Here is a 72,089-nt window from a genome sequence, read left to right as displayed (position 1 = left end):
TGCTTTTAATTTGTTACTGGATTCAGTTGGATAGTATTTTATTGAGGACTTTTGTTTCTGCATCATAATAGATAGTGGTTTGCAGTTTTCTGTTCTTGTGGTGTCTTTGTTGGGTCTGGGAAATACTAGCCTTCAGGACTGAACTGAGAAGGGCTCCCTTCCCTTCTATTTCTCCCTTCCCTTGCTTATTTCTCTTTGGATGAGCTTGTGAATGAGTATTACTTCTTCTTTAAGTGTTTGGTAGAATTTACCCTTGAAAGCCTCTGGTCTGGGGTTTTTCTTTCTGGCACATCTTAAAAGTACTAACTCAGTCTCTTGGAATAGGTCTATTCAGACATTTTATTTCTACTGAGGTCAGTTTAGATAGCTCGTGCCTTTCTAAGAACCTGCCCATTTCATATAAATTTCTCAGTAGTTGGCAAACAGTTGTTAAAAATATTCCTTCACTAACTTTTTTTTGGTAATTATCACTAACTTTATTAATGTGAGCCTTTCTTTTTTTCATTGTCTAGCTAAAGGTTTATCAGTTCTGTTGATCTTGTCAAAGAACTTCGGTTTTCTCTATTTTATTTTGTATGCCATTGATCCACTCTCATCTCTATTACCCCCTTCCTTTTGTTTGCTTTGGGTTTAGTTTTTGCTTCTTTCTGTTACTTAAGGTGGAAGGTTAGGTATTCATTTGAGAACTCTCTTGTTTTTCATGCAGTAATTTAAAGCTATACATACTTTTTTTTTTTCAGCGTTTATTTATTTTTGGGACAGAGAGAGACAGAGCATGAACGGGGGAGGGTCAGAGAGAGAGGGAGACACAGAATCGGAAATAGGCTCCAGGCTCTGAGCCATCAGCCCAGAGCCTGAGGCGGGGCTCGAACTCACGGACCGCGAGATCGTGACCTGGCTGAAGTCGGACGCTTAACCGACTGCGCCACCCAGGCGCCCCCGAAGCTATACATACTTTTAAGACCTGCTTGAGCTAGATCTCTTATGTTTTTTTAATGTTTATTTTTGAGAGAGAGAGAGAGACAGAGCACAACCAGGGGAGGGGAGAGAGAAAGGGAGACACAGATTCTGAAGCAGGCTCCAATCTCTGAGCTGTCAGCACAAAGCCCAATGAGGGGCTCGAAATCACAGACTATGTGATCATGACCTGAGCTGATGTCGGACGCCTAACCAACTGAGCCCCCAGTTGCCCCATACATGTCTTATGTTTTTATATGTGATGGGGGGGATCTCTCTCCCCTCTCTCGCCTCTCTCACTCACTCTTGTGCTTTCATTTTAATCTATTTCCAAGTATTTTCTAACTTATCCTGTGATACTGTCTTTGACCCACTGGTTACTGAGGAGTATGTTGTTTCATTTACTCATATTTGTGAATTTCCCAGATTTTATTCTATTATTCTTTTCAGATTTCATTCCATTTTGGTGAGAGGACATAATTTGTATGTCCCTTAAATTTCAGTCCCTTAAATTTATTTGAGGTTTATTTTTTGATCTAGCAAATGGTCTATTCTGGAGACTATTCCATGAGTTCTGGAGAATGTGTGTGCTGTTGCCTGGTTAGGTGTTCTACGGTTCTTGAGGTCTGGTGTTGTTCCAGGCTTGCTCATCATTGGTGATCTTCAGCTTAGCTTTTTATCCACTACTGAAAGTGAGTTGTTAACATATTCAGCTTGTTATTGTTTAATGTCTGTTTCTCCATTCAATCCTGTCAGTTCTGGCAGCATGAATTTGGGGACTCTGTTGTTAGATGTTTCTGTCTTTATAATTATTGCATCTTCATGATACACGACACAATTCATGATGAATTGATCCTTTTACACTTTTTAAATGTCTTTTTTTTTTACCTCTAGTAATGTATTTTGTTTTAAAGTCCTTGTGATGCCCTGAGCATACAATCTAGCCATATCATTCTAGAATTCTGACCTACAGATCTGTGAGATGATAAATATGTGTTTTTAGGTAAAATGATAGGTTTCTGATCATTTGTTATGCACCAATAGGGAACGAATATGGATTTTGGTATTAAGTGTGAGCTGTTGCCTTACCATATACTTAAGTGTGCAGTGGCTTTGGAATCAGGCAGAGAGGGTGGTGGCTGGAAGGACTCTAGGGACATGATAGGAAAAGCCTAGACAGGGTTGATGGGGGTGACAGTGGGAATATGGATGCTGGGGATGCTATAAGTGCAGTGCTATTGGGATCTGGGGGAGGAGTCTCCTTGTGTAGTGGAATAAGGCTTGGCAAAGTTTGTTTCAAGGGGACGCTGGGTTTCTTCTTGCCCTTATGGGGAACATGAAAGAGGAAACATAAGCAGAGGAAAGACCTGTTGAACAAAAAGACACTAGGGAGTGATGATTTTGGAAATTCCCCTCCATGCTGCTGTTTCCTCAGCAGTAGCCACTGTACAACCGTACAATAGCATTTAGTTACCTCAGTGTGCACATCTTCCTATGTGATTTCTTTTTTTTTTAATTTTTTTCAACGTTTTTATTTATTTTTGGGACAGAGAGAGACAGAGCATGAACGGGGGAGGGGCAGAGAGAGAGGGAGACACAGAATCGGAAACAGGCTCCAGGCTCTGAGCCCTCAGCCCAGAGCCTGACGCGGGGCTCGAACTCCCGGACCGCGAGATCATGACCTGGCTGAAGTTGGACGCTTAACCGACTGCGCCACCCAGGCACCCCTACCTATGTGATTTCTTTACCCACCCATGGTTTCTGTGCTATTATCATCAGAAATATTATGTTTATTTGTATACACATACCCAAATACGTGTGTGTGTGTGTGTATGATTGTATACATTTGTATACTTGTAATATATATATATATATATATATACACATAGCCTTATGCAACAGCTTTTTAAACAAGTTAAGGGGATGAAAGAGAGGGTATATACATTATGCAGTCTCTTACAATGATCTGCATAAGTACCAGTCCCAGAGAATTTCATTTGTTCATGTGCATCCTAATTACCATCCATTGTCCTTGCTTTCAACCCAAAGAATTTTCCTAAAATAAAACTTAGGAAGTAGATTTGCTAGCACCAGATTCTCTCAGCTCTTATTTATATGGTAATGTTTTTATTATGCCTTCATTTTTTTAAAGATAATTTTGCTGGATATAAAATTCTTGGTTGGTATTTCCTTCCCCCACCCCCACCGCTTTGAGTATGTTATTCACTGCTTTCTGGCTATCATTGTTGGCTATTGTGAATACTGTTTAAAATATATTGTTTTTGACTGAAGCAGTCTTTAATTCTTTTTTTTTAAGATTTTATTTCATTTTGTAAAATATTTATTTATTTTGACAGAGAGAGAGAGAGAGAGAGAGAGAGAGAGAGAGAGAGAGAGATCACAGTGGGGGGGTGGGGCAGAGAGAGAAGGAGAGAGAGAGAATCCCAAGCAGGCCTCACCAGTCAGTGCACAGAGCCCGACTTGGGGCTGAAACTTATGAAACAGATAATGACCTGAACTGAAGTTGCACGCTTAACCAACTGAACCACCCAGGCACCCCACTTAAAACATTTAAAAAACCTCATTGCAGTCTCTTCTTGAACTCATGCTTTATGAGGAGAAGTCTGATGACATTGCTCCTCTATAGGCAAGGATTTTTCCTCTGATGTCTTTCAAGATTTCCTCTAATTTTTTGCTGCACTGAACATGATATGTCTCTCCATATATCTTATTTGATGATGTTCTCTAAGGTTCCTGGATCTGTGGTTTGGTGTCTACCATTAGTCATTAGTCATTACTCCTTATGGCTTCAAATATTTCTTCTATTCCTTTCTCTTTTTCCTCTCCTTCTGATATTCCCACTATGTGTATGTGACACCTCTTGTGATTGTCCCACCATTCTGGGGCATTGTGTTATTTTTTCACTTTTTTTCTCTTTGTCTGTCAGGGTTTGGACATATCTTCAGGATTCATGACTGTCCCCTTGGCCATGTCCACTTTGCTGATGAGTCCAGCAAAGGGGGGTCTTCATTTCTGTGACAGTGTTTTGATATCTAACATCTCCCTTTAACCCCACCCCCCTTAGCACTTCTATCTCTCTGCTCACATGGCCCATCTGCTCCTCATGCTGTCTACTGTATCCATCAGAGCCCTTAGCATATGAGTCATAGTTTATGTTACCTGTCCAGTAATTCCAACATCTTTGCCACACCTGGGTCTGGTTCTGGTGCTGCTCTGTGTCTTCAAACTGTGTTTGGTCCTTAAGTATGCCTTGTAACTGTTGTCAAAGCTGACATGATGTATGACTAAGGGCCTTTAGTGTGAGGCTTTGTTTACCTGTATGCGTTCACTGCTGTAGTGGTGGGTCCAAGGACAGACTTTGTGGGCTGATCCTAATTATTTTACTGTGGTAAAATACACATATACCATCCTAACCATTTTAAAGTGTACAGTTCAACGGCATTCCTTATATTCCCATTATTGTGTAACCATTACCACCAAGAACCCTTGTCATCTTGCAAAATTAAGACTATATTCATTAAATAATACCTACTTTGCCCTTGGCAACCACTACTGTACTTTCTGTGCCTATTTTGACTACTCTAGGGACCTCATGTAAGTGGAATCCTACAGTGTTTGTCTTTTTGTGACTGGCTTATTTCACATAGCACAATGTCCTCAAGATTCATCCAGGTTGTGCCTTGTGTCAGAATTTCCTTCCTTTTTTTTTTTTTTTGAAATTTAAAGAAAAAATTTATTGAAGATCTGAAAAACAATTCCTAAAAGATTGGCTTTTCCAGAAAACTGTAGCTACACAACGCATTGCATCTATCATGTTAACATGTGCATTAGACACAACTACAAAACCATGAAACAAGCCACCATTCTTCAACAATCAGAGCAAAGGGACAATGCCTAAGGAACAGCATGGACGGCCTGTAGGATGGCCTCTTTACTTTGAGCACCATAAAAATAGGAGCACAGACGGATGAGCGTGTTCAGGTATATACACTGAATCGAACCTTTGGCACTAGGAATCAGAGCAGTTTGTCATACAGCATTAACACATATTATAAAAGTGCGGAGTGTCAAAGGGATAGAACCACCAGCATTCAAAAGGAGCTTGGTCGACTAGGCAATAAAACACTCTACAGTATGTCTCTCGTCGTCCATCACTGAATACACTGGTAGCGACTTTGAAATGAAAAAAAAGAAAAGAAAAAAGGAGCTATAACCCCTTTTATTTTCTCTGTTTAAGATCAAACAGAAAACAAACATCAATTCTGTTATACACTAACATTTGCAAAGTACATCATTTGTACAAGAGGAGGACTAAACAAAAATGTGTTTACAGAAATCCAAACAGCGTCAGTGCCTGGCCTCACACAGCTTTCTGATGGTACTCAGGCGGGGCGACTTCATAATCGCTGGCACTAAACAAGGTTGCAGAATTCTTTGCCAGGTATTTTAGGAAGTCATGAAGATAATTCAGCAACAATGCAAGACTCTTCTCATCCAGAGGAGTATAGGCCAACATGGCTCCAATTCGTACAATCTCAGTAGATGCGGCGCCCCGTACACCTGGGACATGGGCGCGTCCGGGTGGTCTGCGAGAATCTCCACGTACTGTGGCTTCTCAAATTTGTAGAGCAGCTGAGTCCCCAGCATCACATTGAAGTACTCCTTTATGCCGGCCACCACCTCATTCACAGCGTACTCATTATCTGTGTTTCCTCGAGATTTCTTGTAATTTGCATAATCCTCTAGAATGGAATCCACGTTCTTCTTGGCAGGAAGATAAAACAGCTGTTTTTGCCGGGTAATTAAGTCCCAATCATCAACAAGCCACGGTTTTAATTCTTCAGGAATCTTTACTTTCACTTCAACTCTGTTCATGAATGTTTCCTCATTCTCAACGGTAGGATCCACTCGGGCCCTTTTCTTGCGAGGAGGCTGAGGTGTCTCGCTGGTACTGCCACCATCTCCATTTCCAGGTGTTTTCTGTTTGTTCTTTTTGGTTTTCACTTCAACACTTTTCTGCTGCAGGCCAGCGGACTTCTTCCCTGGGGCAGCGCCTCTCATCTTCCCCTCTGCATACTGCTCCTGATTGTCTTTTTGAAGTTCTCACTGTTTCTGCAGATTGGTGTCCACGTACTTGAGTACTCTGCTTTCTGGAACCCATTCGTCCCAATTTTTATTCCAACCACTGAAATATATAAAGTATTTCACTTGTTTGTCCTTTATGGCAACCTTTACACACTTTGCTTCATAGAGAAGAGGCCCATGAAAGCACAGCACTCGCTCACCCTCCTGGAATTTGGGCTTCGGGTCCTGTTTCGGCGCCATTTATATCTTTCCTTCCTTTTTAAAGCAAACTAATATTCCATTCTATTTTAAGGAAGAACAATATTCCATTGTATGTATAGAACATGCTTTGGTAGTCCATGCATCCACTGATGGACACATGGCTTGTTTCCATGTTTTATCTACTGTGAATAATGCTGCTATGAATATGGGTGCACAAATATCTCTTCAAAATCCTGCTTTCAATTCTTTGGGGTATGTGCCAGTGGAATTGCTGGGCCATGTGGTAATCCTATGTGTAATTTTTTTTTTTGAGAATGGCTGTACTGTCTTCCACAATGGGTGCACCATTTTACACCCCAACTGACAGTGCATGAGGGTTCCAATCTCCACATCCTTGCCAATTATTGTTAGTTTCTGGGTTTTTTTTTAATGTTTATTTATTTTTGAGAGGGAGGGAGAGAGTGTAAGCCAGGGAGAGGCAGATAGAGAGGGAGACACAGAATCTGAAGCAGGCTCCAGGCTCTGAGCTGTCAGCACAGAGCCTGATGTGGGGCTCAAACCCATAAACCATGAGATCATGACCTGAGCTGAAATCAGAAGCTCAACTTACTGAGCCACCCAGGCACCCATGTTTTGTTTTTTTAATTCTCCTCATTGTAGTTGTGTTTTCTCACTTCTTTGCATGCCCAGTGAACTATGAGTGGATGCCAGACATTGAGTTTTACCCTGTTGGTGCAGGATGTTTTTGTATTTCTACACATCTTGCTGAGCTCTGACCCGGGATGCATTGAAGTTACTTGAATAGACAGGCCTTTTAGGTCTTGCTTTTGGGATTGTTAGGTGGGTCTGTGCAGGGCTCAGTCTGGGGCTAATTATTCCACACTTCTGCAGTGAGAACTTGATGAGCACTCTATCCAGTGCTCCATGAATTATGACTTCTTCATGGCTGGCTGGTGGGACCACTATTCCCAGTCCTGTATAAGCACTGGGTACTGTTCCCTCTCATTCTTCTGGGAGATCCTTTGCTCAGCTTCGGACAGCTTTTACATGTGTTTGTGCTGATCTGTGCTCAGCAGAACACCAAGAGGGGGGCTTCTTCAATCCCCCAGGGTTCACCTCTGTGCAGCCCTCACACCTCTGGTTCTCTGTGTGGACAGGCTGAGCCACCTTGGTGTCCCATGACTCAGGCAAGTGCTTTTCCAGGCCCCATCCAGGATCCTTCCTCCTGTGCTGTGTCCCAGAAGCTGAGACAATGCTAAAGCTACTTCCATTTATTTCCTGCCTCTCAGGGATTACAATTATGTACTAGTTGATATCCAAGTACTGAAAACAGGTTTCCTATATCTATCCTTTTAGTACTTCATGGTGGTTTCAGATGAAAGGTAAATTTGGTCTCTGTTACTCTATATTGGCCAAAAGCAGAAATGTTTCTCATTATTTTATTCAAACCCAAATGAAAACAAAACAGCACTTTTTCTTTTAAAAAATATACACATCAATAGCATGAAAGCATATTCATGCTTCTTTTTTGAATTTCCCTTTTACCTTCCCATTCTGGGTAATTTCTTCTGACTCATTCTGGTCCACAGAGTCTCTCTTCACCTGAGTCAAGGTAATTATAAATGTCATTCAATGAGTTCTGAACTTGATTTTTGTATTTTTCATTTCTGGAAGTCCTGTTTGGTTCCTTTTCAAATCTCCTGTGTCAAATTTATAGTTTCCAGTTGTTTCAGAAGTTTACAGGCCTGGTTTTATCTCCTTGAACATAGTAAGCACATTTGTTTTATAGTTTCTGGCTTATAACTCAAGTATCTGGGTTTCTTCATGTCTGTTTTTCCACCAGTTCTGTCATGGCAAATTATCTCATGTTTCTGGTCATCTTTGTTTGTGTGCTGAACAGATATTTAAATGTCATTTTTCAGAATAATCCCAGGCCCAGGGTGATGTGACCACTATCCTAAGAGGATTTCTGCTTGCTTCTCCAGGGGCAATCTGGAGCTCCCTTACACCAAGCTTGGGTTTGAGATTTTCTGAGCTTCCGTGAGATTCAAGGCTGGACTGCAGTCCATGGGAGAGCTGGCTCACTGTCCACTCCCTCCTAGGGGGCATCCCATCTTGTCTGCAGTCCAGGGCAGGTGTGGTTTACCATGGTCCACACCCCTGGCGAACCATGGCCTCCTACTGTTGTTTCCCTAACCCCAAAGACTGCCAAAAGTAATACAGCCACAAAGCTGCCATTTCTGAAAAAGCAGGAGCAGCCTTGACTGCTTGACTCACCTCTCCACCTCCTTGCTCCCCGGGGTTTGGTGATTCATTACCACGATTTAGATGATTTAGATGTTTCCTGCCTCTGTGAAGATGACGCCTATGTGTTGTCTTCATGGGAAAGCCCCTATTAAACTGTTTGCCATTATTGGAAACTTGTCCATATATTAAACTAAACATTTTAAAGTGTTCTCTTTGTTTATTTTTGTATAGTGTGAGGTCACGTTCTTAGTTAATTTCTCCCATGTAGTAGCTACTTTACCAAGAACATTTGCCAAATATCTCCTTCTCTCCCATTGGCCTCCAACACCACCTGAGTTATGTGTCAAACTTCCACACATGGAAGGATCTAATCTTGCACTTGATTCCACTATCGGTTGTCCAATTCCAACCAGCTTCTGTGCCTGCATAGGCACCAGTGTGTTTTAACTACTAGGGTGTCATAATAAGATTTGGTATTTAAAAGGAAAATTTATCTATCACCCGTCCACATGAATTATAACTTTTAAAACCAGTCTTTTCTGTACATTTAAAAACTATCTCAGATGTGTGTGTTTGGGGGGGGGCTTAAAACAACACATATTCTTTCATAGTTCTGAAGGTCAAGGGTCTGAACTGAGTCTGATGGGGCTACAATCAACAATTGCATCTGCAGGGCTGGTTCCTTGTGGACAAGAACCAATTCCTTGCTGACTCCAACTTCTAGATGCTGCCAGATACCCCGGCTTGTGACAACATCACTCAATCTCTACTTCTGTGGTTACTTTGCTTTCTCTTAACATGAACCCTCCTGCCTATCTTGTATAAGGACCCATGGGTTTTCACACTGGGACAATCTGGATAATATAGGAAAATCTTCCCATCTCAAATGCTTACCTTAATCACACCTGCAAAGTCCCTTTTACCAGGAGGGGTACATTTTCACAGGACATGGGGATTAGGATGTGGACAGCTTTGGGGAACCATTACTCTGTCTGCCATACCACTCAAGTAATTGCTATATCATATTTTTACCGGATTCTCATTGGCCTATAGATTGATTTAGAGACAGGTACATTTACGACATTAAGCCTTTATATCCATGAACATTGGATACTTCACCATTCATTTGTCTCTAACATCTCAATAAACTTTTATAATTTTTCTGATCCTTAGGTAATCCTAAATACTTAAACATTTTGTTGTATAGTAAATGTCATGTATCTTTAAGTGTGTATCTCAGATTTTGTTGCTTATGTATACACATATGATTGTTTATATTTTATCTTCATTCTAAGAAACTTGCTGAATTCTACTACTAGAATAATTTGTAAATTCTTCTAAATTATTCACATAGACAGACAGGTCATTTTTATTACATACTCATTTCCACTCTTCCACTCTTTTGTATTTGATTTTCTCAGTTTCATAATTGTAGGGATGTAATAAGGCAATATTAATGAATATATAGTTTATATATAATTTACATTAATATAATAAAAATACAAGCTCATTTCAATAGAGCATGAAGGAATTTAATAATGACCATTAAAAATACATGATTAAGGGGCACCTAGGTGGCTCAGTCCAACCTTGGCTTAGGTCACAATCTTGTAGTTCATGGATTTGAGCCCTACATCGGGCTCTGTGCTGACAGCTCAGAGCATGGAGCCTGCTTCAGATTCTGTGTTTCCCTCTCTGCCCCTCCCCCACTCATGTTCTGTCTGTGTCTCTCTCTCAAAAATAAAGAAACATTTAAAAAATAACAAAAAATACAGGGCTAAAAACCTTACCAAGGTTAAAAGAAGACAAAAAATCCCTGACTTGAAGAATATATGCTAAAAAAAAAAAAAAACCTGACAACAAAGCTACAGAAAACATCACCATAAATGAAGACAACCTAGGGACCTTCACTATACAATCAGGACTAGGATAGGTGCTATCACCATTCTCAATGACACTGGGAAGAGCCTAGGAGCATCACTGTACAATCAGAACTAGAAAAGGTGGCTTCATCGTTCTTATTAACACTGTTCTATTAATATGTGTTTCTAGCTCTCTGGGTGAGCACTGTTTCCTGTCTATCTCAACCTTGACCAGTTCCATGCATGCTGGTCCCTCATATGCAGAAGTGAGAAGTTCAGCTTCTTGGGTGTCTCCATGAATAGGGTGTACATGATGAAGCCCTGGTCTAGACTACATGCTCCCAAAGCATGCTTTACATCTTGTCCATAATGCATTTTCCTGGCTCATTGTTCAAACCCCATAGTTTCCTTGGGTCTTGATGAAAGAAGAGAGCTATTCTTGTAGCCAATAGCCCTAAGCCCTTCTTCCACCAGGCTTAAAGTCAGAGTTTCTATAGGAGACTGAAGTGCATGTGTCGTGGTGCTCACTAAAGCACATTTTATAGTCCTCCCCTGGAAGAGTGAAAGATGACATGCATGTGCCAAGATGGCAGAACAAAGCCTTCTTGTGAACCAGTGCCACCCTGAGTGTGGGTGTTGTGGCAGAAATGAGAGGTGGAAGTTAATGGCTCTGAAATCCTTGAGTTTCTAAGGGGCTGCTTTCTCCAACAGGAAATTGCAGGTATGGAACATTCCGCACTCTGCCCTGGATGATGAGGACACACCTGCAGAGACTCACCTGGAGCAGAGAAGGGCAGGCAGAAAAGGCAGCCCCACCCCCAAGCTACTGAGACCATCCCATGGCCACAAGTTTGTTAGAGAAGAAAGGTGTAAAGAAGAGGGAATGTGGCCATGGGCACCCCGGGCCTGCTAGGCTGTGGGCAAGTGGGATCCTATGTGTCCTCTCTTATCAGTTGTCTTTTGTCATTTGGAGCTCCCTGCCTCTGCAGGGCAGTGTTGGTGACCTCTGCAGCAGAGGGGCCTCTGGACTGTGAGCATTCTGTGTACCCTGGGGCAGAGGGCCTGAGAACGGCAAGCAAAGCTTCTTGCCACACCTGCAGGGTTGGCCATACCCAGACCGTGGTTGGTCTAGCGTAGCCACCCCACACACACGTGGGGGGCGAGTTGTGTCTGCAGGAGACAGGCAAGCCCAACTCTTTCCCAGCTCAGAGCAAACTCCTTATTTCTTTCCAGAGTGCTGTACTTACAGAAAATTGCTAGAAGTTGGAATGATGATCTGGCCTGATTTGCTCCAGGATAAATGAAAACGTGCTGTGTCAAAATGTTTCACTGGTGTTGCCAGCCACACAGAATGGGTCAGTATGCCTCTCGGGAGCCATTGCCCACCCACTTCTTGCAGCCAACCCAACAGGAATTCAGGCCTCGGCTCTGTGGGCACATCCCACAGCTGGCGACCATGCTCTTCCTTTCACCATGAGGTGAAAGGCTCATCCCCTTCCTCAAGACCTCCCTCCCAGGCCACTTCCGCATCCTTCCCTGAAAGGCTCTTACCTTTTCAAGTTGGGTGGCTTTCTCTTCCAAATTCTCTTTTCCTTCTGCCAACTGCATGGAAAGTGCAGGGTGAGGGGCTCCAGCCTGGGGGTCTGGGAAGGAATGGAGGCAGAGTACAGGGTGTCATACCCTCTGCAGGATGGGTGCTGATCTGGAGAGCCTTGAAGGGCAGCAGTCCTGAAATACAATGCAAGGGATGCAATATTTCCAGGGATCAGATGCCAGAGAACAGTCTTTACTGAATGGTGATTACCTCCGAGATATTGACAGGTTCCTTAAAAGCTTATGAAAATGAAAAACCCCAGACGAGGATTTCTGAATGTGGCCTTGTGCCACCAGGACTCTGTCGTTCCTTTGCACAAGTGAATGGAGTCCATACTAATAGCCCCGGGAGACATGTGAGACTGGAGACATGCAGCTTAAAACGAGAACAGGAAACCGAGAACAAACCTTTTAACATGAGGCCACAGATGTCTCAGAATGGCAGCACTGATGTCCTTCCTAGCTTAAAAGGGGACAACAAAAGGGGTGCCTGGGTGGCTCAGTTGGTTGAGTGACAAACTCTTGGTTTCAGCTCAGGTCATGATCGTGGTTTCAAGCCCTGCATACAGCTCTGCACTGAGCATGAAACCTGCTTGGGATTCTTTCTCTCTCCCTCTCTCTGCCCCTCCCCTACTCATGTGTGCACGCTCTCTCTCTCTCTCTCTCTCTCTCAGATAAATAAACATTAAAAATAAGAGTTTATGGCTGAATAACATTCATGATGAATAGCTATGCACAAGCGCCCCTTACAAATCATCATACTTCTTCCCAGATGCATCCCCCATGAAGCAATTAAGCCACTGTCCAGCCCAGTGGTGAAACCATTAGACAGTAGAGTATAACCTGAGGAAGTGAGAAGGCAAAGTTCAAGACCGCCTCTTGTTGATAATTTAAACATATAGGGGCGCCTGGGTGGCTCAGTTGGTTGAGCGTCAGACTTCAGCTCGGGTCATGATCTCTCACAGTCTGTGAGTTCGAGTCCCGCGTTGGGCCCTGTGCTGACAGCTCAGAGCCTGGAGCCTGTTTCAGATTCTGTGTCTTCCTCTCTCTTTCTGACCCTCCCCTGTTCATGCTCTGTCCCTCTCTGTCTCAAAAATAAATAAAAGTTAAAAAAAAACATATAATGGCCAAGGCACCTGGGTGACTCAGTTAAACGTCCAACTTCGGCTCAGGTCATAATCTCATGGTTCATGGTTCAAGCCTCACATCAGGCTCTATGCTGATAGCTCATGCTCTGTCTCTCTCTCTCTCAAAAATAAATAAACATTAAAAATAAAAAAAAAAAAACATATATGTCAACCCTAAAGAACCAGTGTGGTTTAGCTACACTGACCAAGACAAGCAAACTTAAGAAAGTGGAGCCGTCACTAGCAACCTTAACAAGATAAAAAGGAGTAGGAGAGAAACCAAGAACAAATGCACCAAAAGGAAACTGAGCTGCATGTCCACATTGGAGGGAAGGAGTTCATCTGGAATACAGGACGTTTCTCGGGGTGTGTCTAGCATTACCGTGCCCAGTGATTAAATCAGTGGAAAATGACACAGTTCAGGCAGAACCAATGGCACAGGTGCTTCAGGAAGGCAGACTTGGGTCATTGCACCAGGTCACGGGCCACAACCACCTGAGGTGCTTGCCAAGGGCAAAAGGGGATACAGAATAAGGAGTGGAGGAGAGTACTTACAGAGACCAGCAAGGACCACGCGCTCATTTGCAGAAACTCGGACTGTAATTGCAATGAGTATTTTTTCCTCATTTTGTTAAGAATGTGTGTGTGTGTGTGCGTGCATGTGTGTGTGTGTGTGTGAGGATGCCTGGGTGGCTCAGTGGGTTGAGAATCTGACTCTGGATTTTAGCTCAGATCATGATCTCACAGTTTGTGGGATCAAACCCCATGTCGGGCTCTGCACTGAGCACGGAGCCTGCTTAGGACTCTCTCTTCCCCTCTCTCTCTGCCATTTCCCCACTCACATGTGCTCACTCTCTTGAAATAAATAAATAAATAAATAAATAAATATTTTACAAAAGAATAGAAGATTCTATAAGAGAAGAGTGAGCATCACCTGTGCACTTTGCATACTCTCCTGGGAAAGGGTTAGTGCATTTTCACTTATATTCGAGATGGTTCTATCATGATAGATGGAAATAAGACTTCATATTGTCATTATTTGGAGATTAACTATGGATTAAGGAGATATGTACGGGCACTGAATTGACAAGGAATGAACTGTCATGGGCAATTTTATGGGTCAACTGGGCTAGGCTATGGTGTCCAATTGTTTGCTCAGATGTTCTCCAGATATTGCTGTAAAGGTGTTTTGTACATGTGATTAATATTTATAATCATAGACTTTAAGTAAAGGAGATTACCTTTGTTATGTGAGTGGCATCATCCAATCAGTTGATGGCCTTCACAGCAAAGCCCTGAGGTATCCTGGATCTCTGCCTTAAGGCTGCCACATTTCCAGCCTGCTCCATTTCCAGCCTGCCCACCTGCCCTGCAGATTTCAGACACAAGATGTAACATTGAAATCCTGGTGCATTTCCAGCCTGCTCACCTGCCCTGCAGATTTCAGACTCAAGACCTTAACTTCAACACTTGCTCAAGACTCCAGGCTACTACGTGCCTTATAGATTTCAAACTTGCCAGACCCCACTCCTGGTTCCAAAATCTGTATTTGTTTCCTGGGGCTGTCATAACAAAATAGCACACACTTGACTTAAAACAACGTAAATTCATTCTCTCTCAGTTATGGAGGCCAGAATTCCAAAATTGAGGTGTCAGCAAGGCTGTTTGTGTAAGGGTTCTGAGAGAGTACATCTCCACATCCAGGTTTCTCATGCTGCTGGCAACTTTGGCATTCCTCCACTTGTTGATGCATCCCTCCCTCCATCTCTGCCTCCACCTTCACACTGCATTCTCCATCACAAGGCCATCTTCTCCCTGTATGCTCCTCTCTCTTCTTCTCATAAAGCAACAGTTATTTTGGATCAAGGATACCCTGGTTTGACCTCATTTTAACTTTAATTACATTTGCAACGACCCTATTTCCAAATAAAGTCACATTCTGAGGTACCGACAATAGGACCTCAACATATCTGTTACGGGGCGGGCGGGGTGGGGGGAGGATAATTCAAACTGTAACAGATGGTACTACTCTCCAGATTTACTAAAGTAAAACTTCCAGCAGGGTTTCCTTAGAAATTTATAAGTTGACCTTAAAATTCATGTGAAGGACTCAGAATAGACAAAAAAATTTTGGAGAAGAAAAGAGCTGGAGGACTTAATTTTGTGATCGCAAATTTACGACAAAGCTACAATAATTCAAAGAGTGTGGAATTTGTGTAAGAACAGAAATACACCTCAATAGAACAGAATGAAGAGTCCAGAAATAAACCCTTCATTTATGGTCAGTTGTTTTATGACAAGGGTTCCAAGACAATCGATGGGAAAAATATTAGTCTTTTCAATAAATGATCCTAACACAACTGTGCATCCACATGCAAAAGAGTGAATCTGGACCCCTGCCTCACACCATATTCAAATTTAACTCCAAATGGATTGAAAGCCTAAATATAAGAGCTGGAATTATAAAACACTTAGAAGAAAATACAGGATTAACTCTTCATGACCTTGGTGGTTAAGCAATGATTTCTTAGATATGACTCTAAAAGTACCAATGTCAAAAGAAAATAGATAAATTGGACTTCTTTAAAGTTAAAAACTTTTGTGAGCCATAGAGTGAATTCAAGAAAATCAAAAGGTAACCTAATTTCTTTCTACTGTGAGAAAGTATTTGGTAATCATACATCTGATGATACTTGTATCACGAATATATAAAGAGCTCTTTCAATTTAATACCTAAAAAGGAATCGATGTGAAACTATCACGAATGGAAGAAAATTCAGTCAAGTAGCATACAAAGAAACAACAGCCTTCATAAATAAAACAAAACCTAGTTAGAAGCCACCAGTATCAGGAATGAAAGAGGGTCATTACTACAGGCATTGAAATAATAACAAGGGAATTTTTCTAACAACTTTATGGCTCTAAGTTCTACCACTCAAGTGAAATGGACAATTTCTTTGAAAGATACAACATATCAAAACTCCCTCAAGAATAAACCAATAACCTAAACAATCCTATAAGTATTGCAGAGCTTAAATTCATAGTTAAAATCCCCCAGAAAAGAAATGTTGAGGCCAATCAGTTTTACTGGCAAAACGTGGATGGATCTCAAATACATTATACCAAGTAAGGAAAGCCAGACTTTAAAGAATGCATCTACGACATTCTGGAAAAGGCAAACTGTGTGGATGGAAGTCTAGATTAGCTGTTTCAAGGGACTATGGGCAGAAGGACTCTAAAGGGGAAGGCAATGGGACTCTTCTATAGCTTGATTGTGATGGTAACATGACTGCAAGCATTTTTCAAAACTTGCATGATTTGATTCATTTTACTGTGTGTAAATTATACTTTAATAAGAATGGTTTTTGACCAAGTGGATGACAGATATATATAAGTAGTGACTGATGTAACAGGAGGCCACGGAGAAAGCAGAAAACATCCTGATCTACAATACAGAATCCTCAGGAAGAAGCGGTGTGTCTAGCTCTGACTGTGGGAGGGGTTGATACACCCAGGAGTGTCCAGGGAAAACTGAGAAGAAGTTACAACCCTAAATCTTCCCCCCACTCCACACCTTCAGGCTATGTGCCTCACTGACTATCGCAGACAATCTAGAGTTCTATTTTCTGCGGAGTAACAAGCAAAATCCACAGTTTAGGGCCCTGGGTGCCAGCGTTAGGTTACGAGCATTAGGACATAGTATACACAATGCAGATTATTAAAACACAACTACATTCTACCTGAGTTCCCAGAGTCTGCAGTAAGACCCCTGCCTCAGGAAGGAGCCTGAGATCATGTGTACAAGCTGACAAGCTTAGAGGGATGTCCTGAAGTTACTGACATCACAGGCTACCCATGACTCACCCAGCACCATCCACACCCGAGTTTCCAATCACTTTTCATTCCAGTAGTCTTAATTTCAAATGGAAAACAAAGGAAGAGCAGACATCGAAGGAAAGCCTCCAACATGGAAAATAAACATCAATTCAAGCAAGTGAAAATAGCAGTTTGGTGGAAATTAACTCAGCTGGGAGAAGTTCCTTCAGGTTTAGACAAAAATGATGAGCACATTCCATGTTGTTCCTCCCACTACTCACAACCACACAAGTCACACACAGGAGATTTTGAAAGGATAAATAGACTAGCTACGGCCACAGGACTTGAAGAGCAGCTCAGTGGGGAGTTCCCTGCAGTGTTTCTTTCCTCCCATGTGTCCAACTTGTATGTAGAGGAGCCTGCGACCTGGAAATGCCCACACACATGCATGCATACACACTCTTTCTCACACACATACGCTTACACACATTCACACACACTGACTCACACACACACTCTGAAACACACACACTCTGACACACACACACACTGACTCACACACATACACACTCAAACATACACTCACATACACTCACACATACCTACACTCACTCTGACACACACTCTCCCACACATGCACACACGCCCTCACACACATATACACTCATACACACTCTCACATACATACATATATGCCAACACACATGCTCACAGTCACACACATACACTCACACATACCCACACTCTCACAGACTCACACACATACACTCTCACATGCTTACACATTCATGTTCATACACTCACACATGCTCACAGTCACACAATACACTCTCACATGCTCACACACACCCATACTCTCACACGCTTACACTCTCACACACTCACACACATGCTCACAGGCACACACATACACTTTCACATGCTCACAGCCACACCTTCACATGCTTACACACTCTCACACACTCACACATGTTCACAGTCACACAATACACTCTCACACGCTCTCACAGTCACACATGCTCACAGTCACACACATATGCTCACACGCTCACACATACCCACACCCTGACATGCTTACACACTCTCACATGCTCACACACTCTCACATGCTCACAGAATCTCACATATGTTCACACACATACTCTCACACATTAGTCCTAACTAAACCCACAGACCAGGGTGGCCCAACATGATGGAACGCTCTAACCATCCTTCCTATTCTCAAGGCAGACATTGGGAAAGCTCCACACTCTGCCCCCCAAAAGGCGCCTCAGAAGCAGAATTCATCAGCAGAAGGCCAACTTCCACCCCCTTCCCCCACAGTAAGGTGGTCCCTGCAGAACCTGCAGGCTGAGATATCTCAGCCTCAGCATTATTGACCTTGGGTCTGGACAGTTCTTGGTTCTGGGATGGTGGCAGCAGGTGCACTGTAGGCTACTTAGCAGCGTCCCTGAACAACCCACTAGATGCCCCCCAATTCTGATCATCGACAATGGCTCCTGACACTACCTAATGTCCCCTGGGAACATCACTCCTGGTTGAGAACCAATGCCATGTGTCCACAACCCCTGCAGGACGGGCCCTCTTCTCTCCCCCCACCCAGAGTAGGAGGCACCACTCTTTCCCATCCCAAGCCTGCAGTGAAGGGACGCAGGTGGAGTCCTGTCCCTTGGGAAACATGAAGGTGGACAGACAGGCCAGAACACACGAGCCGGAATGTACAATCGGAGTGACCCCAAGAGTGGGCTGTCTGGGAGCGAGGCCACCAGAGACTGGCTCCCTGATGGGGAATGAGGAGCCTGCAGCCTGCGGGTACTCCAGGAGGAGGGGGCCTGCCCAGGTGGCTGAGACACCACGTGTCTGCCCAAAACAGGTAGTCAGGGTTCCCACCAATCAATGTTCCTGGTGTCTTGTGCCCTGCTCCATGGAGCTGCACGCCCTCATGTGTTCTGTGTTGTCACGTGCCCCCTGCCATGGCACTGTGGTGCCCTCATGTGTTCCCGGTGTTACATGCCCCACGCTGAGGCGCTGCGGTGCCCTCACGTGTTCTGTGCTGTCACGTGCTCTGCGCCGAGGAGCTGCGGTGCCCTCACGTGTTCTGTGCTGTCACGTGCTCTGCGCCGAGGTGCTGCGGTGCCCTCACATCTTCCTGGCGTCGCATGCCCCAGCAGGGTTGCAAGTCGGACGAGGTCCTGCCCTTGAACCCCTGGGACCCTCCCACCTCATGGCTTCCCGGCCATCTGTCCCTCATGCTGTGCTTGGAGCCTCGGTGCCTGCAGCCCCCGGCCTCATCCTGCTCCTGCTCCTCCTGCCCCCCACCCAAGTTGCAGCCATAGCCCACGGACACCCCAGGATCGAGGGTGTCTCCTTGAACCGAGACGTGGGTAGGACCCTTCCCAGCCCAAGTTGAAGGGGTCCTAGGGGCGATTTCGGGGCTTCTTTTTCCGTGCGGTGGAGGACCACCCCTCTCTGCCCCTCTCCGCCCCTCCCAGTCCCTCCCTGCTCCTATCCTCCTTTCACGCCCTTCCCGCACCTCTCCGCCCCTCCTCAGCACCTTCCCTTACCTGCCTTCCCTTTCCTACCCTCACTCTCATCCCCTCCCTTGCCCTGGCCTCCCTTCCTTGGCCCTCCCCCCAACTTCCCCTCCCATTCCCTCTCATGCCTCACCCCTCCCTGTCTTTCCCTTTCCCTGCCCTCTTCCTGACCTCCCCAAACTTTCCTTTCCCTTCTCACCCAGAGGCAGGACCTCTCTGCCACTCTGTGTTTCTCCCCAACCCAATCCACCTGCCACCGCTGATAACTTGCAGACTCTGTCCCTTTCTCCTCAGCCTGTGGCCATCGTTACATACAGGGGAAGATTGTGGGGGGCGTGGATGTCCCAGAGAGGAAGTGGCCATGGCAGGTCAGCGTGCACTATGCAGGCTTCCACGTCTGCGGAGGGTCCATCATCGATGAGTACTGGATCCTGTCAGCAGCCCACTGCTTCCAGAAGTGAGTGGGCAGCACCAGATGCCATTCCCTAGGAGGTCCAGGGCCTCTGGGGTTGACCACGTGGGCTACCTACAGCTGGGACTTCCCAGAAGTGGGGGAGAGAGTGGCGCCCAGCACACAGTTCCAGCCAGGGCAGCCTCTCCTCTCAGGGCTTAGGGCTCCTTGGGGGCCATTGGCTCTTTGGGACAGGTGTGGAGCCTCGTCATAGGATGAGAGGTGAGAGGAAACATCACAGGAGAGGTGAGGAAAGACGTACCTTCATGGGCGACTCACTGCACACCTAAGTTCACCCTCCTGGGCTGACAGTGAGCAGCATGTCATGATGAGTCCCTGAATCCTCCATGGGCCCAGCTTAGGACTTCTTTGGGGGCAGTTTTCCTAGACAACCAGGATTCCAGTGTGCTGCAGGAGTTTGCTTTTCCATATCCTGGCTGAGAGCCTGGAGACCCAGGCCACCATGCTCCAGGCTTCCCTGGGCCTGTGAACTCCTAGGAGACTTCCCTTCCCACATACAAGTTGCACAAGCCACTGTGCCTCTGTCCTCTGTCCCCACAGGGAGAAGAACACTGAAGCATTTGATATGTACGTGGGCCTTGTGGACCTCAGGGTTGCAGGCAATCACACCCAGTGGTTCGAGGTGAACAAGGTGATCATTCACCCTACGTATGAAGTGTACCACCCTATTGGAGGGGACATTGCCCTGGTGCAGCTGAAATCTCGCATTGTGTTTTCTGACTCTGTGCTCCCAGTCTGCGTTGCACCCCCAGATGTGAACCTTCAGAATGTCATTTGCTGGGCTACAGGATGGGGAGTCATCTCCCAACAAGGTAAGAGAACTAAGGGGTCAGTCTCTTAATTGGAGCTTGTGTAGGATGACAGCTCTGTGTCACTACAGAGAAGAATGAATTCTGTCAGTTATGGGAGTGCAGGTGTCTGGAGACTGGAAATCCCACCCATCAATCACTATTTCTTTGTTAGTGTGCGGTTTTGTTATCCCTGGCTGTCTTTGTTGTCTACAGAGAAGGAGTTACATCGATTCTGAGTACAGAATGTATATTTAGTATGTTGAAAATACAAATACAGATTTCAAAAGAGAGTTTTCCTTAAGATTCTAAATTCAACTTATAAACAATCTTTTTAAACTTATTTTAAAAATGGGGGCACCCGGGTGGCTTAGTCAGTTAAGCATCCAACTTTGGCCAGGTCATCTCACAGTTTGTGAGTTCAAGCCCCGCATCAAGCTCTCTGCTGTCAGGAGAAAGCCTGGAGCTTTCTTCAGATCCTCTGTACCTCTCTTTCTGCCCCTCCCTCACTCATACCATCTTTGTCTCAAAAATAAAAATAAACATAAAAAAATTAAAAATCTATTAGTTATTTTAGTTTTCTCCATAATGGCCTCATATTTTCTTTCTAGGTTTATACCTGAGTACTTTAGAATTTTTATGGTTACTGAATATTTTATTTTCTTTTTTTAACATTTATTTATAATTTTTGAAAGAGAGAGAGAAAGAGAGACAAAGAATGAGTGGGCAAGGGGTAGAGAGAGGGGGAGACACAGAATCCGAAGCAGGCTCCAGGCTCCGAGCTGTCAGCACAGAGCCCAACATGGGGCTTGAACTCACAAACTGCAATATCATGACCTGAGCTGAACTTGAACACTTAACTGACTGAGCCACCCAGGCGCCCCTGAAAACTTTTTTTTTATTGTATTTGCTGATTAGTGACAGCTATTGATTTTTGCACATTAATTTTTCCAGCCACCTTATAGAACTCACTTTTAATACCTTGTCAATTTAGTATTTGGAAAAGAAACATCCTGTTTTTTTTTTCCAAATAATGACTGTTTCATCATTTCTTTTCCCATATTTTCATCTTTTATTTTTTTTATTTTTTGGTCTTATTGCAATGATGCTAGGTCTCCTTCTCTTATTTTCTATTTTAATGAAAATCCTTCTAATAACTTGCTATAAATTTGTGGTCTGGTCTGGAGACTTTAGATTAATCTTATACCAGGTTAAGAAAGATTAATGTCTGCTTTACTTAATTAAAAAAATTTACTGAATTTAGGCTGCTAGAAATTCAAATTAGAAAGTTATAACTTTATCACGTTCAATGTAATTCCCATGGTAACAAAGAAAATATCTGTAGAATATACACAAAAGGAAATGAAGAAGGAATTTAAACATTTCACTACAGAAAAAAAAGTGTTTAAGCACAAAAGAAGACTGTAATTCAAGAAATGATGGACAAAAAGATACAGGGCATAGAGAAAACAAATAGCACCATGACAGAAGTAAGTCTCTCCTTATCAGTAATTACTTTAAATGTAAATGGATTAAATTCTCCAATCAAAAGACAGAGATTAGAATAATGGATAAAAATATATGATCCAATTCTGTGCTGTTTGTGAAACTCACCTGAGATCCAAGGGCACAAACAAGTTGAAAATGAAAGGACAGAAAAATATATTCATGCAAGCAGTGACCAAAAGAGAACAGGGTGGCTACACTATTACCAGATAAAATAGACTCTTAAAAAAAAGTTACAAGAGACAAAGAAGGACATTATAGATGAATAAAAGGTTTACACATCAGGAAGATATAAAAATTATAAGCATTTACACACCTAAAGACAAACCATCAAAATATATGAAGCAAAAACTGACAGAACTGAAAGGAGCACTAGACAGCTCTACTGTAATAGTTGGATATTTCAATATGCCTCTCTCAACAATAGACTGAACAACCAGACAGAAGATAAGGAAGGAAAGAGAGGACTCGAACATCACAATGAACCAACTAGATGTAGCAGACACACATAGACACCCACCCCACAACAGCCACACACAAATGCACTTGTGAAATTTTTCAGGATAGACCATACATTAGGCCACAAACAAAGTCCCAGTATATCTTAAAGGTAAATATCCTACAAAATATCTTCTCTGACCCAGACAGGGTGAAGTAGAAATCAGTAATATAAAGAAAATGGAAAAATTCACAAAACCATGAAAAGTAAACAACACATTGTTAAATAACAAATGGATCAAAGAAAAAAATCACAAGGAAAATTACAAAATACTTAGAGACAAATAAAAAAAAGAGCTAAAATGCAACATACCAAAACGTATGGGGTGCAGCAAAAGCAGTACTATGGGGAAAAATTATAGCTATGCCATTTATTCTTTTATAAAAGAAGTACTTAACATTTATAAAGAAGAAAGACCTCTGATAAATAACTTCACTTTACAACTTAAGAAACAAAAGAAGAAGAAACTAAACCAAAGCTAGCAGAAAGCAGACAATAACTAGAAAGCAGAGAAAATTAAATAGAGATGAGAAAAAAAAATAGTCAATAAGACCAATGTTAGTTATGTGAAAAGACCAACAAAATGAACAAAGCTTTAGCTAGCCTGACTACAGAAATGAAACTGAGAACACCACTACTGACATCACATAAATAAAAGGATTTTAAGAGAATACTAGACATAACTCCACGCCAACAAGTCTGATAACATACATGAAAGGGAAAAAATTCCTAGAAATGCCAAAATTACCAAAACTGACTCCAGAGAAACTTAAAACTCCAAGTGAGTTGTAACAAGTAATCAAGTTGGTATTCACAAACCTCTCAACAATAAAAGTCTAGGACGAGGTGGCCTCCCTGATGAACACTACCAAAGATTTAAAGAAAAGTTAATGGCAATTCTTCTCAAATGATATTTGAAAAACATAGGAGAGAAGGGAACACTCACATCATTCTATGGAGCCAACATTACACTGATGCCAAAGCAAGACACAAAAGTATGAGACACTATTCTTCATGAATGTAGATGTAAAAATCCTCAACAAGACACCAACAAACTTAATTCAACAGCACATTAAATCCCAAATACAAAATCTAACAGCACACCTAAAGGAAATAGCAGCAGAATGGCAAAGACACCCCAAACCCAGCAGAAGAAGAGAAATAATAAAGATCAGAGCAGAAATAAACAATACAGAATCTAAAAACACAGTAGAGCAGATCAATGAAACCAAGATTTGGTTTTTTTAAAACATAAACAAAATTGATAAACCTCTAGTCAGGCTTCTCAAAAAGAAAAGGGAGATGACCCAAATAGATAAAATCACAAATGAAAATAGCATTATTACAACCAATACCTCAGAAATACAAGCAATTATCAGGGAATACTATGAAAAATTATATGCCATTTATTCTTTTATAAAAGAAGTACTTAACATTTATATGCCAACTGGACAACCTGGAAGAAATAGACAAATTCCTAAACACCCACACACTTCCAAAACTCAATCAGGAGGAAATAGAAAATTTGAACAGACCCATAACTAGTGAAGAAATTGAATCAGTTATCAAAAATCTACCAACAAATAAGAGTCCAGGACCAGATGGCTTCTGTGGGGAATTGCACCAGACATTTAAAGCAGAGATAATACCTATCCTTCTCAAGCTGTACCAAAAAATAGAAAGGAAAGGAAAACTTCCAGACTCATTCTATGAAGCCAGCATTACTTTGATTCCCAAACCAGAGATCCAGCAAAAAAAGAGAACTACAGGCCAATATCCCTGATGAATATGGATGCAAAAATTCTCAATAAGATACTAGCAAATCAAATTCAACAGCATATAAAAAGAATTATTCACCATGATCAAGTGGGATTCTTTCCTGGGCTGCAGAGCTGGTTCAACATTTGCAAATCAATCAATGTGATACATCACATTAATAAAAGAAAAGAAAAGAAAAGAAACATAAGATCCTGTCAATCGATGCAGAAAAAGCAGTTGACAAAATACAGCATCCTTTCTTAATAAAAACCCTCGAGAAAGTCAGGAGAAAAGGAACATACTTAAACATCATAAAAGCCATTTATGAAAAACCTACAGCTAATATCATCCTCAATGGGGAAAAACGGAGAGCTTTTCCCCTGAGATCAGGAACACGACAGGGATGTCTACTCTCACCGCTGTTGTTTAACGTAGTGTTGGAAGTCCTAGCATCAGCAATCAGACAACAAAAGGAAATCAAAGGCATCAAAATTGGCAAAGATGAAGTCAAGCTTTCACTTTTTGCAGATGACATGATATTATACAGGAAAACCCGATAGACTCCACCAAAAGTCTGCTAGAACTGATACATGAATTCAGCAAAGTCCAGGATACGAAATTAATGTACAGAGATCAGTTACATTTTTATACACCAATAATGAAGCAACAGAAAGAGAAATAAAGAAACTGATGCCATTCACAATTACACCAAGAATCATAAAATACCTAGGAATAAACCTAATCAAAGATGTAAAAGATCTGTATGCTGAAAACTATAGAAAGCTTATGAAGGAAATTGAAGAAGATACAAAGAAATGGAAAAACCTTGTATGATCATGGATTGGAAGAATAAATATTGTTAAAATGTCAACACTACCAAAGCAATCTATATATTCAATGCAATCCCAATCAAAATTGCACCAGCATTCTTCTCGAAGCTAGAACAGGCAATCCTAAAATTTGTATGGAACCCAAATAGCCAAAGTAATACTGAAGAAGAAGACCAAAGTGGGAGGCATCACAATCCCAGACATTAGCCTCTACTACAAAGCTGTCATCATCAAGACAGCATGATATTGGCACAAAAACAGACACATAGGCCAATGGAATAAAATAGAGACCCCAGAATTGGATCCACAAATGTATGGCCAACTAATCTTTGACAAAGCAGGAAAGAATATCCAATGGAAAAAAAAACAGCGTCTTTAAGAAATGGCACTGGGAGAACTGGACAGCAACATGCAGAAGAATGAAACTAAACCACTTTCTTACGCCATTCACAAAAATAAACTCAAAATGGATACAGGACCTGAATGTGAGGCAGGAAACCATCAAAGCCCTAGAGGAGAAAGCAGGAAAAAAACCTCTCTGACCTAGGCAGCAGCAATTTCTTACTTGACACATCGCCAAAAGCAAGGGAATTAAACGCAAAAATGAACTATTGGGACCACATCCAGATAAATAGCTTCTGCACTCCAAAGGAAACAATCAACAAAACTAAAAGGCAACCGACGGAATGGGAAAAGATTTGCAAATGACATATCAGACAAAGGGCTAGTATCCAAAATCTATAAAGAACTCACCAAACTCTACACCCAGAAAACAAATAATCCAGTGAAGAAATGGGCAGAAGACATGAATAGATACTTCTCTAAAGAAGACATCTAGATGGCCAACAGGTACATGAAAAGATGCTCAATGTCACTTCTCATCAGGGAAATACAAATCAAAACCACACTGAGATACCACTTCTCGCCAGTCAGAGTGGCTAAAGTGAACAAATCATGAAACTACAGATGCTGGAGGGGATGTGGAGAAACTGTTGCACTGTTAGTGGGAATGCAAACTGGTGCAGCCACTCTGGAAAACAGTATGGAGGTTCCTCAAAAAATTAAAAATAGATCTACCTGATGAGCCAGCAATAGCACTGCTAGGAATTTACCCAAGGGATACAGGAGTGCTGATGCATAGGGGCACTTGTACCCCAATGTTTATAGCAGCACTGTCAACAATAGCCAAATTATGGAAAGGCCTAAATGTCCATCAACTGACGAATGGATACAGAAGGTGTGGTTTATATATACAATGGAATACTACTTGGCAATGAGAAAGAATAAAACCTGGCCTTTTGCAGCAACATGGATGGAACTGGAGGGTATTATGCTAAGTGAAATAAGTCATACAGAGAAAGACCGATACCATATGTTTTCACTCTTATGTGGATCCTGAGAAACTTAACAGAAAACCACGGGGGAGGGGAAGGAGAAAAAAAAGTTACATATAGGGAAGGAGGCAAACCATAAGAGACTCTTAAATACTGAGAATAAACTGAGGGTTTATGGGAGGGTGGGGGAGAGGGGAAAGTGGGTGATGGGCATTGAGGAGGGCACCTGTTGGGATGAGCACTGGGTGTTTTATGGAAACCAATTTGACAATAAATTATATAATACATACATACATACAAACATACATACATACATACCATTATGCCATCAAAATAAAAAAAACAGCACATTAAAAGGATTATACACTTTGGGGCATCTGGGTGGCTTGGTCGGTTAAGTGTCTGACTCTTGGTTTCAACTCAGGTCATGATCTCATGGTTCGTGAGCTTGTGCCTGGCATCAGGTTCTGGGCTGACAGCACGGAGCCTGCTTGGGATTTCTCTTGCCCTCTCTCTCTCCTACTCACCCACTTGAGTTCTCTCTCTCCCTCAAAAAGTAAATAAATAAACATTAAAAAAGGATTATACACTTCAACAAAGTGTTATTTGTCCCAGGAATACAAAGGAGGCTCAGCATGCAAAAATTAACCAATAGAACACACCACATTAAAGGAATGAAGGGGGAACCCATATGTTCAGCTCAAGTGATGCAGAAAAGTCTCTGACTGGATCCAATGTCCTTTCATGAAGAAAAAAAAGCCAGTCAAAAAGTAGGAAGAGGGGAGTACTTCCTTGGCACGACTAAGGACATTTATGAACAACCCGCAGCCAGTATCTTACCCAGCAGAGAAAGGTGGACAACTGACGCCTAAAATCATGAGCAGGATAAGAAGGCCACTCTCACCGCTGACATTTTGTATTGTATCAGAAGCTTCAGACAGTTAAATTAGGCAAGAAAAAGAAAGAAAAGTCACCCAAATTCCAAGTAATCCTAAAAACCAACACATAAAACCAACCACTACAAACCAGAAACAATTTCAGCAAAGTTGCAGGATAAAGATCAACACACACAAAAGTTAACTGAGTTTCTATATGCCTTCCGTGAACAATCACAAAATGACATTAAGAAAATAATACTACATCATCTGAAAAAAAAGCTACCTTTAGTAAATTCAGCCAAGGAGGTGAAGACCTGTAAACCAAGTGCTACAAAACATTGCCGAGGGGGTTTTGAAAGACCTAAATAAATGGAAAGGCAGCTTGTGTTCACGGGTTAGAAGACAAAATTGTCACAATGTCAGCACCACCCAAAGTGGCCTGCATGTCCAGTGCCTTTTCTGAAGAAATGGAAAAGTTGATTCTTAAGTTCATATGGAATTGGAAGGGTCCCTATGTAGCCAAAACACACTCTTGGAGGAGAAGATCAAAGCTGGACAGACTCACAGTTCTCACTTTCAAAATACTGTAAAGTTATAGATATCAAGACAATGTGATTCTAGCACAAGGACAGATTCATAGACCACCCCCTGTGTACACGTGTGCCTTTGTACATGTGTGTGTGCATGTGTGTGTACAGGTGTGTGCACGTGCCTGTATGCATATGGGGTGAGGGGTGCACGTGCATGGGTGTGAGTTCATGTGTGAGTGTGTGCATGCATGTGTATCTGTTACATTTTTGTTGAATGCCAGACATTGTAGAACATTTAGAACTGAAGCCTGTGAGCCCCAGAATAGACCCTTCTCTGCTGAGTCATTAGTGGGGTGGCGAGGGCGGGGCAGTCTGGTGAGAATTTGAGCTGGGTTGCAGGTTCTGCTGTTGCTCTGGCTGCCTTCAGTGCACCAGAGGCTCAGGTCCCTCTGTGGTGGCTGCTGGATGTGGGGCCTGGGGTGTCTCTCTGTTCCTGCTCCTCCTTTCACCTCAGCACCTCTGCACACCCGTGGCACGTTGTCGCCTACCCTCTGGAGGGCAACTGGTGCTGGGGAGGAGGATCCCTGAGTTGCCCTGGTCCAGCCTTGGTCTCTGGCAGTGCTGTGGGCCCATTGGAAATGGGCCTCTGTGCACAGTTGCTGGCACACCTGGGGCAGCTGCACTCGACTCTGTGTCCTGGGACAAGAGTATCTTTTGGTCCTCCCGACCAATGGAAGGTTCATGGTCCACAGGTGAAAAAGGAAGCAAGCTGTGCTCTTGCAGTCCTCCGGTGGCAGCTGGCCATCCCCTGGCCTCCTGCGTAGAGGGGCTCTCTCTCTGGACTCCTGCCCTGTCTCCTGTATTGTCCCATGGCTCTCGGTGGAGACTTAGAGGAAAGACCTACTAGTGAGTGCAAACCTCTCCTGTGGCTTCCGAGCATTCTGAGCTGGTGTGCTGGCCACACCTACACAAGCCATTGAAATTATTGCTGACCGCTTTCCATGCACATCTTCCTTCCACCTCTTCCCTTGTGCTCTGCCAGGCTCATCAGTTTGGTCCTCCGTCCACCAGCTGCATGGGGCTGTGGCGGCCGTGAGAGTGTGATGGATAGCTTACACCACACGTCCTCTGTCTCCACGACTGTCTGGGTGGTCAGCAAGACTCTCCACTCTGGGATGGCTGGAACTTGGTATCCCAGGCCCCTGTGAGCTCTGGGGGCTGTGGAGTCCACCCCACCATCCTCTGCCCATCCTCCCCATGGGATTGTCTGTACCCTCTGCACGCACGGCTCAGGACCCAGCAGCAAGCTGAGGGAGCCGAGACTCTGTGCCCTCTGGGCCTTCTTCTCTCTGCAACACCCTCTCTGTGGTGTCCACCTTGGGGTTCCAGCTGCCCGGGTACCTGGGGACATTCCCCACCCGAGGGGCATGGGTCCCTTGAGGTCTTGCCTCATCTGCTATGTGTTCCCTGGACAGCCACAATGTAGGAAAGCAGTTGTGTCCTGTGCAGACACATTGCTGCTTGCTTATGGCAGGAGAGAAGTGCACTCCTTGTTGCCCTGCGTGGTCACAGTGGAGGCCCTGAGAGGTTTACAGCCAGCGTATTTCCCGATGCACTTTATTGGGCTGCCTCTTCCAGCACTGCAAACCCTGGTTTGTGGGTGCTCTGTTGCTCTGCGTGCCCGTTTGCACCACCTGCCTTGTCCGTGGCTCCTCTCCTGACATTGCCCTGCCTGCGCAGCCAGCGTCAACTGCAAACGCTGCTGACTCCTGCTTTGGGTCACCTTCTCTAGCTCCAAAAGTGGTTCCCCAGGTGCCCCTGGAGGGTGCTGTGCCTTCCCCAAATGGGCACCCCTTTGACACCAGGGTCGCACGGGTCTTCAGCCTGTGCAAACAGCTTTTCTTCAGTCAGAGCGATGCCCAGAGCCATGGGAACCTCTCACACATGGGCCAGGAGAGCACAGGTTTCTGGGACCAATGACTGTGCCCATCAGGGTAGACTGAGGCATGCAGGGGTGACACCGGCAAAACCCAGAGGTTCTTTGTTTTGCACACAGTGCCCTCCACTCAGCCACCTGGGGACTGGGCTGACAGAGGCTTGTTTGGTCCCTAGCTGCAGCAGTGGGAGGGAACAGGCTAGAACGTGGTGTGGCCCTTCCCACTGCTTTAGAAAGACTCACGTTGGGGCGCCTGGGTGGCGCAGTCGGTTAAGCGTCCAACTTCAGCCAGGTCACGATCTCGCGGTCCGTGAGTTCCAGCCCCGCGTCGGGCTCTGGGCTGATGGCTCAGAGCCTGGAGCCTGTTTCCGATTCTGTGTCTCCCTCCCTCTCTGCCCCTCCCCCGTTCATGCTCTGTCTCTCTCTGTCCGAAAATAAATAAACGTTGAAAAAAAAATTTTTTTAAAAAAAAAGAAAGACTCACGTGACACATATATTTCATACCCACTTAGCAAACCAGGCACCCCAGTGCAGAGAGGGAGCCATGAGGAGGTCGGGAGCAGGAGGAGCCTCAGGGTGAGCCAGCTGGGCCCCAGGATCACAGGTGCCTTGGGGACCCCTCACTGGGCCTGCACTCCTTTCCGACAGGCCACACCTCAGACAAGCTGCAGGAGGCACAGATGCCCCTGATCTCACTGCCCCTGTGCCAGCTGCTCTACGGACACCTGTCATATATTATGATGGACATGCTGTGTGCCGGGGACATCAAGAACATGAAGACTGTGTGCGAGGTGCTTCCCTCTGAGGGGCAGGGGCCAAGCCTGGGGCTCTCAGATGTTCACCTGCTTTGAGCCAGGGGGCACTTCGGGAGTGGGAGGTGGTCCCGGATGGCCTGTCTCCTGTAGGGCTCAGGAGCACATCACCATGTGTCCTTCAGCTGGGCGGGAGTCTTGGGTGGCTTATGCGACTCCAGTTAGCACTCAGCACCCTGTGGACCCCAGCACTGCCAGAACAGCCCAGGCTCCACGTCTGCCCGGGGCCTTGCCCACTGTCTGTCACCCCATGGCACCGTCCCCACCCCCACCCCCACTGGCAGGACAGTGCCTGGAGCACAGCCCGCCTGCAGCAGAACTTGGCACCGGCAAAGTGGGGCTGAGTGTGTGGGATGCAGGAGGCTGCAGACCCTGAACTCCCCATTCACAGGAACCCCCTCTCTTTTCCAGGGTGACTCTGGCGGCCCACTCGTCTGTGAATTCAACCACACCTGGTTGCAGGTTGGAGTGGTGAGCTGGGGCCGTGGCTGCACATACCCTATGTATCCTGCAGTTTATGCGCGGGTCTCCTATTTCTCAAAGTGGATCCATTATCATATAGAGCACACACCCCTGCCTCTTCAGCCACTCCCCACCCTCTCCTCCATGCTATGCGCCACCCTCAGTGTCCCTGTGACCATGCTGGCTGTCCTGTTAATGTTGTGAGGGCCACCGGCCAGGCCCAGATGTGGGGCCACATCTCACCACAAAAGGGCCCAGTGCTCTGGGCTGAGATGTGGTAAGATATTAAATGTTTACCAACTGAGCATCCCAGAGGTGCTATGTCGTCTGTCCACTCAGAGCACAGGCCCCCTCACGAAGACAGAGTGTGTATATCGCCTGGCACTCAGTGGCCTTATCAGGGTGACAGGCAGCAAGGGGAGAAGCACAGGCCAGCCGGCCATCAGTGTCAGGACATTGAATCCAGGTGCAGCCAAAGCCAGCAGAGTTTTAAATGCTCAGACCTGTCAGTGTCAAAGAGTTTTTAAGTACCCAAATTTCCAATATGAAAATTGAAAGATGTGAGCTGAGAGTAGGCATTCGGAAGAACTAAAAAGATGAACACAGAAATCAGGGGGCCAAATGCCAAGAAAACACCAAAACTAACATTCTAAACATCCGGTTTTGGAAAAAAAATCAAAAAGTAAGAAGTCACTAACTTCATGAAGATATAAGCTGGGGCCCCTGGGTGGCTCAGTCAGTTAAGTGCCAGACTTTGGCTCAGGTCATGATCTCGCGGTTTGTGGGTTTGAGCCCCACATTGGGCTCTGCTGACAGCTCAGAGCCTGGAGCCTGCTTTGGATCCTGTGTCTCCCTTGCTCTCTGCCCCTCCCCTGCTCACACTCTGTCTCTCTCTCTCTCTTTCGCTCTCTCTCTCAAAAATAAATAAACATTTAAAAAAATATATAAGCTGGGGCGCCTGGGTGGCGCAGTCGGTTAAGTGTCCGACTTCAGCCAGGTCACGATCTCGCGGTCCGTAAGTTCGAGCCCCGCGTCAGGCTCTGGGCTGATGGCTCAGAGCCTGGAGCCTGTTTCCGATTCTGTGTCTCCCTCTCTCTCTGCCCCTCCCCCGTTCATGCTCCCTCTCTGTCCCAAAAAAAATAAATAAATGTTGAAAAAAAAAACTATAAAAAAATTATAAAAAAAAAAGATATAAGCTGAGAGCAAAAATACACAAAACAAGAAATGACAAGGGGGAAATATTAAAGAAAAAAATCTCTGAAATCATAAAAGGTATTGTATAATTCTATGTAAATAATTTTAAAATGAAACATTTCACTTTTTAGAAAGAAAGTAATTTGGGGCGCCTGGGTGGCGCAGTCGGTTGAGCGTCCGACTTCAGCCAGGTCACAATCTTGCGGTCCGTGAGTTCGAGCCCCGCGTCGGGCTCTGGGCTGATGGCTCAGAGCCTGGAGCCTGTTTCCGATTCTGTGTCTCCCTCTCTCTCTGCCCTTCCCCCGTTCATGCTCTGTCTCTCTCTGTCCCAAAAATAAATAAACGTTGAAAAAAAAAAAAAAAGAAAGAAAGAAAGTAATTTACCAAAGGTAACCACAGTAGAGATGGAAGGTGAAAATAGGCCAAAGTCTGGAGAAGAAGTGGAGACATTTCAGAAGGAATGTAAAAGCCCTTGGTTGAGGGTTCCTTGGGAACCTGTCAAACCTTCTGCTGAGGGCTATCCCTGTGCTGCTACGCAGCCCACACGCAGACTGGGGAGAGGCTTCCAGACTCACCCTGGTGGTGCACGTGCGTGAACACACCTGACCACACGTAAGCAGGGGACTGCCACAGTCCAGCTTACAGTTCAGAAGTCCTGATGAAGGACTAGCCGCCAGAATCCAACTTTAAGATAGCACGTTGTAATCAAGTAGGATTTACTCCAGGAATGCAAGGACCCCATAGGTGTAATTCACATATTAATTACTTCCTTAATGAGACTAATATTAATGAAGAGGCTTTTAACAAATTCAAAACCCATTTTCCAAAAATAAAAGGAAAGAAAGTAAAGATAGCTATTGCTAGTAAGGTACACGCTGCCTTGGCCTAAAAGCCGTCCTTTCCTTGGTGGGGAAACAGTGCATTCCTGCTAAGGCTGGGTCACAGGAACATCGCTCCTGTGTCTCCTGACCCTTCACACCACTGGAACAGCAGCCGCCACAGCTGCGCAAGAGAACCATCCGGGCAAGCAGGAAAGAGACATTAAAACTATGTCAGAAAACTTAGAGCACATCCAGAGCACACAAGAGGACAATGTGCAACTCCCAGAGATGGTAAGAATACTCGGTAAAGCCACCAGACAAAACATGACAAAAGCAGAACAGGTTCTGGCCAGGAGACATAGCAGAAGGGAAGACACCTGTTACAGTAGCGGCGAAAGAGAGAAGATACCTACAGCCTTAACAAGAAATGTGAACGTCCATATGAGGAAATGTTTAAAATGCTCCTGTGGGGGGTGGGGAGGGAGAAAGAACAAGAAAAAGTAGATTTGAACAAATGTTAACACAGTCTTTCTCAGGCAAAGCAACCCTAGTGTGTGCATGCACATGTGCATGAGTGTGTGTGCATGTGTGTGTACATGCAGGCATGTGTGTGTGCGCACATGTGTGTGTATTTCTGGAGCTAAATAGTTGATTTTGAGGTTTATATCAAAACAGAAGAAAGAACACTGAGGAATAAAGCTACATATGAAGGCCAGTGACATGGGGGGAATTACCCCAGCAGACACTGAAATGTTGCATCATTATAACAGGCCATGGATACAGGATAGTGTGTGTCTGTGCATAAGACACTCAAAACAGGGCCCAAGTACATGTGGGAAATCAGTGTATGACTAATGTGTTAATTTAAGTCGCTGGAGGTATTAAGTTTTCAAAACTGCAATTTGGCATGGCCAAATAGTTTGTCCCAGAAACAGCGTACATCCACCCAAGTACACTTTATCCTAGGAATTTAAGAATGATTGAACATAACCACATTCGTCCCATGTAGCATGCGGGAACTATTCACTGAGTGCTGCAGTGTGCCGAGTGCTGTCAGGCCCCACAGTGACAAGAGGGACCTGAGTGGTTCATCCGCTGTCATTGGCCCTGTATTCTGGCAAGAAGCTGAGAGAGCTGCAGTCGGGGCCAGAGCATCTTTGTGGCCTTTAGCGCCTGCATCACTTGAATGTTTTATCTGTCCTCTGTTACCCTCCTTTGCCATCCAGGGCCCCTGGAGACCCAGCTAAAGAGACCTTTTTACATGGAGTAGGCTCCCCGCTAAGAGGTGAGTAATCGCTAGCCATCTGGGCAACTTGCTTGGAGGCACCAGCCAGAAGCAGGTCTACAAGCGAGGGTTTAGGTCAGGATGTGTGCTCTGTGCTACCAGGAATACACCTGCTAATGCAGTGTGTGCACAGAGAGAGCACCACACATAACCTGTCCCCATTTGGATGGAATCGCTGGAAGCACTGCTGAATGCCGTACCAATTGAGCAGAAGACTGCAAGTCCCGACCAGAATGCCAGCCGGCCTTTGGCCCTTAGCCACTCTCTGCACAGGCCTTGGCAAGGCCGCTGCAGGAGCGAGTGTGCCAGGGACACAGCGCCCACACCTCACTGAGTGAGCCCCAGAGCATCACTCATGAGAATCAGGCAGCAACTTAAATGCCTTGGTTTCAGGGTAATCTGTGCACTTTCCTGGTATTCTCAATCAGACTAAAATTCCAATAATGACAGGCAGGGAGTAACCTAGTCAAAACAGCAATGAGGACAAAAAAAAAAAAAAAAGAGCCAAAAATGCAAACTGGAAAAAATGCAAAAAGACTTGAAAGAGACAAAACCTCTCAAGACATCACCATGGAAACTAGAATCTCTGATGTTGAAATCACGAGGAAAATAGGATAACCAGTAGAGAGAGTGTGGAAGGGACAACAGAAGAGCCGAGCGGCTGGCGAGACACTCCAGCCGGGGGTGGAAGAGAAAAGGTGGGGGTGACCACGGGCTAGCGGGCCCACAGGGTGGCCATAGCAGGGCCCCGTACAGGGAAGGCACTTGTGATCCAGGTGGCATTCCAGTCACATCCGCAGGGAATCTACAGAGAACATACATTGAGAAGCTTCTCCAACCAATGTTTAAAAGAATTTTGGGAAGGAAAAAAAAAAGTTAGAGAGGGAGGGAGCCAAACCATAAGAGACTCTTAAAAACTGAGAATAAACTGAGGGTTGATGGGGGTGGGAGGGAGGGGAGGGTGGGTGATGGGTATTGAGAAGGGCATCTGTTGGGATGAGCACTGGGTATTGTATGGAAACCAATTTGACCATAAATTTCACGTTAAAAAAAAAAGAATTCTGGAGCCAAACTTTTATGATGTCTTGGTTATGTTCTCCAAGACTAATATTTTCACTTACTGTTTTGTCTTTAAACTGTTTTTTTTAATTGTGGTAAATACACATTACATAACATTTACCATTTTTGCCATTTTTTAAATTTAAATTTTTAAAAATGTTTTTATTTATTTTTGAGTCAGAGAGAGACAGAACATGAGAAGGGGAGGGGCAGAGAGAGAGGGAGACACGGAATCGGAAGCAGGCTCCAGGCTCTGAGCTGTCAGCACAGAGCCTGATGTGGGACTCAAACTCACAGACTGTGAGATCATGACCTGAGCCAAAGTCAGACGCCCAACTGACTGAGCCACCCAGGTGCCCCTACCATTTTAGCCGTTTTAAAGCATACAATGACTTCAGTGGCATTAAGTGAATTTACATTGTTGGACATCCATCACCACTATACATGTCCAGGATGTTTCCTTCTTCCATTAAGCAATAACTCCTATACAGTGCGCCACCCCCAGCCCCTGACAACTACCATCCCAAGTCCTGTCACCATGAACTATCCTATTCTACTCTCCCCATGTAAGTCCGACGACACACTGTCCTTTTGCATCAGGCTTATGTCACTCAGCATATTTCCAGGGTTCATCTATGTAATGTGTACCAGAACTTAATTCCTTTTCCAGAGCAAATAATATTCCAGTATATGTATATGCTACATTTCCTGTATCCATTCATCTGCAGGTGGACATTTGGTTTGCTTCCACGTCTTGTCTACTGAGGAAAATACCATTGTGCACATTTGTATACAAATATTTGTTTGAGTCCTGCTTTCAGTTCTTTTGTATATATGCCCACAAGTACAATTATTGGGTCATATGGTAATTCTATATTTAGTTTTGGGGCGAACTACCCAAACTATTTTCCCTGGGCAGCTGGACCATTTCACGTCCTCAACAACAGTGCACAAGGAGTCCAATTTCTCCACATCCTTGCCAGCACCTGTACTTTTCCGATTTTATTTTATTTTATTTTATTTTATTTTATTTTATTGAGAGAGAGAGCATGAGTCAGGGACCAGGTGGAAAGAGAGGGAGAATCCCAAGCAGTCTCTACATTCAGTGTGGAGCTCGAAGCACGGTTCAATCCCATGACTGTGGGATCATGACCTGAGCCAAAATCAAGAGTGGGACATCAACCAACTGAGCCACCTGGGCACCCCCTGATTATTTTATAATAGCCACTCTAAAGTGTGTAGAGTGGTATCTCGTGTTTTGCATTTCTGATGATGAGTGATGTTGACATATTTTCGTGTGTTTATGGCCATTTCTTTGGAAAAATATCTGTTCAAGCCTATTGCCCATTTTTGATTTGGTCATTTGGTTTTTGGTGTAGAGTTGTAGGAGCTCATTATACCTTCTGGATATTAATCCATTATAAGACATGTAATTTTCAAATATTTTCTCCCATTCTGTAGACTGTCCTTTTAATTTTTCTTTTTCTGGTGGAGAAACAAACTCACACACAACATAAAACTTAACATTTTAACCATTTTTAGTGTATATTTCAGTGGCATTAAGTACATTCACACTGTTGTGCAGCCATTCCTACCATCCATCTCCAGAACTATTTTCATCTTGCAAAACTGAAACTCTGTGCCAATTAAACAATAACTCCTCATTGCCTCTTCCCCATATAGAAATGCGCATTCTACTGTTCCACTTCTATGAGTGTGACTGTTCTAGGCTCATTTAAGTGGAATCCTACTGTCTTTGTCCTTTTGTGGCCAGCTTCTTTTCACAGTGTTCTCAAGGTTCATCCATGTTGTAGCATATGTCAAAATTTCCTTACTTTTTTGGGTGGAATAATATTCCATTGAATGTATTTACCACATCTGCCCATTCATCCATCCGCCAATGGACATTCATGTTGCTTCCACCTCTTGGATATTGTGAATATTGCTGCTATGAACATGCATGTGCCAATATCTCTTCAAGACTCTGCCTTCAATTTTGGGGGGTATATACGCTGAAATGGAATTGCTGGGTCATAGGGTAGTTTTACAAATTTTGGGGGAACTTCCATACTGTTTTCCACCATAGCCGCACCATTTTACATTCATACCAACAGTGCATGAGGGTTCCAATTTGTCCACATCCTTATCAACATTGTTGTTTTCTATTTTTTTGATAGTAGACATTCTAATGGGTGTGTGGTAACACTTCATTATTTTTAATTTGCATTCCTCTAATGACTAATTATGTTGAGCATTTTTTCATGTGCTTGTTGGCCATTTGTATATCATCTTTGGAGAAATGTCTATTCAAGTCTTTAGCTGATATTTAAAATAAGGTTATTTGTGTCTTTGTTGTTGAATTATAGGAATTCTTTATATATTTTAGATATTAATTTCTTACCAGATATATAATTTGCCAATATTTTTTTCCCATTCTATACGTTTCCAATTATGTTGGTTATGTCCTTTGATGCACAGTTTTTAAGTTTCATGTAGTTCCTTCTTGTCTGTTTTTGCTTTTGTTTCATGTGCTTTTGGTGTCATATCCAAGAAAGCATTACCAAAACCAATATCATGGAAGCTTTTCTCCATATGAATTTTGGGATGAATTTTTAATTTCTGCAACCAATACCATTGGAATTTTGATAGGGATGGTGTTGAGTCCGTAGATTGCTTTGGGTCATATTTACAACTTAACCACATTATGCACCCAGTGCATGAGCATGGGATGCCTTTCCATTTATTGGTACTTCTTTAATTTCTTCCAGCAGTGTTGTGTGCTTTTCAGTGTACAAGTTTTCCATCTCTAGGGTAAGTTAATTTGAAGTATTTTATTCTTTTTTTTTCTTTTTTTTTTAAATTTTTTTTCAACGTTTTATTTATTTTTGGGACAGAGAGAGACAGAGCATGAACGGGGGAGGGGCAGAGAGAGAGGGAGACACAGAATCGGAAACAGGCTCCAGGCTCTGAGCCATCAGCCCAGACCCTGACGCGGGGCTCGAACTCACGGACCGCGAGATCGTGACCTGGCTGAAGTCGGACGCTTAACCGACTGCGCCACCCAGGTGCCCCTGAAGTATTTTATTCTTGTTGATAGTATTGTATATGGAATTGTTTTTGTTAACTTCCTTTTTATTCATTGTTAGTGTATATAAACGTGAATGATTTCTATTGGTTTTGTCTCTTGCAACTTTCCTGATTCATGTATTCTAATAAGTGTTTTTTGTGGAATCTTTAAAATTCTCTACACAGAAATTCATGTTTATGAGCAGAGATAATTTTATTTCTTCTTTTCCACTTTAGATACCTTTTCTTTTCTAGCTAACTTCCCTGGCCAGGACTTCCAGCATAAGCTTAGAATAGAAGTGGCAAAAGTGGGTATCCTTGTTTTGTTCCTGATCTTAGATGAACTGCTTTCAGTCTTTCACCATTGAGTATGTTTGCTTGGGTTTATCATATGGCCCTTTTTTGGCAGTTCCCTTCTTTTTTTTTTAAGTTTGTTTATTTTGAGAGAGATGAAGAGAGCACAAGTAGGGGAGGGGCAGAGACAAAAGGAGAGAGAGAATCCCAAGCAGGCTCTGCACTGCCAGCAATTGGCATGGAACACGACACAGGGTTCAATTTCACAAACTGAGATCATGACCTGAGCCAAAATCCAGAGTTGTACACTTAACCAACTGAGCCACCCAGCCACCCAATGAAGCTCCCTTCTATTCCTAACTTGTTGAATGTTTTTACCTTAAAAGGGTGTTGGATTTTGTCAAAAGCTTTTCTGCACCGAGATAATCATGTGGCTTTCATCCACATTCTGTTAATGTCATTATTACATTGATTGATTTTTAAAAACATTTTTAATGATTATTTATTTTTGAGCGAGAGGGGGTAGGAGGGGCAGAGAGAGACAGAGACACAGAATCTGAGCTGTCAGCACAAAGCCCAGTGCAAGGCTCCAACTCACGAGTGATGAGATCATGACCTAAGCTGAAGTTGGACACCCAACCGACTGAGCCACCCACGCACCCCACATTGATTGGTTTTTGAATGTTGAGCTATCTTTGCATTCCAGGAATAAATCTCACTTGGTCATGTTGTATAATCCTTTTCATGTGCTATTGAATTCATTTTGCTATTTTTTTTGATGATTTTTGCATCAGTATTTATGAGGGATACTGTTGTTTTGTGGGGAAAAACCCATTGTCTGAATTTGGAATCAGGGTGATGCTGACCTCAAGAATGAGTTTGGGCGTGTTCCCTCTTCAAATTTTAGGAAGAGTTTAAGAAGGATTAGTGTTGGTTCTTTGAGAAGTATAGACATTTTAACTATATATATTCTTTCATGAGCAAGAAATGTTTTCCCATTTCTTTGTGTCATCTTCCATTTCTTTCATCAGTGTTATAGTTCTCAGAGCACAGATATTTTTACCTCTTTCATAAGGTTTATTCCTAAATATCTTAATGTTTTGGTATAATTGTAAATAGGATTGATTCCTTAATTTCTCTTTCTGCTGCTTCATTATTGGTGTATAGAAATGCAACAGACTGCTGTACATTAATTTTGTATCCTGTGACTTTACTCAACTTGTTTATCAGTTCTAGCAGTTTTTTGGTGGAGTGTTTCAGGTTTTCTTTACATAGTATTATGTCATCTGCAATACTGAAAGTTTGACTTCTTCCTTGCTGACTTGGATGTCTTTTATTTCTTTTTGTTGTCTGCTGAGGCTAGGACTTCGAGTACTATGTTAAATAACAGTGATGAGAGTGGATATCCTTGGCTTGTTCCTGACTGTAGAGGAAAGGCTCTCGGTTTTTTCTCATTGAGGGTGATGTTAGCTAGATGGCCTTTATTATGTTAGGTATATTTCCTCTAAACCTACTTTGTTGAGGTTTTTTTTTTATCATGAATGGATGTTGTACTTTGTCAAAGGCTCTTTCTTCATCTATTGAAAGGATCCTGTGGTTTTTATCCTTGCTTTTATCAATGCGGTTTATCACACTGAGTGATTTGCTAATGTTGAACCATGTTTCCAACCCAGGAATAAATCCCACTTGATCACAGTGAATGATTTTTTAATGTATGGTTGGATTCAATCTTCTAGCATTTTATGGAGAATTTTTGCCTCTGTGTTCATCAGGGATATTGGCCTGTAATTCTTTTTTAATGGAGTCTTTATCTGGTTTTGTGTCAGGGTAATGCTGGCTTCATAAAATGAATTTGGAAGTTTCTTTCATTTTCTACTTTTTGGAATTGTTTAAGAAGACAATTGTATTAATTCTTCTTTAAATCCCTGTTATAATTCACGTGGGAAACCATCTGGCCCTGGACTTTTATTTATTGGGAGATTTTTTTGTTACTGATTCCATTTATTTTCTGGTTATTGGTCTCCTCAAGTTTTGTATCTTCCCATTTCAGTTTTGGTTATTTATATGTTTCTAGGAATTTATCCATTCCTTACAGGTTGCCCAATTTGTTGGCATATAGTTTTTTCATAATATTTTCTGTTTATAGTTCTGTGTTGTTTGTTATTTCTCCTGTCTCCTTTATGATTTTATTTATTTGGGTCCTTTCTCTTTTCTTTTTGTTGAGTCTGCTAGAGGTTTATCAATTTTATTAATTTTTTGAAAGAACCAGCTGCTGGTTTCATTGATCTGTTCTAGTATTGTTTTCCTGTTGTTTTAGTTTCCATATCATGTGTCTGCTCTAATGTTTATTATTTCCTTCCTTCTGCTGGTTTTAGGCTTCATTTGTGATTCTTTTTCAAGTTCGACTAGGTATAAGGTTAGGTTTCATATTTGAGATTTTTCTTGCTTTTTGAGGTAGACCTGTATTGCTATATACGCCCCTCTTAAGATCACCCTTGCTGCATCCCAAAGGTTTTGGAACACTGTGTTTTCATATTCATTTGTTTCTGTGTACTTTTTATTTCTTCTTTTATTTCCTGGTCGACACATTCATTATTTAGCAGCACATTGTTTAACCTTGTGTTTTTGGTCTTTCCAGATTTTTTTTCTTTCTGCTTGACTTCAATTTTGAGAGTGTTGTGGTCAGAAAAGATGCAGGGCATGATTTCAATCTTTTTGAGGGCTGATTTGAGACCTACTATGTGATCCATTCTGGAGAATGTCCCATGTGCACTTGGAAAGAATGTGTATTCTGCTGCTTTAGGATGAATGGAATGTTCTCAATATATTAATTCCATCTGGTCCAGTATGTCATTCAAATCCATTGTTTCCTTGTTGATTTTCTGCTTAGATGATCTGTCCATTGTTGTAAGTGGGGTGTTAAAGTCCTCTACTACTATTGTATTATTATCAATGAGTTCTTTTATGTTTGGTATTATTTTATATACTTGGGTATTACAAATCAGTGGCATAAATATTTACAATTGTCAGATCTTGTTGGATTCTCCCCTTTATTATTATATAATACCTTTCTTTGTCTCTTGTTACACTCTTCGTTTTAAAGTCTATTTTGTATGATATAATTATTGTTACCCTGGCTGTCTTTTGACATCCCTTTGCATGATAAATGTTTCTTCACTCCCTCTCTTTCAACATGCAGGTAGTTTTAGGTCTAAAATGAGTCTCTTGTACCCACTTTAGACCTGAAGACATCTTCAGATTGAAAATAAGGGGATGGAGAACCATCTATCATGCTAGTGGTCAACAAAAGAAAGCCAGAGTTGCCATACTTCTATCATACAATCTAGATTTTAAAATAAAGACTGTATCAAGAGATACAGAAGGGCATTATGTCATAATCAAGGGGTCTATCCACCAAGAATACCTAATAATTGTAAACATTTATGTGCCAAATGTGAGAGCTCCCAAATATATAAATCAGTTAATCACAAACATAAAGAAACTCATTGATAGTAATACCATAATAGTAGGAGACTTCAACACCCCACTCACAGCAATGGACAGATCATTTAATCAAAAAATTAAGAAGGAAACAATGACTTTGAATGACACACTGGACCAGATGGACTTAACATATATTCAGAACATTTCATCCTAAAGCAGCAGAATATACATTCTTCTCCAGTGCACAGCGAACATTCTCTAGAATAGACTATATACTGCGACACAAATCAGCCCTCAGCAAGTACAAAAAGATCAAGATCATACTGTGCATATTTTCAGCCCACAATGCTATGAAACTCGAAATCAACCACAAGAAAAAATTTGGAAGAGTAACAAATACTTGGAGACTGAAGAACATCCTACTAAAGAATGAATGAGCTAACCAAGCAGTTAAAGAGGAAATTAAAAAGTATATGGAAGTCAATGAAAATGATAACACCACAACCCAAAACCTCTGGGATGCAGCAAAGGCAGTCTTAAGAGGAAAGTATATAGCAATCCAGGCCTTCCTACAGAAGGAAGAAAGATCTCAGATATACAACCTAACTTTATGCCTTAAAAAGCTGGAAAAAGAACAGCAAATAAAACCCAAAGCCAGAAGAAGACAGGAAATAATAAAGATTAGAACAGAAATTAATGCTATCGAAACAAAACAAATAACAACAACAAAAACAGAACAGATCAATGAAATCAGAAGCTGGTTCCTTGAAAGAATTAACAAACTTGATAAACCAGTAGCCAGTTTGACCAAAAAGAAAAAGGAAAGGACCCAAATAAATAAAATCAAGAATGAAAGAGGAGAGATCACAACCAAAACAGCAGGAAAAAAAGCAATAATAAGAGAATATTATGAGCAAATATATGCCAATAAAATGGGCAATCTGGAAGAAATGGACAAATTCCTAGAAACATATACAGTACCAAAACTGAAACAGGAAGAAATAGAAAATTTGAACAGACCCATAACCAGTACAGAAATTGAATTAGTAATCAAAAATCTCCCCAAAAATCAAGAGTCCAGAGCCAAATGGCTTTCCAGGGGAATTCTACCAAACATTTAAGGAAGAGTTAACACCTATTCTCTTGAAGCTGTTCCAAAAAATAGAAATGGAAGGAAAATTTCCAAACTCATTCTATAAGGCCAGCATTATCTTGATTCCACACCCAGACAGAGACCCCACTAAAAAGAACTATAGACCAATTTCCCTGATGGACACAGATGCAAAAATTCCCAACAAGATATTAGCTAACTGGATCCAACAATACATTAAAAAAAATTATTCACCATGACTAAGTGGGATTTATACCTGGGATTCAGGGCTGTATCCACAAAACAGTAACGTGATAAAATAAAGGACAAGAACCATATATCCCCTCAATGGATGCAGAGAAAGCATTTGACAAAATACAGCATCCTTTCTTGATAAAAGCCCTCAAGAAAGTAGGAATACAAGTATCATACCTTGAGATCATAAAAGCCATACATGAACGAATCACTGCTAAAACCATCCTCAATGGGGAAAAACTGACAGCTTTCACCCTAAGGTCAGGACCAAGACAGGGATGTCCACTCTCGCCACTGTTACTCTGCATAGTGTTGGAAGTCTTAGCCTCTGCAATCAGACAACACAAAGAAATAAAAGGCATCGAAATCAGCCAGGAGGAAGTCAAACTTCCACTCTTCACAGATGATATGATACTCTATATGGAAAATCCAAAAGATTCCACCAAAAAACTGCTAGAATTGATTAAACAATTCAGCAAAGTTGCAGGATATAAAGTCAATGCACAGAATTTGGTTGCCTTCCCATACACCAACAATGAAGTGACAGAAAGAGAAATCAAGGAATTGATCCCATTTACAGTTGCACAAAAAATCAAAAAATACCTAGGAATAAATCTAACCAAAGAAGGGAAATGTCTGTACACGGAAAACTATAGAAAGCTTATGAAAGAAATTGACAAAACACAAAAAAATGGGAAAAGGTTCTATGCTTCTGGATAGGAAGAACAAATATTGTTAAAATGTCGATACTACCCAAGCAATCTACATATTTAATGCAATCCCTATCAAAGTAACGCCAGCATTCTTCACAGAGCTAGAATAATCCTAAAATTTGTATGGAACCAGAAAAGACCCTGAATAGCCAAAGCAATCTTGAAAAAGAAAACCAAAGCAGGAGGCATTACAATCGTATATACTACAGCTATACTACAAAGCTGTAATCATGAAGACAGTATGGTACTGACACAAGAACAGACACTCAGATCAATGGAACAGAATAGAGAACCCAGAAATGGACCTACAAACATATGGCCAACTAATCTTTGACAAAGCAGGAAAAAATATCCAATGGAATAAAGGCAGTCTCTTCAGCAAGTAGTGCTGGGAAAACTGGACAGCAACATGCAGAAGAATGAACCTGGACCACTTTCTTACACCATACACAAAAATAAACTCAAAATGAATGAAAGACCTAAATGTAAGATAGGAAGCCATCAAAATCCTCAAGGAGAAAGCAGGCAAAAACCTCTATGATCTTGGCTGCAACTTCTTACTCAACATGTCTCCAGAGGCAAGAGAAACAAAAGCAAAAATTAACTACTGGGACCTCATTAAAATAAAAAGCTTCTGCACAGCAAAGGAAACAATCATCAAAACTAAAAGGCAACTGACAGAATAAGAGAAGACATTTGCAAATGACATATCAGATAAAGGGTTAGTATCCAAAATCTATAAAGAAGTTATCAAACTCAACACCCAAAAAACAAATAATCCAGTGAAGAAATGGGCAAAAGACATGAATAGACACTTCTCCAAGGAAGACGTCCAGATGACCAACAGACACATGAAAAAATGCTCAACATCACTCATCATCAGGGAAATACAAATCAAAACCACCATGAGATACCACCTTACACCTGTCAGAATGGCTAACATTAACAACTCAGACAACCACAGATGTTGGCAAGGATGCGGAGAAAGAGGATCTCTTTTGCATTGTTGGTGGGAATGCAAGCTGGTGCAACCACTCTGGAAAACAGTATGGAGGTTCCTCAAAAAACTAAAAATAGAACTACACTATGACCCAGCAGTTGCACTACTAGGCATTTATCCACGGGATACAGGTGTGCTGTTTTGAAGGGACACATGCACCCCCATGTTTATAGCAGCACTATCAACAATAGCCAAAGTATGGAAAGAGCCCAAATGTCCATTGATGAATGAATGGATAAAGAAGAAGTGGTATATATATATATATACAATGGAGTATTACTCGGCAATCAAAAAGAATGAAATCTTGCCATTTCCAACTACGTGGATGGAACTGGAGGGTATTATGCTAAGTGAAATTAATCAGAAAAAGACAAAAATCATATGACTTCACTCATATGAGGACTTTAAGAGACAAAACAGATGAACATAAGGGAAGGGAAACAAAAATAATAGAAAAACATGGAGGAGGACAAAACAGAAGAGACTCATAAATATGGGGAACAAACTGAGGGTTACTGGAGGGATTGTGGGGGGGGATGGGCTAAATGGGTAAGGAGAACTAAGGAACCTACTTCTGAAGTAATTGTCGCACTATATGATAACTAATTTGGATGTAAATTTTAAAAAATTAAATTAAAAAAGAAAAGAAAAAGAAAACCTAAGACATTTTAAAAAATGAAATGAAATGAAATGAAATGAAATGAAATGAAATGAAATAAAATAAAATGACTCTCTTGTAGGCGGCATATTGATGGGTCTTGTTTTTTTAATCCATTCTGACACACTATGTCTTTTGATTGGATCATTTAGTCCACTTACATATCAAGTACTTATTGATAGCTATGTATTTTTTGCTACTTTATTACTTGCTTTGTGGTTGTTTCTGATGATTTTTTTTCTGATCCTTTCTTCTCTTTCTCTTTCATGGTTTTCTGGTTTTCTTTAGTAATATATTTGGATTTCTTTCTCTTTAGTCATTGCATATTTATTAGTTGTTTTTGACTTTTGGTTATCATTAGGTTTATAAATAACATCTTCTACATATACCAGTCTACATTAAGTTGATGATCATTTAAGTTTGAACCTATTCTTTTCTCCTCTCTTCCCCATGTTTTAAGTATATGTTATTATATTTTTTATACATTTTTGTGAGTCTCTTGACTGATTTGTACAGAAATAGTCATTTTTCTTGCTTTTGTGCTTCTTGCATTTATATTGTCACTTTAGGTCTCTCCTGCCCACTCAAAGAGCCCCCTTTAATTTTTCTTGAAGAGCTGGTTTAATGGTCACAAACTCCTTTAGTTTTTGTTTTTCTGGGAAACTCTTCATCTCTCCTTCTCTTCTGAATGATACCCTTGGTGGATAAATTCTCAGCTACATATGTTTCCAATCAGCTCGTTGAATATATCATGCTACTCCCTTCTGATTTGACAAGTTTCTGTTGAGAAATTCCCTGATAGCCTTATAGGGTTTCCCTTGTATGTAACTGTCTTCCTCAGTCTTGTTACTTTTAATTTTTTTCTTTATCACTATATTTTGTTAATTTAATTACAATATGTCTTGGTGTGGGTCTGCTTTTTTTTATTTTGTTAGGTGTTCTCTGTTCCTCCTGGATCTGGATATCTGTTTCCTTCCTCAGATTATGGAAGTTTTCAGCAATTATTTCTTCAAATAAATTTTTTGCCCCATTACTCTCTCTTCCAGGATAATATAAATGTTATTATGTTTGATGGAGTCACTGAGTTCCCTAAATCCATTCTAATTTTTCATGATTCTTTTTTCTCTCTCTTTTTTTAAGCTTCATTGCTTTCCATTACCCTGTCTTCTATGTCATTAATTTGTTCCTCTGTTTCTTCCATCCTCCTGAGGTCAGCTGGCCTTCAGTGTGAGATTTGGAGATATCTCACTGCTGACCATGTCAGAGTCTAACACAGGATGCATCATAGATGGCCTCCTTCCCCATGCCCTGCTACAAGGATGGGAATCTTCTCTGATCTTCACCCTGAAATCCTGATGAACTCCCAGAAGTAAACGTGGGCCCTTTAGAGCTTCATCTCCCACATTAACCTTGCCCTGTGACTGGCAGTGTGTCAGCTTGTGGGGCTGGCCCCAATATGTCTCCCAGTGCAGGGATCTGGGTCTCTTGATTCACCTCAGACTTGGGGTTGGGGGTAGCAGTATTCCCTGTGACCTCAGATCTCTGAAGATCTAGGAAGAGCTGTTAATTTTCAGTTTGTTCAGCTCTTTCTTGATGTAAAGATGTAGTAATGACATCCAACTCTTTACATGTTGAACCAGAAATCAGAGTCACTATAATTCATTTTAAAGAGTCACACCCTTCATCTATTATCTGCCTGCCTGTGCAATGCACTTACATAGAAAAGACAATGTTTAATGTATTTCTGGAGAAGTTTTGAGATAATGAGATGGTTCCCTTTCACTATACAATAAGAGCCAATTTGTATTAAAATGTTATTTTAAGTCATGGATTTAAACATATTTTAAGCTTTTCAATCCACTGAAATTATGATCATTAAAGTTCATAATCTCACATATTGGTGTCATGGGAGCTACAGTAGGTGGTCCTGGTATCCTGAACACACAGTAATTCTTTGCTAGTTTCCTTTTATATAGCAGAGCAAGATTTTAGGCTCACTATACACTTCCTGCCCATGACCTAGAATCAGGCTTTATCCCAAAGGCCTAGTTTCCCAACTAAAAAGCATTATTTCAATACCACAACCTAAGGGCTAGGGGTACTCACTGGCCATAGCCAGGATGAAATTCTAGCTTGGACCAGGGTACAAGGTTTACATTCCCTCCTTTTTATTTTAATCTCTATAATTCATGAAAGCTGAGAACACTATGTCTTAAGGACAAGAAAGGTGATTACCCAAAATTATTTAAGAGCATGGTCATGAAGACAAACAACATTATGAAAATAAAGTAACTCATCATTTCACTCCCAATATGTTTACTGCCAACATACCAAATGTTTTATATGCTCTATAAGCTTCACCACATATTAAAATATTTGTACCTGCATTCATATTGTTAAGGCATAAAACCTCCATGTTCTATCTTCTTATTTCTCACTCACATAGAGCCCAGAACCTTGAAATTCTGTCTTGTTATTTCTCCTGGTTGATTTGACAAGTAATCAATTTGATGCTCACAACTTGTCCTCCTTAATCTTTTTTTTTCCAAATCTGTGTCATGTTTAAATGTCTCATATATATATTTGTATGGAGAACATTGTTTTGGGGCTGAGTCCTTTTTTTTCTTGTCTATCTCTATCATCTGTGCTCCTACTTCTTCTCATGGCCTAAGCAGTTGATGTCATAAAGTTTGGTAATGAGCTGACTCTTTTCCCCTTATGCATTAGTGACTTCCTGGTATGTTGGCCTGGCTAAGTAGATATTGATTCATGGTGTGTTATTTTTACATAAAAATTCAAACATTTCTTAATTTAGGAAAATTCTTTATTAATAATTGCTTGTTTTGATTCCTTGTCTTCCTGTCTTCTTGGGGATTTCTGTTGTTTTTAATTTTTCACTGACTTATTTATTTACCACTTTTTATATTTGTCATAATGCCTGGATCCTTTAATCCCTTTCTTACTGTATGTACTTCTAACTGCAAGTTTGTCCCCTTTGGTGAACATCTCCCCAGTCTCCCACTGCCACCTCTGCCTCTAGTAGCACTGTTCTGCTCCCTGTGTTTGTGGGTTCAGGGTATTTAGATTCTACATGCAAGTGAGATTGCACAGTAGTCACCTTGTGACATCTCACCCCATGTAATGTCCTTCAGGTCTATGTTGCTGCAAGTGGCAGGATTCCTTTTCTTATGGTTGCAATATTTCCCTGTATGTGTAGATCACATCTTCTTCATCCATTCATCCATCAATATTCTGTCATGTTCATCCCCATTCATGGTCCCCCATGTCCTTCTTACCACCTAGTGCTCACATCTGGGACCCTCACACACAGTGCCTATCATCAGGTGATGGATGAGCTAAGTGACTGCCTTGGAGTATGAGCTGCCAAGGAGCAGGAGGGCTTCTCGCTCTGAAAAGGTTCTGGGTTTGCCCTGAATGACTGTTACAAGCAGACATCCATATGTAGAGTTCCATCAGACTACACCTTACAAGCATGCACTTTACAAATGTAGATGAACACTGATGATAACAATGGTATTAATAGCATTTGATGGTGTTTATGAAGAGATGGAGTTAAAGTACTACATAACAAAGTATATAATTGAGGTGGAAGAGGTATAGCCACAGTGTTTGAGGTCTGAGATCCCAGATGAGTAAAATTTCTGATTAACTTTATTCTTTCAGGGACACCTGGGTGTCTCAGTTGAGCGTTTGACTCTTGATTTCGCTCAGGTCATGATCCCAGAATTTTGGGATTGACCCCTGTGTCAGGCTCCATGCTGAGCATGGCACCTGCTTGAGATTCTCTCTCTCTCTCCCCTTCTCATCCACTCATGTACACTCTTTTTCTCTAAATTTTTTTAATACAATAAAATAAACTTTTTTATTTAGTTAAGATTATAAAATACAATTTCAAGAACGATAATGAAAAGAATAGAAACGGAATGTATGATTTTAATTAATATAGGTGGAAGTGGCAGAGTTAAAAAAAAAGGCCAATCCAAAAGAAGGCTGGAAAGGGGAGAAAATGAACAAGATAAAGTGAAAGAAGAATGGACCACAGGAAATAAGATGATAGCCTTATAGACAGACACATCAGCAGCTGCATTAAATTTAAAGGCACCAGATAGTCCCATTAACTTCAGGCTGGTCAGGCAGGTAAAAATACATAGATCCAAAAGACCAAAAAAAAAAAAAAACATGGTTGTTACAAGAGACATACCTAAAACAGGAAATGGTAATTAATTAGAAATTAATTAAATAGAAGCTACATGTGTGATAGAAAGTATAAATAGCATCTAAAGTTGATACTTTGAAGTCTGTTTCCTTTTCCAAGTCTTCATATGCTAGTTATTATGTTTTGTCTAAGTTTACATTGTTACCTGCAGGGAGGTTGGTCTCATGGGAACTGCTTAGCCATTTAGTGAAGGAGAAAACACATAAATTTATTAACAGAGAAAAATCATATGATTATCCCAGTCAGCACAGGAAAGACTTTTCCTAAGCTCCGATTTGACACCCATTCATGATGCAAGAGCACCCAAGGCAAGCTGGCACACACGGGGAAATGTCCTTCCTTGGCAGAGGCCCCAGGCCAACCAAGAACAGGACCCATGCAGCCCTGCAGACCAAGCCTGGAATAGTGCTGGCACTGCTGGTGCTCACAGCACTTTGCACACCCGGATGAGGCTGGCATGGCTGAAGGGCAGCCATGGAGCAGCCATCACAGCAGATGGAGGACAGTCTGCCCTCCTAGGAAAGCCAATGGGTTCAATGAACTCTCAGAAAGTCCTCAAAAATCAAGCATTTCTTTCTGCAGCAGCAACTAAAAATATCACAAATAAAGATAAATAAAGCTATTAACATATAACACTTATGTGGAGGACTTTCCAGCTCTAACAGAATCACAGAAGGTGAAATGAGAGATAGAGACCTCACATGCTCTTGGATGAGAAACACAATATTAATAAATGTCCACTTCATACCAAATAAATCCATACATTCAAAAATCCAAAATTGTAGGGGCACCTGGGTGGCTCCATCAGTTGAGCATCCGACTTCAGCTTGGGTCATGATCTCACAGTTCATGGGTTTGAGCTGTGTGGAGCCTGCTCTGGACTCTGTGTCTCCTTCTCTCTCTGCTCCTCTCCCCCTCATGCTCTGTTTCTCAAAAATAAATAAACATTAAATAATTTTTTAAATCCAAAATTGGAGACCAGGGGTGTGTGTGGCTGAGCTCCTCAGACCACAGGCTCCTGGGATAGCAGGGGAATGAGGTTGGAGGGCCCTCTGCTTACACATGGCAGACAGAGTGTGGATTGAAACCATCCCTTCCTGATCCAGGTACAGAGACATAATAGAAAAGTAATAACTGACTAGCTCAGAAATGGAAAAGTATCCCAAGATGAATGAACAGATGGGCATCATCAATGATAAGCTGGGTGGCTGACCAAGACCAGGGGGGCAAGATGCCCATGTGGGGCAGAGAGAAGCAGGCTGGACTGACAGAGTGAAGTTATCTGCTCTGTCAGCAAGGGTACTTCCTGCTCGAAAGCAGGGCGTGATTTACATAAAGAGGATGTGTCACTCTCCAAGCAAGATGGGGCCAGAGCCAAGCACTTCCCACACTGGGACCATGGCATGGCTCAGCATTCAGCACACAAAAGTCTGAAAAATATGTGTACACAAGCAAAAGTCAGCTAGGAAATAGGATGAAAGAAAGTAAATCTAATGGATAGAAGAACTCAGATCCAAAGAAATGGAAAAACTATAGCAGTCCTTAATTTAATAAGTATATTTAATAGGTACTATTATACAAATATATTTGGGGTGCCTGGGTGGCTCAGTCACTTGAACGTCTAACTCTTGATTTCAGCTGAGGTCATGATCCCAGGGCCATAGGATTGAGCTCTGCATTGGCCTCCATGCTAAGTGTGAATCCTGCCTAAGAATCTCTCTATATATATATCTCTCTTTAAGGAGTAGAGGTTGAAATAGCACTCAAGGTACAAGGATAGGATTTGCTAAAAGAAACACAGATGGCTGAAAATAATAATTTTTGAAATTAAAGAGATATAGTTACTGGAAGTAAAAAAAAAACTGTGTCAATTAGGAGTTCAAGGCCATAAAAACTGTCCTGCATAATGAAGGAGGGATGAAGACATTCCCAGATCAGCCAAGATGAGAGAGTATGCTGTGGGTAGTGGCTTACAAGAAATGCTAAAGGGGCCTTTCTGACCTGAGTGGAAAGACACCGGATGGCAGCTTCCATTGTGTGAGAATTACTGGTTACTGAGTAACCACACAGGTAAATGTGAAGGCCAGTATTACTGTTTTGGGTTTGTAGTTCTTATTTCCCTATGTGATTTAAAAGACATAAGGATACTAACTGGGCTTGAGGAAAGAATGGAAGACATCAGTGAGACCCTTACCACAGAGATAAAATAATTAAAAAAAAAAAAGAATTAAGCAGAGATGAAGTGTGCAATAAATACCACTGGAAACAGGCTTGATGCAGTGAACAGCAAGCTGGAAGAAACAGAGGAATGAATTGGTGACCTAGAAAACACACTAATGGAAATCAATGAAGCTGGACAAAAGAGAGAAAGAAGAATTATGGAACACAAGAATAGACTTAGGAACTAAGTGATTCCATTAAATATAATAACATTCATATTACAAGAGACCCAGAAGAAGAGGAGGGAGAAAAGGGGACAGAAAATTTATTTGAAGAAATAATAGTTAAGTGAGCTAGAGGAAGATGGTGGCGTAGGAGGACACTGGGCTCACCGCGTCCTGCTGATCACTTAGATTCCACCCACACCTGCCTAAATAACCCAGAAAACCACCAGAAGACTAGCAGAACGGATTCTCTGGAGCCAGGCGTAGATGAGAGGCCCATGGAAGAGGGTAGGAAGGGCGGAGAGGCAGTGCGCGTTACACAGACTGGAGGGAGGGAGCGGGGGTGGAGGGGCAGCCTGCTGGCAAAGCAGAGGCCCTGAGTCTGGCTTGCAAAAGCGGAGGGGCCAGATGGAGTGTGTTCTGACAGCAAGCGGGACTTAACATCTGGAAGGTTATAAGTTAACAGCTCTGCTCCAAGAGCGGGAGGGCTGGAGGACAACGGGAGGGAGAGTTGTTGAGCCCTTGATGACAGAGCTCAGCTTGGTGGGGAACAAAGGCACTCGCCAGTGCCATCTCCTTACCCACCCCCCAGCCAAAATCCCAAAGGGAACCAGTTCCTGTCAGGGAACTTGCTTGCACCGCACAAACACCCAATGCTGTGTTTCTGTGGATCCATCCCTCCAGCGGTGGGTCTGACTTCCTCCCGGTGCCTCAGGGCCCCTTCCAAAGTGGATCACTGAAGGAAAAGCGAGCTGAGCCTGCCCCTCCCGCCCCTGTGCACCTTGCCGATCCACCCCAGCTAATACGCCAGATCCCCAGCGCCACAAGCCTGGCAGTGTGCAAGTAGCCCACATGGGCCATGCCACCCCATGGTGAATCCCGCCCCTAGGAGAGGGGAAGAGAAGGTACACACCAGTCTGACTGTGGCCCCAGCGGTGGGCTGGGGGCAGACATCAGGTCTGACTGCGGCCCCGCCCACCAATGCAAGTTATTCAAGACAGCACAGGAGAAGTGCCCTGAAGTTCTGCACCACTCCAGGGACTATCCAAAATGATGAAACGGAAAAATTCCCCCCAAAAGAATCTCGAGGAAATAGTGACAGCTAACAAACTGATCAAAAAGGATTTACAATATAACAGAAAGTGAATTTAGAATATAGTCATAAAATTAATCGCTGGGCTTGAAAACAGTATAGAGGACATCAGAGAAACTATTGCTACAGAGATCAAGGGACAAAGGAACAGCCAGAAGGACCTAAAAAATGCTATAAATGAGCTGCAAAATAAATGTAGACGACCACAGCTCAGATTAAAGAGGCAGAGGAGAGAATAGGTGAACTAGAAGATAAAATTTTGGAAAAAGAGGAAGCTGAGAAAAAGAGAGATAAAAAAAACCCAGGAGTATGGGGAGAAAATTAAGGACTAAGTGATGCACTAAAGAGAAATAATCTATGCATAATTGGTATTCCAGAGGGGGAAGAGAGAGGGAAAGGTGCTGAAGGTGTACTTGAAGAAATAATAGCTGAGAACTTCCCTGATCTGGGGAAGAAAAAAGGCATTGAAATCCAAGATGCACAGAGAACTCCCTTCAGACGTAACTTGAATCGTTCTTCTGCATGACATATCATAGTGAAACTGGCAAAATACAAGGATAAAGAGAAAATTCTGAAAGCAGCTAGGGATAAACATGCTCTAACATATAAAGGGAGACTGATAAGACTCGTGACCGATCTCTCTACTGAAACTTGGCAGGCCAGAAAGGAATGGCAGGAAATCGTCCATGTGATGAACAGAAAAAAATATGCAGCCGAGAATCCTTTATCCAGCAAATCCATCATTTAGAATAAAAGGAGAGATAAAGGTCTTCCCAAACAAACAAAAACTGAAGGAATTCATCACTACTAAACCAGCCCTACAAGAGATCCTAAGGGGGATCCTGTGAGACAAAGTACCAGAGACATTGCTACAAGCATGAAACCTACAGACATCACAATGACTCTAAACCCACATCTTTCTATAATAACACTGAATGTAAATGGATTAAATGTGTCAACCAAAAGACATAGGGTATCAGAATGGATAAAAAAAAACAAGACCGATCTATTTGCTGTCTACAAGAGACTCATTTTAGACCTGAGGACACCTTCAGATTGAAAGTGAGGGGATGGAGAACTATTTATCATGCTACTGGAAGTCAAAAGAAAGCTGGAGTAGTCATACTTATAGCAGACAAACTAGACTTTAAACTAAAGGTTGTAACAAGAGATGAAGAAGGGCATTATATAATAATTACAGGGTCTATCCATCAGGAAGAGCTAACAGTTATAAATGTCTATGCACCGAATACGGAAGCCCCCAAATATATGAAACAATTACTCACAAACATAAGCAACCTTGTTGATAAGAATGTGGTAATTGCAGGGGACTTTAACACCCCACTTACAACAATGAATAGATCATCTAGACACATGGTCAATAAAGAAACAAGGGCCCTGAATGATACAATGGATCAGATGGACTTGAGAGATATATTTAGAACTCTGCATCCCAAAGCAACAGAATATACTTTCTTCTCGAGTGCACATGGAACATTCTCCAAGACAGATCACATACTGGGTCACAAAACAGCCCTTCATAAGAGTAGAAGAATTGAGATCATACCATGCATACTTCCAGACCACCATGCTATGAAGCTTGAAATCAACCACAAGAAAAAGTCTGGAAAACCTCCAAAAGCATGGAGGTTAAAGAACACCCCACTAAAAATGAATGGGTCAACCAGGCAATTAGAGAAGAAATTTAAAAATATATGAAAACAAACGAAAATAAAAATACAACAATCCAAACGCTTTGGGATGCAGCGAAGGCAGTCCTGAGAGGAAAATACATTGCAATCCAGGCCTATCTCAAGAAACAAGAAAAATGCCAAATATAAAATCTAACAGCACACCTAAAGGAAATAGAAGCAGAACAGCAAAGACACCCTAAACCCAGCAGAAGAAGAGAAATAATAAAGATCAGAGCAGAAATAAACAATACAGAATCTAAAAAAAACTGTAGAGCAGATCAATGAAAGCAAGAGTTGGTTTTTTGAAAAAATAAACAAAATTGACAAACCTCTAGCCAGGCTTCTCAAAAAGAAAAGGGAGATGACCCAAATAGATAAAATCATGAATGAAAATGGAATTATTACAACCAATCCCTCAGAGATACAAACAATTATCAGGGAATACTATGAAAACTTATATGCCAACAAATTGGACAACCTGGAAGAAATGGACAAATTCCTGAACACCCACACTCTTCCAAAACTCAATCAGGAGGAAATAGAAAGCTTGAACAGACCCATAACCAGCGAAGAAATTGAATCGGTTATCAAAAATCTCCCAACAAATAAGAGTCCAGGACCAGATGGCTTCCCAGGGGAGTTCTACCAGACGTTTAAAGCAGAGATAATACCTATCCTTCTCAAGCAATCCCAAAAAATAGAAAGGGAAGGAAAACTTCCAGACTCATTCTATGAAGCCAGTATTACTTTGATTCCTAAACCAGACAGAGACCCAGTAAAAAAAGAGAATTACAGGCCAATATCTCTGATGAATATGGATGCAAAAATTCTCCATAAGATACTAGCAAATTGAATTCAACAGCATATAAAAAGAATTATTCACCATGATCAAGTGGGATTCATTCCTGGGATGCAGGGCTGGTTCAACATTTGCAAATCAATCAATGTGATACATCACAGTAATAAAAGAAAAGATAAGAATCATATGATCCTGTCAATCAATGCAGAAAATGCATTTGACCAAACTCAGCATCCTTTTTTAATAAAAACCCTCAAGAAAGTCGGGATAGAAGGAACATACTTAAAGATCATAAAAGCCATTTATGAAAAGCCCACAGCTAACATCATCCTCAATGGGGAAGAAGTGAGGTCTTTCTCCCTGAGATCAGGAACATGACAGGTATGTCCACTCTCACTGCTGTTGTTTAACATAGTGTTGGAAGTGCTAGCATCAGCAATCAGACAACAAAATGAAATCAAAGGCATCAAAATTGGCAAAGATGAAGTTAACCTTTCACTTTTTGCAGATGACATATTATACATGGAAAATCCGATAGTCTCCACCAAAAGTCTGATAGAACTGATACATGAATCCAGCAAAGTTGCAGGATACAAAATCAATGTACAGAAGTCAGTTGCATTCTTATACACTAATAATGAAGCAACAGAAAGACAAATAAAGAAACTGATCCCATTCACAATTGCACCAAGAAGCATAAAATACCTAGGAATAAATCTAACCAAAGATGTAAAAGATCTGTATGCTGAAAACTATAGAAAGTTTATGGAGGAAATTGAAGAAGATACAAAGAAATGGAAATACATTCCGTGCTCATGGATTGGAAGAATAAATATTGTCAAAATGTCAATACTACACACTCAATTCAATCCCAATCAAAATTGCACCAGCATTCTTCTAGAAGCTAGAACCAGCAATTCAAAAATTCGTATGGAACCACAAAAGGCCCTGAATAGCCAAAGCAATTTTGAAGAAGACCAAAGCAGGAGGTATCACAATCCCAGACTTTAGCCTCTACTACAAAGCTGTAATCATCAAGACAGCATGGTATTGGCACAAAAACAGACACATGGACCAATGGAATAGAATAGAAATCCCAGAACTAGACCCACAAAAGTATGGCCAACTAATCTTTAACAAAGCAGGAAAGAATATCCAATGGGAAAAAGACAGTCTCTTTAACAAATGGTGCTGGGAGAACTGGACAGCAACATGCAGAAGATTGAAACTAGACCACTTTCTCACACCATTCACAAAAATAAACTCAAAATGGATACAGGACCTGAATGTGAGACAAGAAACCATCAAAACCCTAGAGGAGAAAGCAGGAAAAGACCTTTCTGACCTCAGCCGTAGCAATTTCTTACTTGACACATCTCCCAAAGGCAAGGGAATTAAAAGCAAAAATGAACTATTGGGACCTCATGAAGATAAAAAGCTTCTGCACAGCAAAGGAAACAACCAACAAAACTAAAAGGCAACCAACAGAATGGGAAAAGATATTTGCAAATGACATATCGGACAAAGGGCTAGTATCCAAAATCTATAAAGAGCTCACCAAACTCCACACCCGAAAAACAAATAATCCAGTGAAGAAATGGGCAGAAAACATGAATAGACACTTCTCTAAAGAAGACATCCGGGTGGCCAACAGGCACATGAAAAGATGCTCAACGTCGCTCCTCATCAGGGAAATACAAATCAAAACCACACTCAGATATCACCTCACACCAGTCAGAGTGGCCAAAATGAACAAATCAGGAGACTATAGATGCTGGCGAGGATGTGGAGAAACGGGAACCCTCTTGCACTGTTGGTGGGAATGCAAACTGGTCCAGCCGCTCTGGAAAACAGTGTGGAGGTTCCTCAAAAAATTAAAAATAGACCTACCCTATGACCCAGCAGTAGCACTGCTAGGAATTTACCCAAGGGATACAGGAGTACTGATGCCTAGGGGCACTTGTACCCCAATGTTTATAGCAGCACTCTCAACAATAGCCAAATTATGGAAAGAGCCTAAATGTCCATCAACTGATGAATGGATAAAGAAATTGTGGTTTATATACATAATGGAGTACTACGTGGCAATGAGAAAGAATGAACTATGGCCCTTTGTAGCAACATGGATGGAACTGGAGAGTGTTATGGTAAGTGAAATAAGCCATACAGAGAAAGACAGATACCATATCTGTTTACTCTTATGTGGATCCTGAGAAACTTAACAGGGACCCATGGGAGAGGGGAAGGAAAAAAAAAGAGGTTAGAGTGGGAGAGAGCCAAAGCATAAGAGACTCATAAAAACTGAGAACAAACTGAGGGTTGATAGAGGATGGGAGGGAGGGGAGTATGGGTGATGGGTATTGAGGAGGGCACCTTTTGGGATGAGCACTGGGTGTTGTATGGAAACCAATTTGACAATAAATTTCATATATTAAAAAATAAAATAAAATAAAATAAAATAAGAAATAATAGTTGAAAACTTCCTTAATCTGGGGGAGGACACAGACATCCAGATCCAGGAAGCAGAGAGAACTCCATCAAAATCAACAAGAGCATGCTAACACCAAGACATACTGTAATCGAGTTGGTGAAATATAGTGATAAAGAAAAAAATGTCAAAAGCAGCAAGACAAAAGAAGTCATTAACTTACAAGAGAAGACCCATAAGCCTAGCTGGAGATTTCTGAACAGAGGCTTGGCGAAACAGAAGGCAGTATCATGACATATTCAACATGCTGAACGGGGGAAAATCTGCAGCCAAGAATATTCTATCTAGCAAGGCTCTCATTGAGAATAGAATGAGAGACAAAGAGTTTCCCAGACAAACAAAAACTAAAGAAGTTTGTGACCACTAAACGAACCCTGCAAAAAATATTAAAGGGGACTCTTTGAGTGGAAAGAAAAGACCAAAATAAACAAAGCAACAACAAAAAATCTCCAGAAACAGTGACAAAAATAATAAAAAGGCATTATTACATATATATCGATAATTATTTGGAATGTAAATGGGCTAAATCCTCCAATCAAAAGACCTAAGGTTACAGAATGGATTGAAAAACAAGACCCATCTATATGCTGCCTACAAGAGACTCATTTTGGACCTAAAGACACCTGCAGATTGAAGGTAAGGGAATGGAGAAATACTTATCATGCAAATGGACATCAAAAGAAAGCCAGAGTAGCAATACTTATATTGGACAAACTAGACTTTAAAACAAAGAAGTCGTGGAGCACCTGGGTGGCTCAGTTTAGTTAAGAATTTGACACTTGATTTCAGCTCAGGTCATGGTCTCGCTGTTTGTGAGTTTGAGCCTCATTTGGGCTCAGTTCTGACAGCATGGAACCTGCTTGGGATTCTCTCTCTCCCTTTCTTTTTTCCCCTCTCCCCCTCACTCTCAAAATAATTAAGTAATCTTAAAAAAAAGATGTCATATTAAGAACTGAGTGTTGTATGTAAGTAATGAATCACTAAATTCTACTTCTGAAAACAATATCACACTATATGTTAACTAACTAGCATTTAAATAAAAATTTAAAAAAGAAAGACTTTCCTTGTTCTTACAACTACAAAAACAACACCAATGGGAACAGAAGAAGAAGAGGAAGAAGAAGAGAAGAAGGACACTATATCACAAAGGGGATGATCCAATAAGAAGATGTAACAATTATAAATATTTATACTCCCAACTTGAAAGCACCCAAGTATATAAATCAATTAATAACGAACATAAAGGAACTCATTGATAATAGTACAGTAATAGTAGGAGACTTTAACTCCCCACTTACAACAATGGACAGATCATCTAAGCAGAAAATCAATAAGGAAACAATGGCTTTGAATGACACACTGGACCAGATGGATTTAACAGATATATTCAAAAGATTCCATCCTAAAGTAGCAAAATACACATAATTTTCATGTGCACATAGGAAATTCTCCAGAAAAGATCACATACTGGATCATAAATCAGCCCTCAACAAATACAAAAAGATTGAGATCCTAACATGCACCTTTTCTGACCACAACACTATGAAACTTGAACACAACCAGAAAGAAAAATTCTGGAAAGGCCACAAATACATGGAGTCTGAACAACATGCTACTAAATAATGAATGGGTCATCCAGGAAATCAAACAAGAAATTGAAAAAAGTAAAAAAATAAAACAGGGAAATAAATGAAAATGAAAACACGATGGCCCAAAACCCTTTAGTCAACAAAGGCAGTCCTATGAGGGAAGTATTTCACAATACAGGCCTGCCTTGAGGAACAAAAATCTCAAATACAAAATCTAACCTTACACATAAAGGAGATAGAAAAAGAACAACATAGCCTAAGCCATCAGAAGAGGGTAAATAATAAAGAGCAGAAATACATGATACATAGACTAAAAAAAAAAAAAGAATATATTGATCTATGAATCCAGAAGCTGGTTCTTTCAAAAAATTAATAAAATCAATAAAATTCTAGCCAGACTCATCAAAAAGAGAAAGGACTCAAATAAATAAAATCATAAATGAGACAGAGAAATAACAACCAAAAACACAGAAATACAAACAATTATAAGAGAATATTATGAAAAACTATACGCCTACAAATTGGACAACCTGGAAGAAATGGATAAATTCCTAGAAACATATAAATCACCAGAATTGAAACAGAAAGAACTATAAAATTTGAGCAGACTGATAACCAGCAAAGAAATTGAATAAGTAATCAAAAAAATCTCAGGAAACAAAAGTCCAGTAACAAAGGGCCTCAGAGGTGAATTCTACCAAACATTTAAGGAAGAATTAATACCTATTCTTCTCAAACTGTGAAAGAAAATATAGAAAATAGAAAAATGAAAGAAAACTTCCAAATTCATTCTAGGAAGCCAGCATTACACTGATACCAAAATTAGATAAAGACTCCACTAAAAAGGAGAACTATAGGCCAATATCCCTGATGAATACGGATGCAAAAATTGTCCATAAAATACTAGCAAACCAAAGCCAACAGTACATTAAAAATCATTTACCATTATCAAGTGGTGCAAGGGTGGTTCAATACTCACAAACCAATCAATGTGATACATCACTAATAAAAGAAAGAATTAAAACCATATGATCCTTTCAGTAGATGCAAAAAAAAAAAAAAGCATTTGACAAAGTACAACATCCATTCATTATTAAAAAAAACAAAAACAAAAACAACTCGGGGCACCTGGGTGGCTCAGTCAGTTAAGTGTCTGACTTCAGCTCAGGTCATGATCTCACAGTCCCTGAGTTCTAGCCCCACGTCGGGCTCTGTGCTGACAGCTCAGAGCCTGGAGCCTGCTTTGGATTCTGTGCCTCCCTCTCTCTCTGCCCCTCCCCTTCTCAAGTTCTGTCTCTCTCTCCCTCTCTCAAAAATAAATAAGCATTGAAAACAAACAAAAAACTCAACAAAGTAGGTTTAGAGGGAGTATACCTCAACATAACATAGTCCGTCTATGAAAAACATACAGCTAATATTATTCTAAATGGGAAAAAACTGAGGGCTTTCCTTTTACAGTCAGGGACAATACAGGGATGTCCACTCTCACCACTGTTACTTAATATAGTACTGGAAGTCCTAGCCTCAGCAATTAGACAACAAAAAGAAGTAAACAGTATCCAAATCATCAAGGAAGAAGTAAAAGTTTCACTATTTGCACATGACATGATACTATATATAGAAAACCAGAAAGACTCCACCAAAAAACAGGTAGAACTTATACACAAAACCAGTAAAGTAGTCAGATACAAAATCAACATACAGCAATCTGTTGCATTTCTATACACCAATAATTAAGCAGCAGAAAGAAAAATTAAGAAACCAATCCCATTTACAATACTACCAAATCCATAAGATATCTAGGAAGAAACCTAACTGAAAAGGTGACCTGTACTCTGAAAACTATGGAACGCTTATAAAAGAAATTGAAAATGACACAAAGAAATGGAAAAACATTCCATGCTCATGGATTAGAAGAAAATGTATTGTTAAGATATCTATACGACTCAAAGCAATCTACACATTTAATGCAATCCCTATCAATACCAATGGCATTTTTTTTTACAGTGCTAGAACAAACAATCCAAAATTTGCATGGAACTGCAAAAGATTCTGAATAGTCAAAGCAACCTTGAAAAAGAAAAGCAAAGCTGGAGGCATCACAATTCCAGACTTCAAGTTATAATACAAATCTGTAACAATAAAAATATATATAATACTGGCACAAAAATGACACATAGGTTAATGGAACAGAATAGAAAAGCCAGAAATGAACCCACAATTATATGGTCAATTAATCTTCAACGAAGCAGGAAAGAATATCCAATGGGAAGCAGATTATCTCTTCAACAAAAGATGTTGGGGGAAATGGTCAGCAACATGCAAATGAATAAACTGTACCACTTTCTTACACCATACACAAAAATAAATTCAATGGATTAACGACCTATATGTGAGATCTGGAATAAAATAATCTTAGAACAGAACTCAGGCAGTAGTCCTTGGCATCAGCAATAGCAGCTTCTTTCTAGATACATCTCCTAAGGTGAAGGAAACAAAAGCAAAAATAAGCTACTGGGACTACATCAAAATAAGCTTAGGCACATGGAATGAAACAATAAATAAAACTGAAAGACAACCTACAGAATGGGAAAAAATATTTGCAAATGACATATCTGGGCTAGTGTCCAAAATATATAAAGGATGTATAAAACTCAACACTCAAAGGACAAATAATCCAATTTAAAAATAAGCAGACAACATGAATAGACATTTTCCCAAAGAAGACATAGAGATGGCTAACAGACACATGAAAAGATGCTCATCATCACTGATCATCAGGAAAATGCAAATCAAAACCATGATGAGATACCACCTCACACCTGTCAGAATGGCTAAAATGAACAACACAAGAAATAACAGGTGTTGGCAAGGATGAGGAGAAAGGAGAATCCTCATACACTGTTGGAAAGCAAACTGGTGCAACCACCCTGGAAAACACTATGGAGGTTACTGAAAATTTTAAAAATAGAACTATCCTATGATCTAGCAATTGCACTACTAGGTATTTACCCAAAGAGCATAAAAATAATAATTAGAAGGGATACATGTACCCTGATGTTTATAACAGCATTATCTACATTGGCAAATTATGTAAACACCCCAAATGTCCATCAACCAATGAATGGATAAAGAATAAGTAGTATACACACACACACACACACACACACACACACACAATGGAATACTACTCAGCCACAAAAAATAATGAAATCTTGCCATTTGCAATGACATGGGTGGAGCTAGACTGTTATTATGCTAAGTGAAGTAAGTCAGTCAGAGAAAGACAAATACAATATGATTTCCACTCATTTGGAATTTAAGGAACAAAACAAAGTAGCACAGGGAAAATAAAAAGAGAGAGAGAGAGAAACCAAGAAACAGACCCTTTAACTATAGAAAACAAACTGATGGTTACCAGAGGGGAGGTGGGTGGAGGGTAGGTAAAATAAGTGATAAGGATTAAGGAGTTCACTTGTTGTGATGAGCACTGGGTGTTATATGGAATTGTTAAATCACTAAATTCTACACCTGAAACTAATGTAAATTTTATATAATGTTAACGAAGCATAATTTAAGTAAAAAGTTAAAAAATGGAAGAATGGAAAAAGATATTTATTCTACGTTAAACAAATATTAACTGAGAAAAAGTTGAGATGGCTATAGAGACAAATTAGTCTTTCAGTAAAAAATGTTATAAGAGACAATGAAGGACATTATATATTAAAAGAAGGCTCAATCCGTTAAAAAATATAAAAATATATGGGGCACCTGGGTGGCTCAGTCAGTTAAGTGTCCAACTTCAGCTCAGGTCATGATCTCGCAGTTTGTGAGTTCAATCCCGCATCGGGCTCTGTGCTGACAGCTTGGACCTAGAGCCTGCTTCAGATTCTTTGTCTCCCTTTTTCTCTCTGCCCCACTCATGATCTCTCTCTCTCTCTCTCTCTCTCTCTCAAAAATAAATAAACATTTTTTAAAAATTTAAAAATTTATAAAAATATAACAATTACAAACATACATGCACCTAGCAAGAAATCCTGAAAATATATAAAGAAAAAATCAACAGAATAGAAAAGAGAAATAGACAGTCCTACAAGAACAGTTGAAAACTTCAATACCCCACCTCCATGGATGTGTAGAACAACAGACAGAAAACCAACAGAAGGATGGAGGACTTGAATAGCACTATAGACCAGCTGGGCCTAAAAGGCAGGTGCACAGGACTCTACCCCAAAACAGCAAAATGCATAGTTTTGTAAAATGCACATGGAACATTCTCCAGGATAGAGCATACATTAGACTACAAAACAAGCCTTGATAAATTAAAAAACACTGAAATCATACATTGTATCTTCTCCAACCACAATAGAATGACACTAGAAATCAATAACAGAAGGAAAACTAAAAAATTCACAAATATGTGGAAATTAAACAATACTTTTTTTGAGTAGAGGTGACACACAAGGTTAGATTGGTTTCAGGCATACAGCATAATGATCCAACAATTCTATGCCTTGTGCTATGCTCACAAGTGTAACTGCTGTCACCATAAACACTATTACAATACAATTGACTATATTCCTTATGCTGTTCCTTTTATCCCTGTGACTTTGTCATTCCGTAACTGGAAGCCTCTGTTCCCATTTCATCCTTTCACCCATCTTCCTCTCCCCCTCCACCCTCTGGCAACCACCATTTCTCTGTATTTATGGTTCTGTTCCTTCTTTTTGTTTGTTCGTTTATTTATTCATTGTTTTTGTCTTTCAGTTTCCATATATAACTGAAATCACATGGTATTTGTCTTTCTTTATCTGAGTTATCTCACTTAGCATAACACCCTCTATGTCCATCCATTAACAAGACGTTTTTAAACAATCAATGGGTCAAAGAAGAAATCACAAAGAAAATTAGAAAGTATTTTATGATGAATAAAAACTTGGGCATGCAGCAGAAGCAGTACTCAGAGGAAGATTTATGGCTGTAAACATCTATATAAAGAAGAAACATCTCAAATAAATAACCAGCTTTATACTGTAAAGAATTAGACAAAGAACAACAAACTGAACTCAAGATAGCAGAAGTAAGGAACTAAAAACGATTAAAGCAGAAATAAGAATAGAAAAAAGAAAGTCAATGAAATGAAAAGTTGGTTCTTTGAAAAGGTCGACAAAATTGACAAAACTTTGGCTAGACCTGACCAAGAAAAAAGGAGAAAAGACTCAAACTGACAAAAATCAGTAAGTGGTGACATTCCTACTGGCCTTACAGAAATAAGAAATATCATTCATTCATCGCAATGAACAATTGTATGCCAACAAATTAGCCCAGGTAAATATGCCAATTCCTAGAAACACACAGACTACCCAAACAGCCTCAAGAAGAAATAGGAAATCTGAATGGACCTACAACAAGCAAAGAGATTGAGTCAACAAGCAAAACCCTCCAACAAAGAGAAGCTCAGGACTAGGTGGTTTCACTGGTGGATTCTAACAAACACTTAAAGAAGAATCAACACCAATCATTCTCAAACTCTTCCAAAATTTAGAAGAGGTGGGAACACTTCTTAACTCATTCTAGGAGGCCAGTATTATCCTGACACCAAAGCCACCAAAGTGATGTGGTGACAAAGACACCACAAGAAAACAAAGAACAAACAATATCTCTCATGAATGTAGATGGGAAAATTCTCAATGAAATACTAGTAAAGATGAATTCAACAGAATGTTAAAGGTATGATACACCATGACCAAATGGGATTTATTCCAGGAATCCAAGTTCAGTTCAACATACAAAAATTAATCAATGTAAAGTATGTATTAATAGAAAAAACACATAACCATCTCAATTAATGAATTGTTTTCCTATTTTTCCACTGTTGTCTTTTTCTTATTGATTTGTAATTATTTGTATATTCTGGATAAAGATATATAAAGTTAAAAAAAGCATTTCAGAATATTGAATATCTATCATCTATCTATCTATGTATCTATCTATCTATCCATCTATCTAACAATGTTCAATAAACTAAGAACAGAAGGGGCATTCTGAACATGATAAAGGGCCCATGTGAAAATCCACAGCCAACAGCCCACTCAGCAATTAAATATTGATAAGTTTCCCCAAAGTTCAGGACAAGACAAGGATGCTTCCTTTCCCACTGTTATTCAATATTATATTGGAAGCCCTTGCCAGAGCAATTAGATAAGAAAAAGAAATAAAAGGCATCCAAATTGGAAAAGAAGAGTTAAAACTATCTCTGTTCTCAGATGACATGGTTTTATATATAGAAAAAAACCAAGGTGACTCAAGTCGGTTAAGGATCCAACTCTTAATTTTGGCTCAGGTTTCTCACAGTTTGTGAGAGCCCCACATGAGCTCTGTGCTGACATCAAGGAGCCTGACTGGGATTCTCTCTCCGCCTCTCTCCCTCTCTCTCAAAATAAATAAATAAACTTAAAAACAGAAAATTTAAATAACCAACCAAAAATATTAGCGCTAATTTAAAAATTCATAAGATTTATAGGATGCAAAATCAATTCACAAAAATCAGTTGTATTTGTATACACTAGCAATGGACAATCTGAAAAGGAAATAAAAAAAACAATTCAATTTACAATAGCATCAAAAAGAATAACACACTTACCAAGGAGGTACAAGACTTGTACACTGGAAACTCAAAACATTGCTAAGAAAAATTAAAGACCTAAATAAATAGAAAGACATCCAGTGTTCATGGATTGTAAGACTTAATTTGTTAGGTTGGCAATATTATCCAAAGATTTAGTGCAATGCCTGTCAAAATCCCAGTGGCCTTTTTGCAGAGGTGGGCATGCCAGAATATGTGAGTTATGTGAGATCACAGACTAGTAACTGCCACATTCCACAGGAGGAACTTAGAAACACTGCACATGTCAGGGGCATATGTTGTGCCCCAGAGAACTGAGATGCCCTCTGTAGGTAGAGCTAAATGTGGGAGACACAGCTCCCAAACTGGGCTCCCTGGTCACCATGGAGAAGATGGACCGTGGAACAGTGGGGTCACAATTATCAGCAGCAGGGTGAACATAATTACCATAAAGGGAAGCAGAGCCAGAATGGCAGCCAAGGGATCTAACCCTCAGGGGTCTGTGGGGATGAACCCAGTGAAAACATGGTGTTTCTGGGGCAGGATAGAGAAACAGTTAATATACAAAATTGGAATGAGCAAAAGGCAGAGAGGCAGCCATCCCCATGCAAAGTGTAATTTCTCCCCTTGCTTTTGTGTGTGAGCCAGTTTTCAAACCCAGAACCTAAGCATCTCCTGGCAATAGTGTATGGTGGGGATGATCTATGCCATTTACACAATAATCATATCTGGGGAGAGGTGGTCCCCAGATCTTTCAAAGGCTGTAGAACACAGGGTCCAAGTCCACTCTGACAGCTGTGGACTCAAAGTGCCACATGGTTCTCCTAGTAGACAAAGCACATATGGGGTCTGAGAACAGGCAAGGTATTGGTCCAGGCCTGTTCCAGTGTCTCCACGTATAGTCAGTCTCCAAGTCCCCCAAAGCCAGACAAACTGGGTCCCTTAAAAAGATACTTGTACTCTGAGGAGTGTGTGGTAAGAGATTCAGAGACCTGCCCCATTGGTGTGAGATTTAGGATCCAGGGGCACCAGATACCTGTGGAGAGCAGACAGACAATGTGTGGAGCATCTGACCACCTCCAGTGGAGGAGGTTTGCAGGCCGAGCCTCTTATTCACCATGTGTGCAGACCCTGGAATGCACCTGACCCTGGCAGGAAGCAAGCTGTGACCAGAGCTGCCTGCAGTGGGCTGAGCCCAGGAGTAATAAGGTTATGTGGCCTTGCCACTCACCACCATGGTTCATTGGGATTGGGTCCACAGAAGTCCAAAGGGAACAATAGGCTGAAAAACAAGTGCGACCCCATACTGTTGTTTTGTGAACATCTTTCCTCATCCCCCCACCACCAGCTGAGGGCCCCATGACCAGCTGACAGAACAAGACAAAGCCAGATGTTTGGTTCAGAGAGCCGACTTCTACTGCATCCAGGCGTAGCCTTGAAAATAGTGGTGAGGGGCCTCCCAATGGGCAGAGCTCCTGGCAGGGCACCTGTGGCCCAGGATAAGGGTATGAAAGGTACATGAGGGACCATCCAGCTAAAGATGAGCACCAAATGGTAAGGCTAGTTGGGCAGGGGCCTGGAGGGAGCAAACTGGGAGAGCAGGGGGAAGGAGGTTAGGGGAAGAGGCATGTGAAGCCCACCTGAGAGCATCTACCAAGTGCTGTGCAGGGAGCTCTGGAGAGCTGTGATGGCAGACAGAGAGACTGGACCTGCCTCTCACCCACGAGCATCCACTGTCAGCCAGAGGCCAAGGCTGGGGTCGTGGCTGTACAGCATGACCCCCTGAAGTTACCCAACAACTCAGGGCCATGCTGCCTTCCCTGGACAAAGTTCCATCTGGGTCAAGGCCATCCTATGTCCCAAGGACAGGCCTGCCTTTGCCACCCACAGTAATTCAACCAGCACCCATCTCAGCACACCCAGGTTTCGTTGACTTATGTGGGGTCCCACAGAACTCCACTATGGCCCCCTTTACAACATGACCATGGGATCCAGCCATCCCACCACCTGGAAGCTGCCTCTGATTGGCCTCTGGAAGGTTTAGTGAGGCACTGTCTTGGAGAAAGAGCCCTGCCATGATGGGGCATTGGCTCTGACTGTGCCTGCTTGAGTCCGTGGGGTGGCAGCGTTGGTGGGCCTTGACCAAAAGAAGGACTCGGGCTAGGGCACCCCAGGGGATGCAGGGACAGAAAGGATATGGCCAGGACCCAGGCAACTGGGGCATCTTTGGCTCTTCCATGCCCAGTTGTGACCAGAAGGGGCAAGTGTCAGACTCCTCAGGGATGAAGAGGCCAGGCTGGCGAAGGCAAGCAGGATGTGCAATGGGGGCTAGAAGAGGGGGTGGCGAGCGTCATGGGGCTCAGGGCCAACAGCAGCAGCAGCAGCAGCAGCAGCAGGGTTGTGGCTTATCCCACAGACTGTCCTCTTCAACATTCTCTCAGAATTGTGACCGTACAATCCCAAGGAAGTGGGCAGATAGAGTGGCTTTACTAAGAGAAGCCAGGATGTGGTGGATGCCCTTGGTTTCCCTGCCAGACCTTCCATAGCAGCCAAGGTGCCAACAGCCAGCATCTGGGGTGCTGACCATAGAAGCTCACCACTGTCCCTTCTCAGTCGGAGTGCCTGAGAGGACAGCACCTCCCCTGGAGAACAGCCCTCAGCCAAGGACCATGTACAGACTGAAGGGACAGCCAGCTCCTTGCCTCAATCAAGGTGGCAACAACTCTGCCACCAGCTCTTGGGCATCACCTTCCCCTGACTTCAGTGTGGACCACATCATAGCTTGGCTTCCTCTTCTGCCTGTGCTGCCAACCCACACCCTATCTACTGAGAAAGTCAGCTGTAATAAATTCAATCAGTTCAACCTAGGACCAATTACCATGTGCCACAGAATAAAAAAAAAATATCTCCTGAAGGGGAAAAATCTAGCAAAATATGTGCAGGATCTCTACCCCTGAAATTATGGACAGTATTAAGGGAAATTAAAGAATCCCTAAATAAACAGACAGCCATGTCATGGGCATGAGCAGGAACACCCAATATGTAAGGTGTCAATTCTTCCCCAACTGGAGTATAAAGTCAATGCTATTGCAATAAAAATCCCATCATGTTGTGAAAACTGACAAGCTGATACTAAAATTTATACAGAAGTGTAAAGGTACAAATAGCCAAGACACACTTGCTGCCACACAGTGGCAAGATTTGCTCCCTTGGATACAGTAAACCACAGTGATTAAGACAGAGAGGTGTTGGTGTTCAAATAAACTCATGAGCCAGGAATGGAATAGATAGTGGAGGAACAGACACATGTCCACATGGACACCTGATGCAGGCGGTGGAGAAAGAGTGGTGGTGCTTTCCATAACCACCTGAACAGTGAGGAAACTCAACTCTCCCTCCCACCTTGCCGACTCCAGGTGCACTGACATCCAACTGCAAAAGACAAAACAAAGCCTCTAGCAGATAATGTAAAATATTTTCATAACCTGGTTATAGGCAAATAATTATTTTTAAATGTGTATGCACACATAAAAAGCATTAGCTATGAGGGGAGAGTATGAAAATTTTGACATAATTAAATCTTTCTACTCAGCAGAAGACACTAAGATAGGGGGTGCCTGAGTGGCTCAGTCAGTTGAGCATCGGTTGGTGGGTTCAAGCCCCATGTCGGGCTTTGTGCTGACAGCTCAGAGCCTGGAACCTGCTTTGGATTCTGTGTCTCCCTCTCTCGCTCTGCCCTTCCCCTGCTCACTCTCTGTCTCTCTCTGTGTCTCTGTGAAAAGTAAATAAACATTATTAAAAAAAAAGACATTAAATAGGAAAAAGCCATAGAGTTTAAGAAATTTAAAACTGATAAATCTAAAGAATTCCAAAAAATTGAGGGGGGGGAATTGATAACCCATCCCAAAGAGACGAGACTTCAATGGACACTTTATAAAAAAGATTATCCCAGTGGCCAACATCATTATACATCAGAGAAATGCAAATTAAAACTATACCCATTACAATACTAATATTTAAAAATAAAATAAAACCTGACCATGTAGAACACCTAAAATTCTCACACACTGCTAGGGAAAGTTTAAATTGATTCAACTGGTTTGGCATTACCTACTAAAGTTAAATATGTTTCCATCCTTTGACCTAGCAATCCATGTTTAGGTGTACATGAAAAGGAGATACATGCACATGTACACCAAGCAATATTAAGAAGGTATCTCATACCCTTATTATTCACAATTGTTCCAAACATAGGGAAAACCAAATATGCAGCAACAGAAGAAGGCCTTTAAAAAATAGTGGTATATTCATGCAATGGAATAATATACAGCAACAAAAAAGGCTACAGCAAGCAACAGTATGCAGCAACCCTGCAGTTCTACTGAGTAAAAAAACCAGCTGAAAACAATGGAACATATACTGTATAGCTCCATGCAATACTAAACAGGAACACAGATTTAATGAAAGACAAGGAAATTGCTTTTATAAAGTCAGGATAGTGGTTGCCCTTAGGAGGTTTCAAGGAGGAGGGAAGAGGGAATTATTAGGAGGAGCACAGGATGCTTCAGGTGTACCAGACACCTTTTATTGTTTTTTTAAAAATTTTTTTATTAACGTTTATTCATTTTTGAGAGAAAGAGAGAGACAGAGTGTGAGTGGGGGAGAGGCAGAGAGAGAGGGAGACACAGGATCCAAGGCAGGCTCCAGGCTCCGAGCTGTCAGTGCAGAGCCCGATATGGGGCTCAAACTCACAAACCATGAGATCGTGACCTGAGCCAAAGTTGGACACCCAACCGACTGAGCCACCCAGGGGCCCCACCTTATATTCTTAATCTGGGTGGAGTTCCCACCGTAAAAGAAATTCCTTCATGACAACTTTCAGCTGCACAATCTCCTTTTGTTAAAAGTTCTGTATTGATGTTATTTTTCAAATGAAATATTGTTTGAAATTAGGAATGAAGGGTGCAATTACACAGCTAGCATATAAAAGCAAACCTTTAGGAATTAACGGACTTTTTTTTACATTGTTTTTATTTTAGAGAGAGAGAAAGCA

The 72,089-nt window shown here is 41.5% G+C and overlaps 2 protein-coding genes across 2 annotated transcripts; one reads left to right on the top strand and one right to left on the bottom strand.

The window, feature by feature from the left end:
• Nucleotides 1-5,181: 5,181 nt before the first annotated feature.
• On the bottom strand, nucleotides 5,182-6,304 carry LOC122485678 (mortality factor 4-like protein 1). Its single transcript, XM_043584692.1, is given in 2 exon segments — nucleotides 5,182-5,511; nucleotides 5,514-6,304. Coding segments are annotated over 2 exon segments (699 nt in total). The 5' UTR covers nucleotides 6,040-6,304; the 3' UTR covers nucleotides 5,182-5,338.
• Nucleotides 6,305-19,041: 12,737 nt separating this feature from the next.
• PRSS38 (serine protease 38) lies at nucleotides 19,042-31,836 on the top strand. The gene is made up of 5 exons (XM_043559608.1): nucleotides 19,042-19,293; nucleotides 19,738-19,900; nucleotides 20,456-20,727; nucleotides 30,623-30,765; nucleotides 31,198-31,836. The coding sequence occupies exons 1-5, from the start codon at nucleotides 19,134-19,136 to the stop codon at nucleotides 31,450-31,452; spliced, it is 993 nt and encodes a 330-aa protein (XP_043415543.1). The 5' UTR covers nucleotides 19,042-19,133; the 3' UTR covers nucleotides 31,453-31,836.
• The last annotated feature ends 40,253 nt before the right edge of the window (nucleotides 31,837-72,089 follow it).

The sequence above is a fragment of the Prionailurus bengalensis genome, chromosome A1, assembly GCF_016509475.1.
Source record: "Prionailurus bengalensis isolate Pbe53 chromosome A1, Fcat_Pben_1.1_paternal_pri, whole genome shotgun sequence".
Taxonomy (NCBI): Eukaryota; Metazoa; Chordata; class Mammalia; order Carnivora; family Felidae; genus Prionailurus; species Prionailurus bengalensis.
The sequence above is the reverse complement of the archived record's forward strand: the minus strand, read 5'-3'. Positions and strand labels throughout refer to the sequence as shown.

Bases quoted from the DNA above. Each gene is read 5' to 3' on its own strand.
- PRSS38 (XM_043559608.1), top strand. From the start codon at position 19,134: ATGGCTTCCCGGCCATCTGTCCCTCATGCTGTGCTTGGAGCCTCGGTG. The intron at 19,901-20,455 runs GTGAGTGGGCAG...CTGTCCCCACAG, and splicing joins GCAGCCCACTGCTTCCAGAA to GGAGAAGAACACTGAAGCAT. The intron at 30,766-31,197 runs GTGCTTCCCTCT...TCTCTTTTCCAG, and splicing joins ACATGAAGACTGTGTGCGAG to GGTGACTCTGGCGGCCCACT.